Here is a 72,089-nt window from a genome sequence, read left to right as displayed (position 1 = left end):
GGTTTGCTTTTGTAGCCCTACACGGTGAATTAGTGTTCGTTATCCGGCCAGAGAGTAATTTAGAATAGCATAGTGAAGTGCTTATATTTATATTCCTTTATGATATCATTGTTGAGAGTAACCACTAGTGAAAGTATGATCCCTAGGCCTTGTTTCTAAGCATTGAAACGCCGTTTCCAACAAGTTCTGCTACATGTTTGCTTGCTGCCATTTTTATTTAAGATTGCAATTACTACTTACAATCATCCATATTACTTGTATTTCACTATCTCTTCGCCGAACTAGTGCACCTATACATCTGACAAGTGTATTGGGTGTGTTGGGGACACAAGAGACTTCTTGTATCTTAATTGCAGGGTTGCTTGAGAGGGATATCTTTGACCTCTACCTCCCTGAGTTCGATAAACCTTGGGTGATTCACTTAAGGGAAACTTGCTGCTGTTCTACAAATATCTGCTCTTGGAGGCCCAACACTGTCTACAGGAATAGAAGTGTGCGTAGACATCACCGGACTATGGGGAGGGCCCATGGCGGCCCTCCTCAGCCTCCCCTTTTGGCTGGCTCCGTCTTCTGGAAAAATAAGAGCTTCGGTATATTTTCCGTCAATTGTTGATCTTCAGAAATATTGTATCCAGACGGTGCTTTTTTCCAGCAGAATCCTGACTCCGGTGAGTAATTCTCCAATAATCATGAAACATGCAAAATAGGTGAAATAACATAAGTATCATCTCTAAATATGAAATATATCAATGAATAACAGTAAATTATGATATAAAATAGTGATGCAAAATGCACGTATCACTCCTCCCGCGATTACTTATGTGACGATGTATGGACCGACCCATGGTGACTCGAACTTTTCGTGGCTGTCCTGAGAGAGCCGAAGAACTAAATCTCCTACTTGAAAAGACCTTGGTCGCAAGCGTCGACTGTGGTAATTTTTCAAATCTTGCTGGTACTCGGTAACTCTTGACAGCACCTCGTCTCTAGCTTCATCAAGTGCATCGACATCATCTTCTAGCGCCTTTCTCGAGGTTTCTTCATCATAATCCGCCACTCTCAGGGAGTTATGATCTATTTCTATCGGGAGCACTGCCTCGGCTCTATGGACCAGGAAAACGGGGTTTCTTGTGTTGCTGTGTTGGATGTTGTTCGTATGCTCCATAAGACACTTGGCAACTCTTCTGGCCAAGTATGTCGAGCTTTCTCCAGAGGTGTGATCAATCGTTTCTTGATACCATTGCATATGATACCGTTTGCTTTCTCGACTTGACCATTGGTTTGCGGATGCGCTACAAACGCAAAGTGTAGTTTGATACCTACCTCAGCGCAATATGCTTTGAACTCCTTAGAAGTAAAGTTGCTGCCGTTGTCTGTGACAATGCTATTTGGAACGCCGAATCGAAAGACAATGCCTTTGACAAAACTGACCACTGATGCTGCATCTGGCGAATTTATTGGTTTTGCCTCAATCCACTTGGTAAACTTGTCGACAGCCACCAGCATATACTCGTAACCTCCTGGCCATGCCATATGTAGTCTTCCCACCATATTAAGGCCCCACTGAGCAAAAGGCCATGACAAGGGTATTGGCATCAGTTCTGCTTCCGGAGAATGAGGTTTTGCCGCAAATCTCTGACACGCGTCGCAAGTGCGTACTACATCCTTTGCATCTTCTATTGCTGTCAACCAGTAGAATCCTGCCCTGAAGACCTTTGTTGCTATAGCTCTACTACTTGCATGATGTCCACACACCCCTTCGTGTACATCCTTCAAAATAAGCCTTCTTTCTTCGGGTGTGACACATCTCTGTAGTAATCCCGAAATACTTCGTTTGTATAGCTCTCCTTTGATTACAGTAAATGCTTTAGAACGTCTGATAACTCGCCTTGCTTCAACTGGATCTTCGGGTAGTTCTTTTCTTAGGATATATGCTACGTAAGCCTGCATCCAAGGAATTTGTACCATCATTATCACGTGCGGTTCCTCCTCATCTTCCGATGTGTTTGCTTCTGTTGCTGATGGAGCCCCCGAGATTTTCTCAACCTTCTCCTTCTTCTTCTGCTGCTTCTTCGCCTTGGTTGATCTTTCAGTTATCTCTTCCCAGAATACCCCAGGTGGTATTGCTAGACACTGCGACCCGATGTTTGCAAGAACATCGGCTTCATCATTGCTGAGCCTACTGATATGATTTACTTCGCACCCGTCGAACAGCTTCTCGAGTTCATTATATACTTCCTTGTATGCTATCATACTGTCATTGATTGTGTCACATTGATTCATCACCTGTTGAGCCACCAGCTGTGAATCACCAATGATTTTTAATCGGGTTGCTCCGCAAGCTTTCGCCATCTTCATCCCGTGTATAAGTGCTTCGTATTCCGCCTCGTTATTAGATGCGTTTGGAAACGTCATCCGTAGCACGTATTTCAGCTTGTCGCCTTGAGGTGATACTAGTATTACGCCTGCTCCAGCTCCTTCTAGTCTCTTGGACCCGTCGAAGTTCATAGTCCAAGTTCTCAACAAATCTGGAGTTTCCGTATTTTGCAGCTCCATCCATTCTGCGACGAAGTCTGGTAAAATCTTCGACTTTATTGCTTTTCTCTTCTCATACGTGATGTCCCGAGGGGAAAGCTCTATTCCCCAAACGGAGACACAACCCGTAGCTTCTGGGTTGTTTAATATATTGGACAAAGGCGCCTCATTGACTACTATTATCGGATGCGCCGAAAAATAGTTTCGTAGTTTTCTTGCAGTTGTGAACACGCCATATGCTAACTTCTGTTACTGCGGGTACCGCTGTTTTGAAGGCGATAAAACTTCACTAATGAAGTATACCGGCCGCTGTACTCCATGGAGTTTTCCTTCTTCTTCTATTTCGACCACAAGTACTGTGCTAACCACTTGAGGCGTGGCTGCGATGTACAGTAGGAGAGGTTCCTTTTCCTTAGGCGCCACCAAGATTGGCGTTGTCGAGATTGTGCGCTTGAGGTTTTCAAAAGCTCTGTCTGCTTCTTCGTTCCACTCAAACTTTTCTCCTTCCTTGATCAAAGCATAGAACGGCAGCGCCTTTTCTCCCAACCTGGCGACGAATCTGCTTAATGCTGCGACTCGCCCAGTCAACTGTTGTATTTCCTTCAACTTTGTTGGCTTCCGCATCGTCACGATGGCTTGGATTTTCTCCGGATTGGCCTCGATTCCTCTTGCTGAAACCAGAAAGCCGAGAAGTTCCCCTGCAGGAACTCCAAAGGAGCACTTCGCCGCGTTCAGCTTGAGGCAGAACTTGTCGAGGTTGTCAAAAGTTTCCTTCAGATCCTCGATCAAAGTTGACCCCTTCTTTATTGTTATGACGACATCGTCGATATACACTTGGACGTTCTTGCCAATCTGTGTGGCAAGACACTTCTGCATCATCCGTTGATATGTTGCTCCCGCGTTTTTTAACCCGAAGGGCATTGTTCTATAACAGAACACGCCATAAGGTGTGATAAAAGCTGTTTTGACCTCATCCTCCTCTTTTAATCTGATCTGGTTATAACCAGAGTATGCGTCCAGGAAGGAAAGACATTCACAACCTGCCATGGCGTCGATAATTTGATCGATCCTTGGGAGGGGAAAGTGATCCTTTGGACAATGTATATTGAGACACGTGAAGTCGACGCACATGCGAAGGACCTCTGTGTTTTTCTTCGGGACCAGCACTGGGTTAGCTACCCACATGGCCTCTGTATGTAACTCCTTGATAAAACCAGCTTCTCTGAGTCGATTGATTTTTGACAGCATAGCTTTGCGGTTTGGTTCTGAAAAACGCCGCAAAGGTTGTTTGATCGGTTTCGCCATTGGATCTAAGTTAAGCGGGTTCTCGGCAAGTTCCCTGGGTACTCCTGGCATGTCAGCTGGACACCATGCGAAGATTTCCCAGCACTCACGGAGGAACTTGATGAGCGCGCTTTCCTATGCGAGGTCCATGTTTGTTGCAACAGATGTCGTTTTCTTGGGATCTGTCGGGTGAATCTGCACTTCCTTGGAATCTTTAGTAGTGTCAAAGGTAGGCTCCTTGAGCGGCCTCCCTATGTCTGGCAACACGTCGTAATCGGTTGTTAGCTTTGACGCCATGTACTCTGCTTGCATCCCGAAAGTTTCTGACAGTCGATGAAAATCCTTATCGCACTTATCAGCTAGCGCGAAACTGCCTTTCACTGTGATTGGGCCCTTGAGTCCAGGGAGTCGCCACAACAAGTATGTGTAGTGTAGTACCGCCATAAACCTAGCATAGGCGGGTCATCCCAATAAAGCATGATACTGTGACGGGAAATCCACAACCTCGAACTCCAACCTCTCTATTATATAATTCTCTCGGGTTCCAAACTGAACATCGAGATTGATATTTCTCAGCGGATAGCTCGGCTTCTCCGGTGTAATACCATGGAAACGTGTATCAGTCGGTAATAAGTTTGCCAAGGATATGTTCATTTTCCTCAATGTATCTGCGTAATGAGGTTTAGGCTGCTCCCACCATCAATGAATACTCGCGAAACGTCGAATCCCGCAATCACCGCTGGTAATATCAAAGCAGACTGTCCTGGCCGTGGAACTTGTTGCGGATGATCAACAATGGTGAAGCCGATGTCTTGCCCTGACCAGTTCAGGTACTCGATTGTTGGTGGGGGCATTTTCTCTGCCATAAAAACTTGCCGCGGAATATCTTTCTGAGCTCTATTAGATGGCCTGCCTTTCTGAATCATCGACACCGCACCGCTGGTGTCGATATAAGGACCCGGTTGTGGAGCTGCCGCCAATTGTAACTGGTGTCAATTTGCGTCCGTGATTGCAGGTGGAGGTGGGAGGTGGATCTCACTCCTTGGCCCCTAGGGGTTTCTGTTTACTGCCTGCGTGTTGGTATGCCCTGCGTATCTATGTAGTGCTAGAAAAGTTCGGCAGTCCTTCTGCAGATGGCCTGACTGCCTCTTTCCATTGTTGTCGAGGTAAAAGTGCATCTGGCATGGTCCGTTTAAGAGATCCTCGGGTGATACATACGGCCTCTGAAACCTTGGTCCATTATTTTGCCTATTGGGACGGGAACTGTCCTTAGAATCGCTTCGTTGCTCACCACTTTTTTGATAATCATCTCGATTGTTTCCCCCGTTGTTTCCTCGAAAGCCAGCCGTTATTTGGCCGGGTGCATCATAATCTGAGAACTGTCGAGAGAATCGTCACCTATTTTGAAAGTTTCGGTTGCACTCATCCTCAGGCGACCTGTGCCGTTTATTATGGACAACATCTTCTCCATCCGCCCAGCGATTCGCTATTTCCATGAGTGCTGCTATTGTTTTCGGGTTGGTTCTTCCCAAGTCCTCAACAAAGTCCATTCTTCGGATTCCAGCAACAAATGCATCTATTGCTCTCTCGTCAGATATGTTTTCTGCCGAGTTTTTGATGATGTTCCACCTCTGGATATACATCCTCATTGGTTCATCATATTTTTGTCTACACGCCCTCAGCTGCTCCAACGATGCTGGTTTCTTGCACGTGGATCAGAAGTTCTTCACGAATACATCCTCAAAACTTTCCCAGCTGTCGATAGAACCAGGAGGCAGCTTCTTTATCCACGATCGTGCGCCTCCACTCAAGTGTACTTGAATGCTTTGCATGGTTGTCGCTCTAGTTCCAGCCATTAATTTCACTGTCTCCAGGTAGTCGATTATCCAGTCCTCGGGATCTTGCAGGCCATCGAATTTTTTGTAATTATCGGGTAGCTTAAACCCTGATGGAACTCGAGTTTTACGGACTCGTCTCGTAAAGCACGGGAGCCCGCACATATCCTCTTCGTCAACCTCTCGAATGCCGCCGTTATCTTATTTCATGCCACGCTCTGTCAACCCTTGCTTGTGTCTCTGTATCTCTTGCCCCACTCGTTCTCGCAGGGTCTTGCACCACTATAGTAGGTCGTTGACTGTTTTGCCTTGCGGATCCTTCAGGAGTCGTACTCGCGAACGCTGTCCCCATGGCTCCAACTCCTGCCATGGCCATGTTATACAGTGCTTCTCTTGGATCTCCGGGAGGTGGCCTGGACGCCAGGATGAAAGCTTGTGTCGCCATATATCCAGCTTCTGGTGTCTTTGGAATAATATTCCCCCTCGTATCTATCGACATAAAGGACATGTCGAGGTTTTGAACTAGGTTCTCCCTCTCAGCCTCAGGTATATGTTGCAACCGAGACCTTGCCCTATTTCGAGCTGCTCTGTGACTGTCTCCTCCCGAAGTACCTGATTGTCGACTCAACTCCGCTCTTCGTCTGCTTGACACGGAAGCCGCGGCTTGCCTCCTATCCAGCTCAACTTTCTGTTTTTCAAGCTCTCGTCTGGCACAGGCGAGTCTATATTGATATGCTTGCAACTCTTCAGCGGTCGCAGTTACAGTCATTGGTTCTGTGCCATCAATAGCTCTTGCAACTCTATGCCAAACTGCCTACGGAAATTGCACCATCTGTCATGTTCCAGGTCCGACATATTTGGTTCCCAAGCCTCGCGTAAGATCAGCGGGACCGACGTACGGATTTCCCGCGTTATCGAAGTCCTTTGATGTCTCCTCCTGTGGTCGGCTTGTATCTCCAATTGCATAGATTTGATGATATTTTGAACTTTGACCTTTGTCGAGATTTGTGACGCCGTCGTATAGATCGGTGAAGACCTCTCCAACGGAAGTGTATTTGTCGATGAAGCTGAAGCTGTCGACGATGTCTGAGTCGCTGCTTATATTGGAGTCCGCAGACGACTCGAATGACATGTTGCCGAAGATCTTGGCGAGCTTTTCGCTTGTCGTAGTTTTGAAGAAGCGTGGCGGCGAAATCTCCTCATCGCCTGTCTCGAACGATGACGATGAGTCCGAAAAATCGGAACCGACCTCCGAAGATCCCGACGAAATCGGAACCTCGAGACGATGCGATCCTTCTTTTCCGACGCAGAAGTGGAACCTTCCGAACGTCATCTCCATAGGCTCCTCCAGATACGCATATGCATCCAAACAGGAGGGCTGGTGATTAACAAAATCGACTAGATCAGTTTCGATCCGTTTACCTCTGTCCATCGCGTTGCTTGCCACCGAAGAAGTCGACGATCTTGAACGGGCCATCGAGATCAGCTCCTTGTCGCCTCTAATCCCCACGGTCGGCGCCAATTGACAAGGTATTAACTTGTCAATGCCTATGGATTGTAGACTAGGGTTTAGTTGGAAGTAGAGGGCAAGTAGATCTCGAAGGTTCAGCCGGAAAAGTACTCGACTAAAAGAAAACTAGGGTTATGTTGACAATGAAATCGATCCTCTCTTTGTCCTTCGACTCCCCCTTATATAGGAGGCGGAGCCGAACGTTTCGTGATGTACAAGTTACAGAAACCGGGAGACTCTTTGAGTTCGTCCCATAATAGTTACAAGTCATTATTCCTAATACAACTCTATCTTTCCAAACTATCTCTTCAATTGGGCTTCCGGGCTTCATAAACTTTGGGTCGTGGGCCTTCAGTAAACCCTGGGTACCATCTTCGGCAGGCCCATTGGGGATGCCTATGTCATCAGGCCATGGCCAGCACCCGCCGGCTCCGCACCGCCCACACGACCATAGAGACCATCCCGCACACGCAAACACCGCTCGTCACCGAGCCGGAGTCGCACCACCACTAGATCAGGGCCACCGCCCTGAGATCCCGAGCCCCCACTGAGGAGGCCGCCGAGCGAGTCCTCCCGTACCCGGGCAGAGCCAGGGCTAGCTATCAGAGTCGGAGGAAGTACCGAGCGACCGCGACGAAACCGCCACGAGGCTCCTCCACCCATACGCCGCGCGGGGAGCCAAGGGCCCAAATCCCCGCCGCCCCATTCACCGGCGTCGCGAGCCAGGCCAGGCGGCGCCTCAGGGAGCGACGAGGAGGAAGGGAACGGAGGCGAGGGAGCGGTGGCGGCGGAGTTTAGGGTTTTGCCCCCTCGATCGCCTGGAGGGGGCGACACGAGGGGAGCGGTTTTACTGGAGTATTATACCGATAGCCTACTGTTGCTGGTCTCTGTATAACTTGGCAGACGAATAAATCAGCGCATCGTGATAATGTGTTCGGAAGATCCTCCACCATCGTGAAACAGCTTACGCATAGCAGTAGGCTAGCTACGTAGAACGAGTGAGAAATTCGAGGCCTATCTTTGTATTTTTTTTTTAGGGTAACGTGAATTTATCATGAAATAATGCCTAATTAAAGATCATATTCTCATGCGTATCAACTGCAAATCATCATCTTCTGAACTCTACAGAGACCCAGATTTTCAACCTGGTGGTATTTTGAAGATCATGATAAGTTACGATAGGACCCCAGGAAATCTTGAAAAGGAAGAAACTTGTGCTCCTTCTAGAAAGGGAGTGAGGGATCGACTATTTCACCGTTGTACTGTATTTTTCTTATGACTAAAATATATTTTTAACTGGATGACTAAAATACATGTATTTTATCAGAACAAGAGAGTGACTAAAAGCATCTGCGCATGTTTGACTCAAAGCTTACGGTGATGGGCTGCCTTGTGAAGCATGAGGGCCACGCCATGAAAGTGGAAGAAGGCAGGGCTGGAATGGATTGACAGGATTTGAAGTTGGGACCGGGCCTTGACGGAAGATAGCACAGCCTGACAAGAGTCGAAACTGAAGCTAATGTTTTTTCTCCTGTTCAAATAGGTGGGATACTCTCGTAAGGGCTACCATAATCTCGCGGCGACGGCTTCCGACCAAACGCTCCAAAGAAAATCAACAGGCAGCTATTGCTCATCCATTGATAGCTTCAGAATTTCTTCTAGCACCTCCAGACTTGAACGGCATGGTAGAAGTTTCAGGCCAACGTGCTCAAGCAACCGACTTCGCCGTCTTTGTTTCGCGAACTTGCAATTTAAAAATAGATGCCCACCATCTTCAAAATATTTGTGGCACACATCGCGTCAGGTGTCCAGCTCCACACCTCTTCGAGGAATGTTCATGTGCAAAGGATGGATATGATGGGCTAATCTCCAAAGGAAGTGATGCAATTTAGGTGGGCACTTGGACTTCCCACAGATTCTTGATAACTTGTAGTTTTAGAGGCCACATGACCCTTGTCTTTAACTCTATTTATTTTTCTCCATCTCTGTATGCACCTTATATTTATAAGGTGACCTGATTGAAAAATACCTTTTGAAGCAAAATGCCATGCCCACAAAATCATCGGTTTGTTCTCTAAGAGGGATACTCAGAATGGTCAGTACATCAACAGGCAGAAAATGTTGTACAATGCGTGCGTTGCTCCATGTACCCGTGGCTGTATCTATCAACTCAGAAACCATAATGAGCTGACAATTCCATTTATGTGTGGTAGGCTGCCTAGTGACCCCAGAAAGGGAACCAAGGGTCATCCCAATTAGCAACACTCGTGCCATCTTCCATTCTCCATAACATCCCCTCTTTGAACACATATATTCCTTTCAATATACTTCTCCATACATAACTCATGCCAGTGATTGGTTTGGCTGTCAATAGATCACCATTTGAGAAGTACTTCGCCCTCAGGACTTGAGCACACAACCACTCCAGGGCTTGTAGTAGTCGCCAACTTTGGCGAGCTAACATCGCCAGATTGAAAGGGTATAAATATTTGAAGCCCCAACCCCCTTCTATCTTTGACAACTTTATCTTCTCTCAGCCGACCCAATGCATCTTTTTAGTCTCCTCATTTTGTGACGAACCATAACGGCAAACCATCTGGCTAATATCATCACATAACGGCTTGGTGAGGTCAAAACATGCTATTGCATAGGCTGTTCTTTGCTTATAATTGTTGCAGGTTATGAACCCTCGGTTGGTCGTTTACTTCTCGGCCAAAACCGACAAGAGCAGCCTAATCTTATAATATTTGCGGTTTGACAACAATTTTTTATCAGGTCCTCCAACGGTGCACTCTCCGTCTGTTTGTGTGATTTTTTTCTTCTCTCCGGATTACTCTTCCGTGGAAATGGACGAATGAATAAGATGCTAGGAACGACGTGATGGATGGAGCGGCATAGATCCCAGACCATCGAATAACCCAACGCGCTGAAGCGGAGATGTGTCTCACGCGGCGTCTAGGGCGACGCTCGGGCGATTTGGGGGGCGACACGGGACCCCCCCCATCCCCGCGCCTCCGGCGGGCGGACGGCCGCCGCCGGGGTCGGCGCTCCGACGACCTGCACCTCTCCAAGCTCTCCGTGCTGTGCGGCAACAGGTACGCTGCCCTCCTCTCCGCCTCCGACGAGGACCTCTCTGAAGTCGAAGACGGTGCTTCCCCCCTCCCCCGTCCTTCCCAGATCTCGCTTGGCTGCTTCATGGGACCTGGGCTGAGGGAGCCCTCGTCGCCTATGAGCTGCTCCTCCGTGCTTCCTTGTTCGCTGGATCTGGTGGAAGCCCCGACGGGCGGGTGCCCACCGCCACCGTCCTCCGCTCCGGGCAACAAGGATTTTCCCCTCTTCCGTCTCATGGTGAGCGGAGGAGCCCCCCCTTCTGCCAGGTTCTTCCTCGGGAAATCCGCATCGGTGCACTGCCCGTGCCTCTGCCGGATTCCTGCGGCGGGCGGACGGCGGCGGCGCTGTCCGGCGACAGTGCTCTAGGGTTTCCGCTGTCCAGTGGTGCGGGTGGGCCCGTGCCGACGGCCCGGAGCCAGTTGGGCCTTTCCGTCCTATTGGGCCAGGAGGTTGTTGGGCCTCTGGCCCCTGAGCTCGGATCGCAACCCAACTCGACCGCTCCAAGCGTGGATGGTACCCACGTGTCCCTAGGGTTGGGATCGACGGGTGGGATCGCTCCTGAGGGCAAAGATTGCATGTGGGACGGTTTTACCCCTCCGCCGCCAACTTATAAGTGGATCTGGCTCGAAATCGGAACCCTAGATCCAGTTCTTGGTTTCCCTGCTCCCCACCGAGACGTACGCAGAAATCTCCGCCTCGCTAAATCCCTCCACTCCTCCACAGATCCCATCTCCGGCGCCCCCGTCTGGTCCTTGGTCCCCATGGATCGGGAGAGAAACTACCGGGGCAAGCGCTCTTTCGACGCCATGGACGACAACCGCGCGAGTTCCGTGGATCGCGAACTCCGCCGCGCGCCTTGAGCGTGAGGAGGAAGAACATCGACGCCAGCAGGCACACCGTGACCAAGCCAGAGACCGTGAGCGCTCAAGCTACAACCAGCACCGCCGCTCGGACCACCAGCAGTACCCCCCGCCACCACCTCCTCCTCCTCCCCCAGCTGGACCGCGAGGGCGCGACCATGCACGGGGAGGCCAGAAGCGACTCCCAAGGGCGCCAAGGATCCAGCAAGGGGCTGGTCCTGCCCTAGCTATACCTGGGCTGGCTGCTGGAGGGTCCAGTAGCACCCAAAGCCAGGATGCAACTCACATTACGTGCTACAATTGTGGGAATCAGGGACATGTCCAGGCGGACTGCACCGCGGAAGCCTTCTGCGTGAAGTGCAAGAAACACGGCCATCCAACGGCCATGTGTGCTTCCTTCTCCAAAGCCCTGGATCCCTATTGGGCGGGATTCGGTGGAAACCGGAAAGGCTTCGTCTGCTGCGAGGTGCCTGACGAGGAGATGTACCAGCCTGCTACCAACTCTGCGCTGATCATCCTTGAGAAAGAGGGCCTCAATGAAGAACAGCTCGAAGATGAGCTTAAGGACTTGGTGGATGACAACTGGGAATGGCAGGTGTGCAAACTGAGCGGCACTGACTACTCAGTCATTTTTCCTTCCAAAGAGAGCCTGCGCATGGCGATTAGGGGCGGCGGCATCACGTTACCGATGAGCAAGACCAAGGCCATCGTCACAATCCCAACGGATGACCCGCTGGTGGTGGAGAAGCTGGAAGAGGTGGGGGTTCACCTCATCGGTGTGCCGCCCCCGCTGCGACGCGCTGATCGCCTCCTCCTTAGCACCCGTGAAGTGGGAAGACCCATTGCGGTGGACGTGGACTCCCTCAATCACCCTAACGGCCCCATCAAGATGACGTTTGGCTGCCAAGTTCCTGTTCAGCTGCAAGAGCATATCACGCTATTTGTCAACATGCAAGGTTTCAGGATTCGCATTGTGCCAGTCTCCAAGGACCCTGCGGAGGAAACTAACAACGGCCCCCCTTCCCCGCCGGCCAAGAACGGAGAGGAGGACAAAGATGAAGATCAAGAAGAAACAGATGAAGATAGATGGGACCAAAGACGGAAGAAGCACTCCGACAAGGCCAAAAACACGCCGGCGTCTGCTCCTGCCGGGGGAAAAGATGGCTTTGCAAGGAAATCTGTCCCGCTTGCAACCACGGGTGGGTCCCCTCACTCGCCCTCCATTTGTCGCGAGTCCCAGCCACACATGACCTCCCTCCCTGCGTCTGCCTTTAGCCAATACGGCTCGAACCTAACGGAGCAAGGAGACATCTTCCCTACTGTGGCCAACATTATCAAACAAGTGATTGCCTCTCCTCCAGTGTCATCCCCGCGACACTCAGACTTGGAACAGCTGCAGCTATCTACCTCTTTGTCCTCGCTCAACGAAGAAACTGATGACGGCCAGTCATACCTGACGCCAGGGAAGGCGCTATCCTTGGACACTAAAGAAAAGGCCGAGATTGGTTGGTGCAGCCCGGCCTCAGGGGAATCCGCGGCTTCCGCACTCCGGGCCAGCGAGAGACGCAGCAAAAGCAACAATGACCGCCAATCCAGGAAACTCATGCTGGAAGCTGCCGGGTCGCAGCTCTTTGCTGATGATGCCGCCATCCCCGAAGAGGAATTGGCGAAGACCTCGCTCCACCTGGCCCCTGCCATCAAGGACTCCGCTGCAACACCGCATATCCTCCTGGAAGATTGCCCCGTCCCGGCGCTGGGAGCGACGGTGGCACGCGCACCACGCACTAAGGCAAGCATCACCGACGCTCTCAGGAAGAGCAAGCGCAGCGCGGGAGTGGCGGACGAACCTGTGATGGCCAGAGCCATCCGCCTCGCCAGCGACAAGAATGCCCCTGCCTCCTCCACTCCAGGTAATGTTGTTTCGCCCAAGTTTACTGCTTTTCAATCTGTTCCTATCGACAAGTTGCTTGCAGTGGCACACGACAGCTGCGTCATTTTCCCCTCCTCGTCCCTGGGCCCTCCCGAGAAAATCATCTCCTTGATCCAAGCTAGAGAACTTGCGCAAGCTGATCTGGCAGCGGCAAGACACAAAGCGGAGATGGAGGCAGCCAAGACCCTGCCCGCGACTACGGTCGAGAAGGACCCCCTGGTGCCACAAGAAGGGCTTGTGGTACAGACAGGGAAGGACACCGCTGACCTTGGTATCAAGGAGAAAACTATCAAAAAGAGGAAGGTATCTAAGAAGCAGTACCCCGTGGGACCAAGACCGCTAACCCGCCAAGCACGGGCTCAAGGTTGGGTTTCCAAATGAGATGCCTCTTTTGGAATATCCGAGGGTTCGGTCGTAGGGGGCGACGAACCCTTTTGAAGGACTACCTCCGGGATCATAAGATAGACATAGTGATTCTCCAGGAAACCATTAAACAGGACTTCACTGACTTGGAGTTGCGCAGCTTAGAGGTTGGCGACAAATTTTTCTGGTGCTGGCTCCCGGCTAACGGGCACTCCGGGGGCATGCTCATGGGAGTCAGGGACAGCTCCTTTGAGGTTGGTGTGGTTGATATGGGCCTTTTCTACCTCAGCACCTCCATCCTGCATCGGGCGACCAAGCGTATTTTGACGATCATTGGGATATACGGCCCCGCGGATCACGGGCGATCCAGGGCTTTCCTTGAGGAAATCTCAGCCAAGGTGGCTAGAACCAACTCCCCTCTCCTCATGGGTGGAGACTTTAACCTCATCAGGGCGGCCTGTGACAAGAACAATGATCATCTTAACTGGAGACTGATGGATCTTTTCAACGAGCATATCGCTACCTGGGCGCTTCGGGAAATCCCACGGTCAGGAGCTCGGTTTACTTGGACGAATCGCCAACTCAATCCTGTCCGCTCGGTCCTTGATCGGGTGTTCATCTCTCCGGCTTTGGAAGGCTTCTTCCCTCTTTGTTCTCTGACTGCGGAAACAAGCCTGGGCTCCGATCATACCCCGCTTATTTTTGACTCCGGAGAAGGGCTACCGGAGCGAACTAATCGCTTCTTCTTCGAATCGGGCTGGTTCGAACGCCAGGAATTCCTTCCCATGCTGCACACCACCTGGCTCAACCTTTCAGCTAAAGTGGGGGGCCGGGATATCATTGACTGGTGGCAGTTTATGTCTGGTGGCCTGCGCCAACACCTCCGGGGCTGGGCCCGCAACCTCGGCTTGGCCAGCAAGCGGGAGAAAGAAAACCTGATGTCCCAGATTTTGCGACTTGATGTTCAGGCAGACTCCAGTGGTTTGGACGAGGATGAATGGGCACAAAGATACTATCTCGAAGACCAGCTACTCCAAATCGTCAGTGCGGAGGAGGAGTACTGGCGCCAGAGAGGAAGGGTCAAATGGGCGCTCCAGGGGGACGCTAACACGGCATACTTCCATGCGGTGGCCAACGGGCGGAGACGAAAGTGCACGATCTCCACGCTTAATCTCGGCAACGAAATCACGAACGATACCAAGAAGATTCAGGCAGCTATCTATGACTTCTACCGGGACCTGCTCGGTTCGGCGGGTAGTCGTTCTTGTAGCCTGTCTCCTAGGACTTGGCCGTTGCACGCCCAGGTTTCGAGGGAGGACAACAATCACCTCATGGTTACTTTCTCCGAATCAGAGTTGGATTACATTGTCCGGGAGATGAAATCCGACACGGCCCCTGGCCCTGATGGCTTCCCGATCCTGTTCTTCAAGCGTTTTTGGCCCAATGTTAAGCTTGGGGTACTTCACATTCTCAACGACTTTATGCTGGGCCGCATAGACATCTCACGGCTAAACTTCGCCATCCTCACCCTTATCCCGAAAGTCCCTGGGGCGGACCTTGTTTCACAATTCCGCCCAATCGCCCTCATTAACGTGATCTTCAAGATTGTCTCCAAGGCGTTTGCTTATCGTCTAGACCCTATCGCCCATAAAACCATAAGTCTGAATCAGACGGCTTTCATTAAAGGGAGAAACCTCATCGGAAGGACCCCTTGCTCTCATCGAGATCGTGCATGAGCTGCGCTCTAAGAAACTGGGAGGTATCCTCCTTAAACTCGACTTCGAGAAGGCTTACGACCGGGTGAACTGGGAGTTCCTGGCGGAAGTGCTTCGGTGCAAAGGTTTTGAAGAAGCCTATATCCATAGAGTGCTTCAATTAGTTTCCGGCGGCCAGACTGCCATCTCCATCAACGGGGTGATCGGCCCGTATTTCAGAAACAAGAGAGGGGTGCGGCAAGGGGACCCGTTATCCCCTCTCCTGTTTAACTTCATTGGTGAGGCCCTGTCGGGTATCCTTTCCGCCGCAGGGGCAGCGGGCCACTTACAGGGTGTGGTTCCACACTTGATCCCTGGAGGAATCTCTCACCTCCAATACGCGGACGACACGCTCATCCTCATCCAGAACTCGGAAGAAAACATAGCCAACCTCAAATTTCTGCTGATGTGCTTTGAAGACATGTCCGGCTTGAAGATCAACTACCATAAGAGTGAAGTCATCGTGATGGGACAACCCCTGGAGGAGCAACAGAGAATTGCTAACAAACTCAACTGTAAACGTGGATCCTTTCCCTTCATGTATCTTGGGCTCCCCATCTCGGATAGGAAGCTCCGCCTCGAACAATGGTTGTTCTTGGTCCGCAAACTTGCCGGTAGAATTGAACCATGGCTGAGTAAGCTCCTCACCTCCGGGGGCAGATTGATCCTGTCCAATGCTTGCCTGGATAGTATTCCCATCTTTGCCATGGGCCTGTTCCTTTTACAGGATGGAATTCATGCGAAATTCGACTCACACCGCTCCAAGTTCTTCTGGGAAGGAGCGGGCAATAAGCGTAAGTATCACATGGTCAATTGGCCTTCGGTTTGCCGGCCGAAATCCGTGGGAGGGTTAGGACTACTCAACTCCAAAAAGATGAATATTGCTCTGCTGTCCAAGTGGGTTTGGAAGCTTTACCAAGACGAGCCATCTATCTGGGCGTCGATTATTAAAGCCAAGTACCGCGACGCCGATAACCTGTTCGAGGGATCCGGACACGGGGGCTCGCAATTTTGGAAATCTCTTCACAAGATTAAGCACTTCTTCAAGCTTGGAGCGAAACACCTTATCGGTGACGGCCGACGCACCTTCTTTTGGACTGACTGGTGGTGCGGTGATCAGCCCATCAAAGAGTTGTTCCCCGATCTTTTCAACATCTGTGACAATCCGAATCTCTTGGTTGCTGAGGCCCTTGAGTCTGGGGAACTCAATATCACTTTCCGACGCTCGCTCAACTCGGATGGGCGGCGCCGGTGGACCCAATTGGGGTCGCTCCTGGAGCCTTATACCCTCTCTAGTGATAAAGACAAAGTTTTGTGGCACCTGGAACCCTCGGGCAAGTTTTCGGTGCAATCGCTCTACGCCAAGCTCTCACACGGGGCCTCTGTGGCTTTTCACAAGGACGTTTGGTCCGCCAAAGTGCCACTGAAGATCAAGATTTTTGCCTGGCAGCTCATCCTCGACAGATTGCCTTCCAGCCAACAAATTGCGACGCGCCACGGTCCTGCCTCGGGTAACTGCGCGCTGTGCGGACAGACGGAAGATGCTGGGCATATCTTCTTTTCGTGCTCCATGGCAAAATTCGCTTGGTCCGCCACCCGTCAGATTCTTGACTGTAACTGGAACCCTGGGAACTTCCCACGTTCCATGCCATCCTCTCCGGCCTTACGGGAAGGGCCCGTAGACTAGTGTGGTTTCTCTTCCTCGCCCAATCTTGGGCCCTGTGGAACATTCGAAATAAACTCACTATGGAGAAAAAAATAATTAACCACCCTGCTAATGTGATTTTCAAAACTGCTCTTTTTATACAGCTCTGGATCGGCAAGACAAAGCCAAGCGACCGGGAGGGCCTCCGGTGGGTGGAAAACAAGCTGAGGGAGCTCTACGCCGCCGTGAGACCAGGACTACCAAGTCAGTGAAGACGCAGTGATTTTGCCTTTCGGCGGTGCTGCTTGTGATAGTGCCATACGCGTGGTGTTGTTGCTGTTCCTCCATGTGTTATCCTATCTTTGCTGTTATCTTTCGTTGGCTAAGCTGTATGCCGCAGCATTGTATAACTGCTTTGAACCTTGTGGGCTTTATTAATTTAAAGTCGGGCACGTTGTTGCCTAGTATCTAAAAAAAAAAATAAGATGCTAGGATGGATGGCGTAAGCGGTGACACCATCTGATGGAAAAGTTGTACCGATGGACACTTCTCTGGCAATAAACATATGCTACGCAGGGTCGCTCTCACAAGAGTCACAGCGAAGAAAGAAAAAACCAGCCTTACGAAAGAGAGACGAGGAAGGTAAATGAAGAATCCATGTGAATCTTCTCTCGTCTGGAATCTTTAAAGGAGATGTGAAGGTGTATCCAAATAGTAACGTTTGAAGACGTGATTGCCTGATTGGTACATGTATGGACATCGAGGTTCGAGGGGTCATATACAACTCATCCCGGTGCACCTCTGAGCCCGGTAAAACCGGATATGCATAATCTGCTGTAGATTCTGCCCAGTGCGCACTCATTGCCACGAGTTCTTAACGAGTTGCATCCAGCACACACACTGATTTGGCCGACCAATCAAACGATCAATATCAAGCATGTTAGAACATCTCCAGTCACGTCTCTTAAAGCGGCTCTCAAATGGTGTTGGATTAAATGTTTAGGGGACGCTTCCTCTTCATGCTGTGCTAGAAGCACATCTCTTTTGTTGCATTAAAATAACTTTTTTTTGTTGCATTTTCCTTTTAAATAGACAGGAGGAATATTACACAAACTAATACATAGTTTGGAATATGGTTTAAATATTGTAAAATTAGAAAACCTAACTAGTGTTGACCTCACAGATTTCATGTGTTCGCTGCCAAGAAAGAACACTCTCAGTCACCCAAACTGAAAAATCTAGCTGTCTCTGAGAGTGCCATGCTGTTGTTCTTCGATGCGCAGGAAGAACATATAGAAATCTACACTAGTGGTTTCAATTGGCCGGTGGCCATCTTCACTACAAAGAAAGAACAGTCGCGTCTTCTTCGTCGTCGCTGTGGTAGTGCCGGCGGCAGGACATGTCGACGAACACCTTCACGCTCATCTCCTCGTCATCTTGGTAGCAGAATGTGAGCACGCAGCTGGCTTGGAAGTCGTGGGAGCGCGCGAACTTCTCCCAGCCGGAGTGGAGGTACATCTTGCAACGCCCGTCGAAGAGCACGTCCACCGGCCACAGGCAAAAGCTGCAGTCAGCCTCCCACAGCTGCAGCGTGGCCGGCTCGTTGGCGGCGACGAACTCGGCGAACTTAACTGACAACCTCTGGATGACGAGTGGGTCGGTATTGAACACGACGATGAACTCAAACTCCCACTCACCCTCGGAAGATGACGACACAGGCGACGACGACCGTGCATGCATTGTTGCTCTAGCACGGCCGCGGCGGCGGCCACATCCGCGACCTCGACCCTCGACCTGACGACCTCTACCAGCCATGGAGCGGCCCACGACCTCGGCTCCCTGAGATGGTGGTGGCTAGGGTTGGGGATTCTGGCGCTAGGGTTTGTGTGAGGGGTGATGCATGAGCACCCCTTTTTACACACCGAAGGGTGGCGAGGGAGCGGTGGCGCGCATTAACACCGACACGGAGAGCTAGGCGCGATGAGACGTGTCGCTGTGCCTCTGTGGAAACTGCACTGTCTATGCGCGCCATTTTCCTTCGTCGAGAGGTAGGCGACGGTTGCGCTTCGTTTTGTGTGTCAATGACGCATCGGACCTGCCACTCCCCGCCTCGCTTTTCGCTCTGTCTGACACGCCCGCAGCGTCCTCTATGGAGCGGGGACGGCCTCGGGGCGCCGGACGCTGCATTGGGCCGCGCCGGGCGGAAAGTCTCTTTGGCGCCGCGACTGGGGCCGGTTATATGTCCGCCGCGTCCCAAAAAGCTTTGGGGTGCTTTTGGGGGACGCGATTGGAGATGCTCTTACGAAGATGTAAGGAGGGTTGAATAGTTAGGAAGACAATGGTACCTCTATCTCACCGGGATTAAACCTTAGATTTAACGCTTTGGTGTCTAATGGTGTCTGATAAAGGCGGGCAGTGATATCCAGCTTATCGGGGATCAAGCCCTAGATTTGACACTTGGTGTCTCGTGATGTCTTATAAAGGTGGATTTTTTCAGTTAGATGATTGACAACGAGACGTTTATGGTGACTTCATCAATCTCAAGAACCGCCAGCTCAATATCTTGAAAGTGCTCATAGGAGTATGATGTGCGTTCGCGTGTCATAGAAGTGTATGTCTTTATTTTAGGCGTATGTTCTGAAATGTGTTTATTAAAAAAACTAAGGACGAACTTTCAACCCAGCTAAATTATCTACTCCCTCCAATCCATAATATGTGTCTGTGGCTTAGTATCTCGATAAATATAGAACATGTGTATTGCATGGTTCTACCATATATGAGGAGTTCGAAGATATACGAACAGTTTGGAGAAAAGAGGATGGCCCGATTACGGATTATGTCTTTTTTGAAATTAAATCGGGGAGTTGGTCGCTAGTCTCTTCATGAGTTATAGATACATCGTCCGCCTATGGGACGTTCTAAAGAAGTGGTTAGAGCAGGTCTAACAGACCCCTTAAAAGGCCCAACCCCGTAAAATAACCGTCGAATACAGGGCCAAACCCTCACTCGGCCGTCTAGCAGACCCCGTAAAACAGGCCTCCGCATCGATTTTTTACAGTTTCGGCTACGGGGTGGCTTCTGGCCCCTTACTTGTACGGGGCGGGAGGCCGAATACAGGGCCAAACCCTCACTCTGGCGCGCTGAATTTTCAGGAAATAGTAACTGCAATTCATCTCGCTGCTGGCATGGTAGGCAACCGGCGCGGCGTGGTGGTCGGGTGGAGGAGCAAGGGCGGCGAGGGCGAGCACACGGCGCCAGCGCAGGTGTCCCGGGACGGCGCGGCCGCGTTCAACGAGACGGCGCGGCGCGGAGCTTCGCCGTGTGGGCGGCGCCCGTGGCGGACACGATGACCGGCGGGGCAGGGGGAGCGGCGGCCGGCGGGGCAGGGGGAGCGGTGGCCGGCGGGCAGGGACACGTCGCCGACCTCGCCGAGGCAACCGGCACGCGTGCACACGTCGCCGACGCTGGGGGCCGTCCGTGCCTTCACGGACGCGATGCAGGCGTGGCGGGCGGCGGCGGGCAGGGACGGGGCGGGCGGGGCGGCGGCCGGCGGGCAGGGGCGGCGGCGGGGGGCGGCGGCCGGGCGGGGCGGGGCAGGACCTGGGGCAGGGTAGTGGCTGGAGGTAGAAGAAGAGAAAAAAAGAAAAAAAATATTGATTTGGCATCTAGGAATATGCCCTTTTACAGTTTAGCGATACGGGGACTGCTAGCTCGGACGAGTTTTTGGCCGATCGAAATGGAATACAGGGCCATTTTTTCGTGTTATACGGAGCGAAAATTTAAGGGGTCTGTTAGACATGCTCTTAGGCCTTCACTTTTCCTTCACCCCGCCAATGAATGGGTCACTTAATCAAAATTTGGCGGAGCATCAAAAGTTGGTGGAGCATGGTGTCGGGTGCCTCAATCCCAAATCACGGGGCTTTGCCCTTTCTAACGTTGCTAACATATTCGGAGGTTTGGAACTAGCGTCGGTCTTTCATAACAAGCATGCACGATCTTTTGCCTTAGATAAGATCAAGAGTGAAACTAGTTCCCATTGTGGAATCTAACCAGTGAGGCTTGAGCTGGCGATTTATACTGAGAATCGACAAAGGGATCCTCCGCCTGCTCCTCCTCCCGTGTCACCCCTGTGTGGCGACCGGGGAGAAACCCTAGATCCCGCCCGCCGCCGCCGCCCCCCTCCCCTCCCCCTCCTCCCTCGCCGCTGCCAGAGGGCGCAGACGGGCAAAGCCCGGTCGGCGGCGGCGGCGGCGGCGAGGCCTTTTCGTCCTCTGCGTGGAAGGGTGGACGCGGGGGAGCCCTTCCCCGGCTAGAGCGTGGCGTGCCCGTCGGGCGCCATGGCGTGATGGCGCACGGGCCGGGCCCGGCCTGTTGTTGCGGCGCGACGGGCAGCAGGATGGTGGTGCGCGCCTGGACGGTCGACGACATCGGCGGCTTCGGGCGGCGTGGGCCGGGGGCGGTGCGGGCGGCGGTTGGCCGCCTCTGCAGTGGTGGGTGGAGGCGGTGCCGCGGTGGCTGGTGGCTCGACCTCTCTTCTGCGGAGGGAGGAGGGGAGGTCCTGGCGGTGGGTCGGGTGTCTTGGAGGTAGGCAGCGTGCTGCGCTGCTGCGGGGTGTTCTCTGCGGGCTGGATATGGGCCAGGCGGGCCCGGATCTGCCGGCAGCGACGCCACATGCCTCCCAGGCGGCCTTGGCCACGGATTGACGGCGATGTTGGCTCTGGGACCATGACGGCACATGCTGGTGGGTGGTGGGAATGGTGGTGGCGAGGCCCCTGCGTACGGGTGTGTCAGTGCGGGGGCTGCCGGCGAGACGGAGGCGGCGGATGTCGTGAGCGTATGGGCCGGATCTGGGCCAGGCAAGCCTCGATCTGGCGGTGCTTTATGGGCCTAAAAGTCCCGAGCTTTGCGCGTCAGTTTGCGTTTGTCTTGTCCATCGGCGTGTGGTTGTAGTGCCTACCACCTTTGCACTTGGACCTCCCTGGACGTCAATGCCATGGATCTTCAGGGGATTACGGATATGGGGTTCGGGAGAAATCTTTTCCTGGTTCGTCCGTCACCGACGCGGTGGCGCCTGTGGGTGTCGCCACTCCTTCTTGAAGGACATTGATGATACCCCATCTCCATTCCGCCCCAAGTACCGGGGGAAACCCTAGGTCCATTTTGCTCCGGGCAGCAGCGTCGTATCGACGTCGCATCCCTTCTTGAAGGTGCTGCCTTGGTACTTGGGTGATCCGGGGTGCTTGCTGCGTGGTGGGACAATTCTGGAGGGTGCTACGGTTGAGGGGTGCTATGGTTTTGTCGATGTGTCGTTGACTTCCTTTGTACATTTTCCTTCTGTTGGGCATGTTTGTGTTGTTGCCCCATCGTTTTTCTTTTGTTTGCTTGAACTGTTTTATGGTGTGGTTGCTTTATTTATAAAGCGGGATGAAAGCCTATTTCGAGAAAGAGTGACTAGTTCCAGGTTTAAAAAAAGAGTGAAACTAGTTTGTGGGTGGTTGTTGTGCAAAACATTTTGGTGAAATGCTGTGGAAGAGTAGGTTTTTGTAAACAAGTATTTTTATTTTGAGATATGTTAATTCTCAACTAGCTGAGAAGAACTAACTTCGTACTCAGTTAAATTCTACACCATGTGATTTTTATCGTGATTCATGCTAATTATGAGTTGCAATATGAGTTGCAACAGAGATTTGATGACATTATAGTTCCACCCTTTAATTTTCTTATAAAATTTCTGATTAATAGATTTGGATAAAAAAATATGGAAGGAGAAAGATGGATTAGTTCTCGGACCCGTCTTAATGGCGATATGGATGCACACAACCAATAACACAAAAAAGAATTACAAAAGAAGTCCCGCTACGGTGACCAACACAGACCAAACAACACCAAAAATCCATCAACTTCAAAAGCTACGCCATGAAGGGCACACTACACAAGTGCCATCATCGTCCTGATCAAAGACCATATTTTTTTAGATATGGGATCAAAGACCATATGTTTTCACCCTAGAAAAAGTTCGCACTTATAAAACAATGTATTTAACAAGATTATTTTTTTTACTCTGCAAGTTTGGACACTGAATTTCTCATGTGCTATCGCCTCACTTGCCAATTCCGCTGCTCCAAGTCACAAAACACTATGTTGGAATCTCTGAACCACAAATACTCAAACCTCCACTATCAATCCTCACTTACCGGTTTCCATGCCATTTTCCGCGTCTGATTTCACCTTGAAACAAATGCATATCCCCTCTAAAACCAAACAGTCAGAATAAAATATGATTGCGCGCAACCGAAACACCATCATTTGCAAACTCCAGACATGGCGTCCATTTGAAATATGCATGCGGAGTTTTTCGGAATTCGGTAGTCTGCCTAAGATCAATGATGATAGGCGACAGCCAACCGCAATGATCTCATTCAACCTCCACTCGTCAGTGCTTGGTGAACTTTGGTTCGGACTGCCAAGGATATACTCCAAAACTACTAAGCTAGACCGATCAACCATAAGAACCTGCTCAATTACATGCCACATACCTAGTGCCTTCCATACTTCTTTTGCTCGTTGGCATTTAAACAAAAGATGGAATATATCCTCCGCTCCAAGCTAGCAAACAAGACACTCAGCTAGAACCTTAATATGACGGGAGGCAAGGATTTCTCTACCCGATACATCTCCATGTAGCGCCTTCCATAAGAAGATCTTGATCTTGCTTGGCACTTGCAGGTCCTAGAAGATTTCCCATACAAGATTAACCTCAACTGAGCCTTGTCCATCTCTCTGACGAACTCACTCGTGGGCTGTGAAAAATAGTGCTAGAGGCCCAAGGTCTTGATCTAGTTATTTCAGTAGATTTATTTCATGCACTCCAAAAGAAAAAAACTCGTAGCTTCGGGAGCTTTAGTTTCCTCGCCAAAAAAAATATATCTAATTTTTTTACAAAAATGTCCACCGATCTATTCATAGTAGTACAGAGAATCAAAAAATAATAAAATTTACTAGTATGATTTTAGACCACCAAGTGACGACTATTGATGCTAACACGAGCCGAAGACACGCCACAATCCTCGCCCTCCATCACCGGAGCCGGACAAAGCTTGTCATAGAAGAGCTTCCTGCAGTAGACAAATCGACACTCGTCGTCCTAAGAGCATCCCCACTCGTTGACGCTCCCCACGCCCAAATCCGGCGAAATTTTCGTCCGGATTGGACGAAAATTTGGCCTGGGGGACAGTATATTTCCAATCGTGTGCTCCTCAAGCGGCGTTTCTCGGGGAAAAAGAGGATGGCCCGGGGAGTCCGGACGAAAGAGAAGACACGTGGGCGTGGGCGATTGGTTTTGCTCCATCCGGAGTCCCCAAGCGCTCCCCGGGGGCCGGGGATGGCGTGGGATCGCTGGATGAATTTAGGCCCAAGTCCGGATGTAAAAAACGGCTCGTGGGGGGCTTCTCGGGGAGACGAGTGGAGATGCTCTAAGCCCCGGAAGGATTAGTGCACCAGAGCAGTGACCAACACCAAGATAAGACCAATATATCGGAATAGCCAAACCTGAAACCACACCTACTAAACAAAAACCAACTAGAACCTAGAAGATCCGGGGATACACAACTTTACGCGCCCTCCACCGGGGCTAGACGCACCATTGATGGAATGGAACTGGCGAAAAATAAATTTGGATTATAAAAAATATATACTCCTCGTAAGCACCAAAAGAAACATGGAAGTGTGTGTTAAACCTAGTACCGGAGGGGCTGCGCGGTTGTGCTTTGGACCTTACTTCGATTAAAAAAACATGTTGCAACGCACATGCATATTTTCTACTCCGTTGATCCATAATTAGTGTTGTTGGTCTAGTATAACTTTATTCTCGGAAAAATAGTAGAATTTTAATTATGTCCACCCTCTGAAAAAACACGCCCAATACCGCCATACGGTTATCAGTTCCAACATGCTTTGTTGTGGACACGGATTAGGATGCTGGGCTCTTCTCTTTGGTAGTACTAGGCCTACTTTAGGATTAGATCTAGTCTTGTTGTTTTTATCCTTGTGGAGTCTGGCGGTATGCCATGGAGGAGATCATCCCCGGAGTTCGTGAACAGCTGGTGGTGGTGGGTGGTGATGTGGTGGTTGTAGGCGGTGCTCCAGAGGTTGGAGACGAAGGCGCCCTTCGACAACATCTCCCTCTCCTCGTCAAAAGATGTCCATCTTCATCGATGGGTGTGGTCTGAAGGGGTGGAGCTTCATGTTGATTTCTTTTCTGCTGTGGAGGCGAGGGGAGAGGAGGGAGTGGAGTTATGGCCTTAGGGGTGTAAACGGATCAGGTAAGTTCAGATTTTGCCCATACCATATACTTTACCATATATTTTTATCAGATACGGATCGGACCGAGTATTGACCGGTTTCATATTCGAATGCGGATATATCAGACTGTGGATTCAAATCAGAATCGGGGTGGAGTCGGACCGGAAACAAACATAGTCAGTTATTTGCTCTCATCGGTAGATATTTGTAGTTATTGTAAATCTAGAGAGGGATTTAAACTTTCAGTCTTGTGTAGTTAAGAAAACATAGACATAATTGACGCTAAAACTCAATAATTGATAGAATTTAGAGCTAAATATGTTTGCCAAATGAATTTGGTAACTTAATAACTACTAACCTTGTGAATTTTAGCCTTGATTTTTAACTCAAAAATCGGATTATTATCCTAATTAAATTTTAGATAATCAATATCCTAATGCTATTTGTTATACCATATCCTATACCGTATCCGGAGCACCACTTCAGAATCGGATATCCTTATCTGCCAGATTCTTTAAAATCAAATATGAACACCTTAAAATGGATTCAGGGCCGGTTTCGGCGCGGAAATTATCCTATATGTTTACACCCCTATATGGCCTTCTCCAAACGACACGGACCATTGTTGCGGTGGTGCTACGATGACGAGCCCAACCACACAAGATGCATCCTTGCCTCTGCGGTCTTCGGCCGGGAAGGTGCCTCTTCAACCTCTATTTCAGAGGCCCTTCTCCATATTTTCTACTGGAGCTCTACACTTCTTCGTCACTAAGTGGTGCGTCCCCGGTGGCTTGGAGGAGTCCAGTGGCTGCCGATCTTCGTCGGAAGGGGGCGCTCGAGCTTTCTACCCTTGATCCTCAGCGACGTCGACGAGCTGTGGCGGAGACACCTTGGGATTGGATTGCTTTTTCATTTTTCTTACCAGGATGTTTTTTGTAAGTATGGAAGTCTTATCATCAAACATTAAGTTTTTTAGGACGAGTTTGGTTAAGGGCCTCCTTGTATTTTGTACAAGCTACGTGTTATGTGAATGAACTCCCCCGAGATCTTCTAGACACCTCCTTTGATCAAAAAAAAAATCTAACATGCATGATTCATAGATTGCACTGATTATATTCCAACCATAATATTGATAGTGGGCCATCGAGCTCAAGGACGCCCGTCCTCACATTATGTGGTCGTTTTTCCAATTAAGAAGCAAGTGCGAGTGGGTTAGAGTCCGGCTATACATAACCGAACCGAAACTGAAAACCGAATCGAAAAAAAAAACTAACCGAAACCAAATTTCAGTTTTTATGGTTTTATGGTTAGGTTTCAGTTAGTGAAAGTCCTAACCATATACAATTCAGTTAATTCAGTTAAAAACCGGAAAACCGCATTAACCGAAAGAAAAACGAGTTGCTCAGACCAACAGATAGTTTCATTTGCAGGCCATCACACATGCACGTTAACCTTTTATATTTGTCTAGAAGTCAGTACTATAAAATGAAGGAACTCCAGCGTGTTTGGAAGGACTTGTTAGTATATTCATTTACCTGAGGATAGGTCGTGAGTTCAAGTTCTCTATATACATAAAAGCTTCATTTTTTTATTTTAGCCTATTTTCACTATTTATCATTTTTTTCTCCCATAACACAATTAGTTTGGTCTTAAAAATATATAGAGATGAAATATATGTCCATAAAACATAGGTTTATCATTTTTTTCTCCCATAACACAATTAGTTTGGTCTTAAAAAAATATAGAAATGAAATATATGTCCATAAAACATAGGTGTTATCCGAAAATTCGCGTCAGACAAAAATGCTTCATTTTTTATTTTAGCCGTATTTTCACTATTTATCATTTTTTATCCCATAACACAATTAGTTTGGTCTTAAAAATATATAGACATGAAATATATGTCCATAAAACATAGGTTTATCATTTTTTTCTCCCATAACACAATTAGTTTGGTCTTAAAAAAATATAGAAATGAAATATATGTCCATAAAACATAGGTGTTATCCAAAAATTCGCGTCAACTTTGGTTAATTTGGTTATTACCGAAACCGAACCGAATTTACTTGGTTATTATCGAAACTGAACCGTATTTTTATACGTAACCGTATTTACTGAGAAACCGTATTAACCAAACCAAACTAACCATATTAACCGAACGCGCAGCCGAAGGTTAGGGCGCTTCCTAGGCTATCCACGATAGCCAACTAGGCGCTCAAGGGTTGGGCGTTAGCGAGACCATTCCAAGCCGTTTGATCCGTGACTTTCCCCCGCGTCCATCTTGGCCACTACAGTGTGAAACAAAACCACTCGACGGAACCCTAGCCGCCGCACGCAGCGCGCTCGCTCGATTTGCGTCGCTCCGCATCCGAGCCCTTCCACCTCTTGCTTCGTTGCCCTCTAGCCGCCCACCGATCTTCCTCTCCTCTCCTCTAGCGGTCTAGCCGGTGGTCAATTTTTTTTCGATAAAGGATGCTTTATTACTTTTGTGTGAAAGCAATTACATCCAGCCTCTGCATAACCAGGATGCACACAGCCGTTTATGAGTGTCAAGTCCAAAAAGTATGCCAAACTAAAAAAAACTAGGCGAAATACATATCGGAACGATGAATCATATAACGCCTAAGCTGTGGTTGGGGCTTCAATCCGTAGACTATGTTGTCACCCATGTAGGGAAAAGTATCCCTCGCCGTAGCCTCCAACCGTGTACAGACCTCCGTAAATAGGTCTCGGTTCTCCATGCGCTGAAGAGGTAACCATGAACGAAGAATCCATGTACATCTGTAGATGACCTGCAACAAAGAGGAATTTTTGTCATTAAAAATCTTGTCATTTCTACTTAGCCAAAGCGCCCAGATAACTGCTAGCGCCCCCACCCTAAGAAGTAACTTAAACCTTGAATCTATACCATGAAGCCAATTACCAAAGACATTGGCCACACTAGCGAGAGGATACAAGGTCGACGCTACTTGGATGACAGACCAAATAGATCTCGCAAATTGGCACTGGAAGAAGAGGTATTTAATAGTTTTATCATGATGACAAAAAACACATCGGGAACTTCCTTGCCAATTCCGCTTAACAAGATTGTCTTTGGTGAGGATGACTCCTCGACGAAGATACCATCCAAATATTTTAATTTTTAATGGTATCTTCATCTTCCAAATTTTCTTATTATTATCAACGGGTAAATCAGAATGAAGTATGGCGCTGTATAAAGATTTTACCGAGAAAGAGCCATCTACATGTAAATTCCACCTAAATTCATCTGGTTCAGGCGATAGGTTAACATCCCCCAACCTATGAATTAGATCATTCCATGCCACTAGCCTTTGTTCTAGCAAAACTCGTCGGAACGTCACATTCGGCGGAGAGGTAGCCATTACAGTGGCAATAGTATCTCCTTTGCGACAAACGATACTATACAACGCAGGGTACTGTTCACTTAGAGGTGCATTGTCTAACCAAGCATCTTCCCAGAACCGTATCTGTGTTCCATTTTTAATTGAGAAAGTACCATGACGAAAAAAGACATTTTTTGTCGCCATTAGACCAGTCCAGAAGTGTCAATCTCCAGGTTTCCAAATCACCTGAGATAACGTCTTGGAGCCGATATACTTTCTCCGAAGAATAGTTTGCCAAATCCCATCCTCGGTAAGGAGCTTAAAAAGCCATTTACCCAGCAGAGCTGAATTCTTGACCTCCAGGTCATGAACTCCAAGCCCGCCTTGATCTTTGGGACTACAAACTACCCTCCATTTAACCAGTCGATATTTCTTTTTCTCACTATCACCTTGCCAAAAGAATCTGGATCGATAATAATCGAGTTTATGCAGAACTCCTTTTGGCAAAAGGAAGAATGATAACATATACAGTACCATATTTGTCAGTACCGAATTAATGAGTACCAATCTTCCTCCCAGGGATAGCAATTTGCCTTTCCAGCTACTAAGGCGCTTCTGTAATCTTTCTTCTACTATTTTCCATTCAGCAATCGTGAGTCTCCGGTAATGAATTGGAATACCCAAATAGCGAATAGGAAATTGGCCTTGCCCACAACCGAACAACTCTGTATAGAGAGTTGTATCTTCTTGGGCATCACCGAAACAGAACAATTCACTTTTATGGAAATTAATTTTCAATCCCGACAACTGCTCAAAAGCCACCAAAATTAATTTCAAGTTGCTAGCTTTTTCGAGATCATGATCCATAAACAGAATTGTATCATCGGCATATTGAAGGATAGATAAACCACCATCAACCAGATGAGGAATCACCCCTTCGATTTGGCCATCAGATTTGGCCCGCTCTATGAGTATAGCCAACATATCCCCCACAATGTTAAATAACATAGGTGATAACGGATCCCCTTGGCGTAACCCTTTTCGTGTTTGGAAATAATGGCCGGTGTCGTCATTAACCCGAATTGCCACACTACCTCCATACACAAAATCATTTATTAAAGCACGCCATTCAGGAGAAAAACCTTTCATCCTGAGTGTCTGTTGTAGGAAAGACCACTTGACCTTGTCGTAAGCCTTTTCAAAGTCTAATTTTAAAATAACCCCATTTAATTTCTTAGTATGCATCTCATGTACCGTCTCATGCAAAACCACCACTCCATCAAGGATATTTCTTCCTTGCATGAAAGCGGTTTGTGACGGCTGAACGACATGATCCGCAACCGTATTAAGTCTAATCGTGGCCACTTTCGTGAAAATCTTGAAACTTACGTTTAAAAGGCAAATAGGTCTATATTGTTGAATCCTTTCTGCCTCATTAACTTTCGGTAACAATATTACTTCACCAAAATTTAGACGAAATAATTCTAGTTGTCCAATATGAAAAGCACTGAACAAATCTAGAAGATCCGCTTTAATAGTATCCCAGAAGGTTTGGTAAAACTCCGCTGGAAAACCATCAGGACCCGGTGCTTTGTTGCATTCCATTTGGAAAATAGCCTTCTGCACCTCTTCCTCAGAATAAGGTGCAGTAAGTAAGGCATTTTCTTCAATAGAAACTTGGGGTATGTCGGCTGTTAAGTCCTCATCTAGAGAAAATAAACTTTCATCTGGAGGACCAAACAAGCCTTTATAATAATTAGTAATGTAAGATTTGAGTTGCTCATGGCCTTCAATCAACCCTTCATCTTGAATAAGAGAGTGAATACGTTTTTTCCGATGTCTCCCATTTGCTATACCATGGAAATATCGCGTATTTGAGTCTCCTTCCAAAATGAATTGGGCCTTGAAACGTTGGTACCATTTGAGTTCCTCCTCGCGAAGGAGACTCGCCATCTACGCATTGGACTGATTCTTAATTTCAATCTCGTGCGTAGACAACGGTCTTACCTCAGCAAAAGCCTCAAGCTCATCAATCAAAGTTGATAAGCGAGTCTTTTCTTTCTTAAAAATGCCCGTCATATGGGTAGCCCAACCAGAGAGATGTCTGCGCATTGCACGCATCTTATTATTCCATCTCAAGATTGGAGTACTACCACCAACTGGCCTTTCCCAAACCGTCTTAACCATCTCGTGGAACCCATCTCTCTGTAATCAGCCAAGTTCAAATTTGAAAGGCCGCTTACAAATAGGTCGGGGGTTCCCAGTAGTTAAGAGGATAGGAGCATGGTCAGACAATTTTTCAATACGTTCTAGTGCACGGACAGACACCATAGGGTATTTATCTTCCCATTCGGTATCCATCAACACGCGATCTAGTTTTTCGTATGTGGGTTCAGGCAAGCTGTTGGCCCAAGTAAACTGTCGACCGGACATAAACAACTCTCTTAAGTCAAGGCTATCAATGACAACGTTAAACAAGAAAGGCCAATGTCCATCAAAAAGACCTTTACTTTTTTCTTGAGGAAATCTTAGTAAATTAAAATCACCACCGGTCAAAATCGGGTATGGATTATCTTTAGTAAGATTTACCAACTCTCGTAAAAAGTCAGCCTTAAAAGCATCTTGGGCGGCACCATACACAGCAACCAGACTCCACATGAACCCGTCGCGACTCAGTGGTTGGGTGGCGCAACAGTTGCAGCATCGGCCTGCTTGGGGACAAGAACCAGTGGCGGCGTAGGTGCCATCGCTTTCGTGAGGGCGGGCCTCGTTGTTGCGGCGCCGGCGAGGGCTGTGACCGAGGAGGCTGTGTACAAGGTGGTGCTATGGCAGATCGAGGGGAGGCTCTCGCAAGGAGACGTCTGTGGCTGGATACTGCAGCGACGAGGTATGTGACAACGCCGGAAGCTGGATCTTCCAGCTAGGTGTGTGATGTCTGTGCCGCATTCATTTCCCGTATTTGATAGACCAATAGATCTCGTCGAACGGGTCGGCTCATTTGGATTGTGCCGCTACAGCATGGGCAACTGGTCCTCCAATCCATGCAAATTGTATCCGATAGCCCATAACTAATACTTCGTCCGGTCTCTTTTAATCGACTTGAATTTAGTTTAACTTTATACCAAATTTAAATCAATTAAAAGTACCGAAGAAAGTAGGCCATAAGCCCAAAAAAGAGACAGAACAAAAAAGCCATATATCTATCTGAATCTCTAAGCTTTGAGTTAACTATGAGACTTCCTAGAAGCCTTATGCAACCGAGGTTATGTTTTTGTTCTGTGTCCAAACTTTGACCAATAATTTACCAGTTAAACATTTATCACAAAAAATATCAGTTAAATCATTTAACTATTGCGGATATATTTATGTACTTACATGCATGTGAGTGTGGGCATTTTCGTCACTGTCTGTTTTGCTTTGAGATTTAAATAAAAGAAGGAGAGAGAACTACTTTTTCATCTACCACATCGAGCAGGAATCTCGAGGAACAAATCTACGGTGATGAAAACACCCACATCCATGCGTGCGTGTACATAATCCATGCTCGAATCGATTGCCATAGAAATTATACAAGCAATTTTCTATTTAAATACGAATTTAATGGTATAACATGCATAAAGTATAATTCATGTTTTCTTGATCAAATTAATGATAAACCTTAACTCTCGAAAAACGTGTGCACCACCTTCGTCAACCCAACAAATTATAATCCCTATGCGTACGCTCGTACGAACAAAGAAATAAACCATTAAGTCTTATCCTCTCGGACTGCTCTCGCGCGGGGCAGCTCGAGAGGGCACCCAAACTCTAAACAGAGCTCCCCAGATCCCGGCCACTCCTGGCCGCTGCTGCCGCCGGCGTCGGCGGCGGTGGCGGCGTCTGGCCGCAGAAGGCGGAGGGCATGGCGGGCGCCCCCAACACATCCCCTACGCGCGGAGTGGCGGCGGTTCTGGGGTCGCATGGTGCGGCGCGGCGGCCCGTCGGCGGGTGCTGTGGCGCAGGTCCGGCGAGTGGTGCGGTGGAGGTTCAGGAGGCGTCATGGGAAGCTCGGGAGACGCCGGCAACGGCTGCAAGCCCGACGACGCTGCTCGGGTGAGGGGGCCTGATGCGGGCGATCTGGGCCTACTCTGGGTTGCAAAGCGGCGGCGCTGCGCAGCGCTTGCGCAGGCAGGGTGGCAGCCATGGGAGCTGCGCACAGATGGTGCTGCTCCCGAGGGCTGCGGCGCAAGACGGCCCTGATGGGCTTGGTTCTTGCTGCGAGCGTCTTGGCGAGTTGGTGGTGGCTGGAGGGGAGAGGAATGGCGGTGTGGCGGGTGCTGCTTCCTTCTGTTGCGAGACGAATGGCGCTCCGCTGTTGTTACATCCTCTTGAAGGGAGAAGAATGGCGCAAGGCGTTGCATCCTCCTGTAGAGAGAAGAATGGCACCGTGGGTGTTTCATCCTTCCAATAGGAGTGGAATGGCAACGCTGCAGGTGTTGCATCCTGTTGACGTGGGAGTCGTAGCTTCCTTGTGACGGTAAAGCACTCGTCCGTTGGGAACCCCAAGAGTAAGGTATGATGTGTACAGCAGCAAGTTTTCCCTCAGTAAGAAACCAAGGTTTATCGAACCAGTAGGAGCCAAGAAGCACGTTGAAGGTTGTTGGTGACGGAGTGTAGTGCGGCGCAACACCGAGGATTCCGGCGCCAACGTGGAACCCGCACAACACAACCAAAGTACTTTGCCCCAACGAAACGAGTGAGGTTGTCAATCTCACCGGCTTGCTGTAACAAAGGATTAGATGTATAGTGTGGATGATGATTGTTTGCGAGAGAACGAGTAAAACAAGTATTGCAGATAGATTGTATTCGATGTAAAAGAATGGACCGGGGTCCACAGTTCACTAGAGGTGTCTCTCCCATAAGAAATAGCATATTGGGTAAACAAATTACGGTTGGGCAATTGACAAATAGAGAGGGCATGACAATGCACATACATGACATGATGAGTATTGTGAGATTTAATTGGGCATTACGACAAAGTACATAGACCGCTATCCAAGCATGCATCTATGCCTAAAAAGTCCACTTTCGAGGTTATCATCCGAACCCCTTCCGGTATTAAGTTGTAAACAACGAGACAATTGCATTAAGTATGGTGCGTAATGTAATCAATAACTATATCCTCGAACATAGCATCAATGTTTTATCCCTAGTGGCAACAGCACATCCATAATCTTAGAGGTTGTTGTCACTCCCCGCATTCACGGAGACATGAACCCACTATCGAGCATAAATACTCCCTCTTGGAGTTACAAGCAATGACTTGGCCAGAGCCTCTACTAGCAACGAAGAGCATGCAAGATCATAAACAACACATAGATAGATTGATAATCAACATAACATAGTATTCTCTATTCATCGGATCCCAACAAACACACATGTAGCATTACAGATAGATGATCTTGATCATGATAGGCAGCTCACAAGATCAGACAATGAAGCACAATGGGGAGAAGACAACCATCTAGCTACAACTATGGACCCATAGTCCAGGGGTGAACTACTCACTCATCAACTGCGAGGCGACCATGGCGGTGTAGAGTCCTCCGGGAGATGATTCCCCTCTCCGGCAGGGTGCCGGAGGTGTTCTCCAGAATCCCCCGAGATGGGATTGGCGGCGGCGGCGTCTCAGTATGTTTTCTCGTATCGTGGCTCTCGGTACTGGGGGTTTCGCGACGAAGGCTTTAAGTAGGCGGAGGAATTAGGTCAGGGGGGTCGCCCGAGGGGCCCACACCACAGGCCGGCGCGGCCCAGGCCCTGGCCGCGCCGCCTGGTGGTGTGGCCACCTCGTGGCCCCACTTCGTCTCTCCTTCGGACTTCTGGAAGCTTCGTGGAAAAATAGGACCCTGGGCGTTGATTTCGTCCAATTCCGAGAATATTTCCTTACTAGGATTTCTGAAACCAAAAACAGCAGTAAAACAAGCAATCGGCTCTTCGGCATCCGGTTAATAGGTTAGTGCCGAAAAATGCATAATAATGACATATAATGTGTATAAAACATGTGAGTATCATCATAAAAGTAGCATGGAACATAAGAAATTATAGATACGTTTGAGACGTATCAAGCATCCCCAACCTTAGTTCCTACTCGTCCCGAGTAGGTAAACGATAACAAAGATAATTTCTTAAGTGACAATGCTACCAACATGATCTTGATCATACTATTGTAAGCACATGTAATGAATGCAGCGATCAAAACAATGGTAAATGACATGAGTAAACGACTGAATCATAAAGCAAAGACTTTTCATGAATAGTACTTAAAGACAAGCATCAATAAGTCTTGCATAAGAGTTAACTCATAAAGCAATAATTCAAAGTAGAAAGTATTGAAACAACACAAAGGAAGATTAAGTTTCAGCGGTTGCTTTCAACTTGTAACATGTATATCTCATGGATATTGTCAACATAGAGTAATATAACAAGTGCAATATGCAAGTATGTAGGAATCAATGCACAGTTCACACAAGTGTTTGCTTCTTAAGATAGAGAGAAATAGGTGAACTGACTCAACATAAAAGTAAAAGAAAGGTCCTTCAAAGAGGAAAGCATCGATTGCTATATTTGTGCTAGAGCTTTTATTTTGAAAACAAGAAACAATTTTGTCAACGGTAGTAATAAAGCATATGAGTTATGTAAATTATATCCAACAAGTTGCAAGCCTCATGCATAGTATACTAATAGTGCCCGCACCTTGTCCTAATTAGCTTGGACTACCGGATCATTGAAATAAACATGTTTTAACCAAGTGTCACAATGGGGTACCTCTATGCCGCCTGTACAAAGGTCTAAGGAGAAAGTTCGCATTGGATTTCTCGATTTTGATTATTCTCAACTTAGACATCCATACCGGGACAACATAGACAACAGATAATGGACTCCTCTTTAATGCATAAGCATGTAGCAACAGTTAATGTTCTCATATGAGATTGAGGATATATGTCCAAAACTGAAACTTCCACCATGGATCATGGCTTTAGTTAGCGGCCCAATGTTCTTCTCTAACAATATGCATGCTTAACCATAAGGTGGTAGATCTCTCTTACTTCAGACAAGACGGACATGCATAGCAACTCACATGATATTCAACAAAGAAATAGTTGATGGCGTCCCCAGAAACATGGTTATCGCACAACAAGCAACTTAATAAGAGATAAAGTGCATAAGTACATATTTAATACCACAATAGTTTTTAAGCTATTTGTCCCATGAGCTATATATTATAAAGGTAAAGAATGAAAATTTTAAAGGTAGCACTCAAGCAATATACTTTGGAATGGCGGAGAAATACCATGTGGTAGGTAGGTATGGTGGACACAAATGGCATAGTGGTTGGCTCAAGGATTTTGGATGCATGAGAAGTATTCCCTCTCGATACAAGGTTTAGGCTAGCAAGGTTATTTGAAACAAACACAAGGATGAACCGGTACAGCAAAACTCACATAAAAGACATATTGTAAACATTATAAGACTCTATACCGTCTTCCTTGTTGTTCAAACTCAATACTAGAAATTATCTAGACCTTAGAGAAACCAAACATGCAAATCAGATTTTAGCATGCTCTATGTATTTCTTCATTAATAGGTACAAAGTATATGATGCAAGAGCTTAAACATGAGCACAACAATTGCCAAGTATCACATTATTCAAGATGTTATACCAATTACCACATATATCATTTTCCAATTCCAACCATATAACAATTTAACGAAGAAGAAACTTCGCCATGAATACTATGAGTAAAGCTAAGGACATACTTGTCCATATGCAACAGCGGAGCGTGTCTCTTTCCCATACAATGAATGCTAGGATCCATTTTATTCAAACAAAACAAAAACAAAAACAAGCAGACGCTCCAAGCAAAGTACATAAGATGTGACGGAATAAAAATATAGTTTCAGGGGAGGAACCTGATAATGTTGTCGATGAAGAAGGGGATGCCTTGGGCATCCCCAAGCTTAGACGCTTGAGTCTTCTTGATATATGCTGGGGTGAACCACCGGGGCATCCCCAAGCTTAGAGCTTTCACTCTCCTTGATCATGGTGTATATCATCCTCCTCTTTTAATCCTTGAAAACTTCCTCCACACCAAACTCAAAGCAGCTCATTAGAGGGTTAGTGCACAATTAAAATTCACATATTCAGAGGTGACACAATCATTCTTTATACTTCTGGACATTGCACAAATCTACTGAAAGTCAATGGAATAAAGAAATCCATCAAGCATGACAAAACAGGCAATGCAAAATAAAAGGCAGAATCTGTCAAAACAGAACAGTTCGTAAAGACGAATTTCTAACAGGCACCAGACTTGCTCAAATGAAAAAACTTAAAACTAATGAAAGTTGCGTACATATCTGAGGATCACTCACGTAAATTGGCATAATTTTCTGAATTTCCTACAGAGAATTAGACCCAGATTCGTGACATCAAAGAAAACTGTTTCTGCGCAGTAATCCAAATCTAGTATCATACTTTTATTAGAGACTTTACTTGGCACAACAATGCAATAAAACTAAGATAAGGAGAGGTTGCTACAGTAGTAAACAACTTCCAAGACTCAAATATAAAATAAAATACTGTAGTAAAAACATGGGTTGTCTCCCATAAGCGCTTTTATTTAACGCCTTTCAGCTAGGCGCAGAAAGTGTGTATCAAGTGGTATCGGGAGATGAAGCATTGATATCATTAGCTCCCCCATCTGTAGTGGTACTAAGGGCTTTGTCAATTTTAGGCCTATAATAATATTTTTTTGGTTTAGGCACCTTAGAGACATACATAAACTTTTGCTCCTTACCCACATAAGTTTTCTCCCTGTAATTAAGAGAAGAAAAAGTTGAACCCAAAATTCCCATAGCTTCTTCAAGTTTATTTATCCTATGGGTTTGATTATCATGAGTAGCACAAGTTTCTAAGATAGAAATTCTCTCATTAATTCCTCCTAGAGATTCATCAAGTTTATCAGTGCTACTGAATAGTATTCCCAATTTAGTTTCAATACTCGGAAGGTTTTGCTCTGTGATCTCTATCTTTTTCATAATATCTTCAAGAGAGATTTCAGTTTTCACTTCATTAACAGGTGGTTTTCCAAATAGACTCTCAATAATGCAACTAGCTTCTAAGGCAGGAGTACCTAGGAAATTACCTCCCGCGAGACAATCAAGAACATACATATTCCAACTAGAGATACCAACATAAAAATTCCTGAGTAGGATAATGGTGGAGTGTTTCTTAGTGCACCTATTATGAGCATCATTAATTCTATACCAAGCATCTTTTAAACATTCTCCCCCTTGTTGTTTAAACGAACGAACTTCAACTTTCGGATTACTCATTTTAGTAGTAGTAAATAAAGTAAACTAGATAAAGTAAATGCAAGTAACTAATTTTTTTGTGTTTTTGATATAGCAAACAAGATAGTAAATAAAGTAAAATTAGCAACTAATTTTTTTGTGTTTTGATATAATGCAGCAAACAAAGTAGTAAATAAAATAAAGCAAGACAAAAACAAAGTAAAGAGATTGCGATGTGAAGACTCCCCTTGCAGCGTGTCTTGATCTCCCCGGCAACGGCGCCAGAAAAAGAGTTGTTGACGTGGGAGTCGTAGCTTCCTTGTGACGGTAAAGCACTCGTCCGTTGGGAACCCCAAGAGGAAGGTATGATGTGTACAGCAGCAAGTTTTCCCTCAGTAAGAAACCAAGGTTTATCGAACCAGTAGGAGCCAAGAAGCACGTTGAAGGTTGTTGGTGACGGAGTGTAGTGCGGCGCAACACCGGGATTCCGGCGCCAACGTGGAACCTGCACAACACAACCAAAGTACTTTGCCCCAACGAAACAAGTGAGGTTGTCAATCTCACCGGCTTGCTGTAACAAAGGATTAGATGTATAGTGTGGATGATGATTGTTTGCGAGAGAACAAGTAAAACAAGTATTGCGAGAGATTGTATTCGATGTAAAAGAATGGACCGGGGTCCACAGTTCACTAGAGGTGTCTCTCCCATAAGAAATAGCATATTGGGTAAATAAATTACAGTTGGGCAATTGACAAATAGAGAGGGCATGACAATGCACATACATGACATGATGAGTATTGTGAGATTTAATTGGGCATTACGACAAAGTACATAGACCGCTATCCAGCATGCATCTATGCCTAAAAAGTCCACTTTCAGAGTTATCATCCGAACCCCTTCCGGTATTAAGTTGTAAACAACGAGACAATTGCATTAAGTATGGTGCGTAATGTAATCAATAACTATATCCTCGAACATAGCATCAATGTTTTATCCCTAGTGGCAACAACGACATCCATAATCTTAGAGGTTGCTCTGTCACTCCCCTGCATTCACGGAGACATGAACCCACTATCGAGCATAAATACTCCCTCTTGGAGTTACAAGCAATGACTTGGCCAGAGCCTCTACTAGCAACGGAGAGCATGCAAGATCATAAACAACACATAGATAGATTGATAATCAACATAACATAGTATTCTCTATTCATCGGATCCCAACAAACACACATGTAGCATTACGGATAGATGATCTTGATCATGATAGGCAGCTCACAAGATCGGACAATGAAGCACAATGGGGAGAAGACAACCATCTAGCTACTGCTATGGACCCATAGTCCAGGGGTGAACTACTCACACATCAATCCGGAGGCGACCATGGCGGTGTAGAGTCCTCCGGGAGATGATTCCCCTCTCCGGCAGGGTGCCGGAGGTGATCTCCAGAATCCCCCGAGATGGGATTGGCGGCGGCGGTGTCTCGGTATGTTTTCTCGTATCGTGGCTCTCGGTACTGGGGGTTTCGCGATGAAGGCTTTAAGTAGGCGGAGGAGATAGGTCAGGGGGGCGCCCGAGGGGCCCACACCACAGGCCGGCGCGGCCAGGGCCTGGGCCGCGCCGCCTGGTGGTGTGGCCACCTCGTGGCCCACTTCGTCTCTCCCTCGGACTTCTGGAAGCTTCGTGGAAAAATAGGACCCTGGGCGTTGATTTCGTCCAATTCCGAGAATATTTCCTTACTAGGATTTCGAAACCAAAAAAGCGAGAAAACAACGAATCGGCTCTTCGGCATCTCGTTAATAGGTTAGTGCCGGAAAATGCATAATAATGACATATAATGTGTATAAAACATGTGAGTATCATCATAAAAGTAGCATGGAACATAAGAAATTATAGATACGTTTGAGACGTATCACATCCTTCCATCAAGTGCGGGGCAGCGGAAGGATGGATGGCAGCATGTCGGACTTGCCGGGAGGTGCGGTCGGCCGTGGAGGCAAGCGCAGCGAGGTTGGTTTGTTGGCTGGCCGTTTCCTTGTCGGGCTTGTGCAAGTGAGGTTGCCGGTGAAAGCTGCTCTCCGACTGTGGTCGGAGTCGTCGACGACGGCGCCTACAGGCGTCGTTTCCTGTTGGAGGCGTCGATGTAGCAACCTTCACTTTGCCTTTCTCGACATGCTCCGGGGGAAACCCTAGATCTGTTTTACAGATCGAACGATGGCGGCGCTATTCAGTGTCGCTTTTCCTCGGGGGGGCATCGTTTTGGAGCTGGTTTCTGGTCAGGTGAGACCCGTGGTTCAGGAGGGTGTGTGTAGGTGTGGCTTGCCGTTGTTCAGGTTTTCACCCGGTTTTCCTCCAATAAACCGAGTAGTGTGGATCTTCTGACCAGTTTCTTTTTAATCAATGGATTTAGCAGCTCTCCTGCTAACATTCAAAAAAAAATTATAATCCCTATAGTGTATTGCATGATTTCCTTTTTGACAAAATGATGTTCCGGCATTCCGTATCTCTTTGAAACTTGGGGCCGCGTCAATAACTATCTCAATCCAGTCCAAGTCATATGCATGGCCCTTAAACCAGTTACCCGACAGCGGCATGATCATTAGCCAACTGATGGAGCCCGCATCCCGAACACGTTGGGTGCTTAGGCCGGTACACATATTCTAGGGGTGCTAGGGCGACAAATAGCACAACAAATTGTTTACAATGGCGGAGCTCGTTTAGGGAGGGGGCCATGGCCCCCCTACTATAAAAAATTCTTAAAGATATTTTATCTTAATTTCTATATATTATTCAAAGTTTAAGCATGATTGGTGTTGTTAGGCTTCTCTGCCATTTTATCCCACCCAAAAGACTTAAAAAATATTAGCTTCCGCCTCAGAAATATTTTTTAATGTTATAATAAATTAAATAATCCATACATTTGATAGGTCTATGATTTTTGGAATCTCGGTAAAGACATTTAAAACTACTTATTTATATTGATCGAGCGAACCATATACCATGTTACTTATTTCTACCAATAGCTCCTTATATACATGTGTATATACATATGTTTCTCTAGAACTAACCACATTAACTGACTTATGTCAGTGCAAAATATGAGTAGAATAGTATACGAGTTACTCACTCCGATTCATATTACTTGATGCTAATATAGATATATCTAAACACATTTTAGTTGTAGATACATCTATTTTAATATCAAGTAATATGGATCGAAGGGAGTAATAAAAAGATGGAATATACCATCTTTGGATATTTGAGGTTCATTATATCGCTCATCCTGGTGTACCTTTTATTATACATTCTCTGCTAGTCACTCTGTGTTAACAATATAAGATATTTTGGTAGCCTATTTTAGTCTACACGACGTCTTATATTTTTGTAGAGGTAGTAGCCGTAGATCTTGGCCACTCGCTATCATGAGCAGTTCCATGGTGCACACACACTGACTTTGCAGCCAGGCCGGCCAATGAAACCATCAATCTCAAACAGTTTCGAAGATGTACCGTGTACATAGAAGCAAAGACTAGGGAAGCTTCAGGCCAACAAATTATTGCATGATTTCTTCTTTGACAACAACAATGTACTGGCCTACTGTCACTCCCTGTAGCTGGGCCCCGCGTCAATAACGATCCGAAGCTAGGCCAGAGGCACGCCCCTTAAACCAATCACCACACGACGGCACGATCCACTGCCAACCAATGGAGCCCGCCTCCCGAACGCCAGGGGTGCTCGGGCTCCAGGTCCTTCTCTGCTCATCGTTGCTCCTCAACGCCCTCCTCGTCGCGCACCACTTCCTCTCAGCCTTGCCGGCGCCGTTGGAGCTGCTCGGCGCGGCTAGCAACGGCGGCGGCTCGCTCAGCTGGTCTCTTCAGGCGGCGAGGGACGCCGAGTCCGTGGCCGCGACGGGGTGCTCCGGCCACGGCCGCGTGTTCCTGGATGGCATCGTCGGCGAGGACGGGCGGCCAGGCTGCGAGTGCAACACCTGCTTCCAAGGGCCGGACTGCTCCGTCCGGACGGCCGACTGCACCGTCGACGCTGACAGGTGACCAACTTCTGCATATGCCTCGATCTCTCCCTCAGCTTGCCTTCTTGTCGTGAAATTATCGATGCCATGATTTGGAAGGAAGCTTCCATGGAGGGCAAAGTAATTGTCTCCGATTACTACTTAATTGTGATTCCCTTTGTTGCCCCGTCCCGTCAGCATCTTACATCTCCGGGTAATCTTGCGCGTTTAGTTGGTTCTGGTGAACCGATTAATTATGTACTCCCTCCGTCTATTAATAGATGTCCAAATGTTCATCAAATTCAAATATATTTAAATATATTTATGTACTAAAAAATGTCTCGATACATTCAAATTTAGATAATTTTTTAACATCAAAAAATGAACAAAGTTAGTATCAGTATTGGCGAAGTTGGGAAAACAGATCATCCGAAAAGAGTGCGTGCGTTAGCTAGCTACTTCTGTCAACGACTATGCCTAACAAATCATCGATCATTATTAACTTATACTATTAGTTCTACATGTGCATCATTTGATTTTATTAGATAAACTAATACCCCAATGGCACTAGCATCGTGCTAAGAGCATCATCAAACACCCCCACTTGTAGTACCTCTTATCGCGTGGTTGAGGAACATAGAGTCAACTTCTAGATGTTGCATGATACACAGTTTAGTTCCTGCAAAATCACGTGATTTTGCATATAAATAGTTCCAAAATGGAGAATTTCTTCTTACCGTCTTATAATCCACTTCGTACGCACACACGTGCTCTAATTGGGAAACTACAAAAAGAGCCAATGGAGCATTTCTTCTTACCGTCTTATGATCTATAGACAATGCAAAATTATGATGAGATAACATTTATATTTTAGCCTCTCACGCCTGTCGTGTTCTATTTTAGCGGAAGATGGATGATAACTGCTATTAAAAAACATGCCACGTGGCAATTTCAGTAGAAACATAATCATGTGTTTGTATAGAAAAGGTCAAAAGGCCTAGTTTGGTGACAAAGTTTTTCTAAAACTGAATTGCTCCATAGTATTTTCGTGCCAGGCAAAGAAATACTTCAGTTACAATTAAAAAAAATCAAGTTTTCTCCTTTCTTAACTTTAGAAAAAAGAGGATCAGACCTCTTTACTTAACACTTAAAAAACTACTCCCTCCGTTCCTTTTTATAGTGCCTATAGATTTTTGTCATTTGTTTCAGAATATAAGGTTTTAGCTTAGCTTTTTTTCAATTACCCCTCCCCGTTTAGCTCCCAAATCATTCAGGTCCTAAATTTTTTATGGTAAGTTAGGAAGATATGGATTTCCCAAATTTTACGTTGATCTCAAATCATTCAGCTAGAGGTCTGGTGTAAAAAATACTCTTGCACTAATTTCCGTGCCAAAAAACTATAGGCACTATAGAATGGAACAGAGGGAGTATTGTTTTAGAGAATACTTCTTTTTAAACCACAATATTTGTCAGATCCAAACACCTTCAAGTATTTTATACTTCGGTATTTTTAGAAACTGAAGTATTCCATGAATACTTCAAAAATAGTTTGATGAAAAATGGGGCTCAAACTTGCAACTTTAGAAATATATAAAACTTAGCACAAATCCAAGGGACCGTAAGGAAAGGCCCATGTGTTTCTCGAGTTGGGAAACCGGGCAGCAACAAACTATAGACAGCGTAGGGTCCCTCGCTGCCTCCCTCCCCTAGGTGCCGTTGTTGCAGGCTCCGTCCATGATGGCGATAGGCTCCGTTCCCAAAGGGGGCAAGGACCTCCGACCTTTCTTTAGTGGCCGAGACTAAATCTCGGGGCGGCGGCCTCGAATCATAAGTGATTTTGCGATGTCTCTAACGATGACGTGTGAAACGTAAGTAGGAGTGACTATAGGGAGGCTGAATAGGAGCTACTCACATTTTTGTTTCAACGCGCCATCGACCTCGGCCACATCGAAGGCACCTTCGTTATGTGGTGGCGGAGGCCTTGGCTACATTGGGCCCGTAGGATGTCGATGTTATCAGTCTTCGACTAATATGGACACGCCTGGATGACACATGTTCTTTATGGTGAGAACCTTTTTTCGTCTTTTTGTGAGTTGATGATGGCGACGCCTTTGGTCACCGTTTTTCGTCAGTGGAGGCATCATTCATGGGAGTTTCAATATGTTGTCCTGTTTTGTGAGCCTCCTGGGTAAACTCTAGATCTTGGGAGCATCAATAGGAGGTATCACTAGGAGGTCATATATTTGTTGTAGCTAATGAAGTTCTCATCTTGTCGCTTAGGATGATCCTAGGGGAAACCCTAGACTTGGTGACATAGGTATGCCTAAGGGGCATGTCGCATACATACCCCTGGTTTATTATTGGAGTGGAAGACCCATGGACTCGAAGATTTGGAAGCCCAGAAGGATGAAACCGTTCAGATTAGGAAAGTAAGGTTATTATAGGAAACTTGTAATCAATATTAAAGTAAGGTTATTATAGGAAACTTGTAATCAATATAGGAAAGGCCTCGGCTTCACCTCCTATACAAAGGGGAAAGAAAGGGGAAAGAAAGAGATCGAATCATTGTGTATCCTAGCCACCGTGTTTTGTTTAGTTGGACGCCTTTCTTCGTCTGACAACCTTCAAGATCTACTTGCCATCTACTCTTGACGAAAACTCAAGTCTACAACTTGTAGGCATTCACGAGTTGATCTCTCGTCAATTGAGTCTCTTAGATCAGATGATGGCGGCGTTCGACATCGTTCTCCCTCCTGGAGGATCATTCTAGGAGCATATGATGCCTACATGAATCAGGATGGGGTGCAACATGTCATCAACTGCATCGACGATGGTTGGTCTCGGCAGCAACGCCCACGGGTCTCAATGACGAACATGTGATGGTAGACGTGTGGAAGGTGGTGGTGTTGTCTAGAAACTTCAACAACATGCCTAACATGGGTTATCCTAAGAGCTCTTTCACGGTACCCCTAAAAGAATATGAGTCCTCCATTCACCCAAATCGGATGGATAAGATTACTTGGTACTCCACTTGTTATGTCCTGGAATACTATCATTAAAAGTCATGGAGCACCATGATATAAAGGGTAAATTGGTCATCTTATATTTTTATTTTATTTGCTTCAATTAACCCCCAGTCACGAACTGAAATGGTGAGGTATATTCAAGGGGATGCGACGGAGAGGCGGTGAATGTCGCACGACATCAGAGTTTTCATGGTGGGTAGGCGCATGAGATTGATGTATAACCTTAAAGTTCATGGAGTGGATCGTTTGATGCGGATGGCAAGGACGAGGGAGGCCACCTCCCATTTGTTTGCTTGCATTTGCTAACGAAGTTAAGAATGCACATACTAGCATGACCATGGATTTGGTCACCGGCAGCAAGAACACCAACTTTGCATGGATAGAGACTGTAGAGTTGATGGCAGTACAACACGTGTGATTTGGAGGCCATTCTCGTGTTTGCGAGTACGAGGGTAATGTAAAAATGATCTATGTGAATCTCCGAAGATAGTTTGACGTTACGATAGTGGTAGCGACGTCCAGAGCGTGTGCATATGGTGCATGTTGAGGGTCTATGTTGGACTGAATGTATGATCCCGGCTCACCATAGGGCGGCTCGTTGATGCATCCAAGTGTAACTGGTGGGTCATTGTTATGTGTATAGGGCGAAAAACAACTTGAACAAGTTAGCGGAGAAATAAGAAATTAGGATACAATCTAGATGTAGTGTATGCATGAATGAGGTCGGAGAGGAGAGAATTTCGGTGTCACCCATGAGAGTTACATCTCCCTACAGGGTTCTATACAAACAATACGAATATTTATGTTTTTTAGAAATGCTTGACTCTAAACTCAGAAGCATGCAACCGGAAAGTTCAACATATATATGTCTAAAATTACGAATACTCCTTTTTACAGAAGTGCCATCCACCATAGATTTTGCTTTGTGATTGGTGAGACTACTTGTCCCATTTTTGACAAAACTGAAGTATAATTGAAACAAAAATTGAACAGTATAAAATGTTTCACATGAGCAACATATGTGAAATTTTGTAAAACATACTTTGAACAGTAATGAATTTTTTACAAGTTTCACACATATTTCACAAACTTTTAGAAACTAGATCAACACATGGGTAATCGTAAGCGCGTCATCACTCCTTTACCTACCGGAACCGGTAAAATCGCTCTGTTCTCTAAAATTACACATAACCTTTGGAATAACATGAAACTGGATGGCATTGTCGGCGAGAACGGCGGCCCGGGTGCGAGTGCAACACCTGCTTCGAGGGGGTGGACTGCTCCGTCCGGACGCCCGATTGCACCGTTGACGCTGACAGGGGAGCAGCTTCTCATATGCTTCGATCTCTCCCTCAGCTTGCCTTCTTGTCGTGCGTGGTCTGGTGGGAGCGCCAATGGCTGCCAACTGTGAAGCTCTCGATGCCATGATTTGTAAGGATGTGTTAGGTACACTATAATCATCTCTTGTTGCATACAGTAGTTGTTATCCCCGTTGTTGCGTCGTCCCATCAGCATGTCGCGTCTTCGGGTAAGCTTGCACCGTTGCGCGCGGTATGTCGACAGACAGGGAGGTATTAACGCCTCTTTTAGGTTCACATTTTAACAATTAGACGTCCACACGGACACATCAAGGCACGTCGCTCGAGCAACGCCGCTTATTTGTTGTTCTACTAGTAACTGCATAACCCAAGCTTTTCTCGAAATGGGGTAAAACCCTGGCCTCTACATCCAAAAGATGTACGCAGCCTTTTATTGCATCATCATTTAATAAAACGAAAATAAACATCCAGATATCATTAGGGAAGTTGGGAAAACAGATCGTCCTGAAATAGTGCGTGCCTTAGCTAGGTACTTTATTTTTGAACAGGGAGAGGGGCCTCGAAGGACCCCGAGAGCTGCAATCATTGAAACGTCGGTGGGTACATTTTACAAGCAGGACCTTGAAAGAAAAGAGAAAATACATTACAGTCCTGGAAACTTTCACTAAGGACCCTGAAACATATGAAAGAAAAGCGATCAAGTCCTGGGTCATCTCCACCAGATGCAAGCCACCATCGCCGGCCATCTTGAAACCGCCGGGGACAAACCACTTGGCGGCGCGAAGCCGCTGAATTCCGGCATGGAGCTTCAGAAAAGGCCTCCGTAATGGAGGTTGAAGAAACGCCTAATCGGCGCTTGGAGAGGCCGCCTCTTCGGCCACAGATCACGATGGCAATCATGGCCACCGCGTGATTCTCTCCGAGCTGCAGCGTGGATCTTCCCTGCCACCTTCCAGATGCACAGACAGAGGCACCAAGTTGCTTCTTCCCCTCACCACCATGGCCGGCCAGAAGAAACTCCTCAGCACCTCGACTACACACTGAACGGTAGCCACGGACCAAAGCCTTATTGAGGGGAACGTTGTTCTTCTCCGCCACCTCCAGCTCCAACCAGAGAAGCAAGAAGGAGAGTAAGAAGAACCCTAAACTGCTTCAGATCTGGCCAAGATCCAAAGCTCCGTCCCAAACTACGGGCATAAAGCCCACAACTGGCAAGCAGCCAAGACATCTACTCCTACTCTGAACAAGCCAAGCATCCCATCCTTCTCTCCTCCGAGCGGCAGCGCCGCCGGATTTGAGTTGGAGGAGAGCTTGGGAGAGAGAAAAGACTCTCAACGAGACGGTACTGTAGAGAAGAGAGAGAAAGGAAGGGGAGGAATGACCGCACCGGCTCCTTTAGCTAGGTACTTCTGTCAACGACTATGAGCAAGAAATCATCCATCATTAACTATACTATGTACATACACATCATTTGATTTTATCAGATAAATTAATATCCGAATGGAACTAGCCTCGTGCTAAGCATCATCAACAACCCCAACTTGTATCTACATAAAATTATATACGGAGTAGTACCTCTTAGTATTTAGTTGAGGACTTGAGGGGGAGAACAGAGCGTCAACATCTAGATCTTGCAGGAGTTCGCGCAAAATCACGAGCTCGAGCAAGAAATCATCCATCATTAACTATACTATGTACATACACATCATTTGATTTTATCAGATAAACTAATATCCGAATGGAACTAGCCTCGTGCTAAGCATCATCAACAACCCCAACTTGTATCTACATATAATTATATACGGAGTAGTACCTCTTAGTATTTAGTTGAGGACTTGAGGGGGAGAACAGAGCGTCAACATCTAGATCTTGCAGGAGTTCGCGCAAAATCACGAGCTCTACTTTTTTTTAGGAGTCCTGATGTTTGACTCAAACTATTGCATATATTTGTTACTCCAACTACAATACTGCGCATAAAGTAGAGACACAACTTTACCCAAACACACCCTTAAGATCTACATAACCGTATAGTAGTATAAACATATTGTGTAGTACAGTAGTAGCTAGGTTGGATCTTCATTACTATACCTAAATAGACTGGGTCTGCTAGATCTTCATTATTATATCTAAATATACCATAACCAGTAAATTTTTGTAAGTGCGTCTCGGTAAATTACAACATATAGATCATCATAATTGCACGTAGAAAAATATCCCACGAGAAACTAATTTAAGTTTACATGTCAATTATTAATTGTTCTATAAATGTTATGCCTGATATGAATATGTCAGTATCCTCCCATCCCTTTCGTGACACACACACACACACATACTCCAATTAGGAAAAATATAAAAACTGCGAATGGAGAGGAGAATTGCATTGGAGCTCCACTATATTATGTAAATGTCCTTATATATAGACTATTTTTTACTTGTTGACAACCTAGTGGATACCTTAGGCTACCTTTTCAAAATCCAAGGTGCTATAACCGGGGCAATGAACAAAATAGCTCTACCTTATTTAAAAATGCTTAAATCTAAACTTAGAAACGTGCAACCCGGAAAGTTCCACATACGTAAGTCTAAAATTACATATGAGCTTTCGTGCAAGATGAAACTTGATGATACACAGCTTGGTCGACTGAACTTACTATTCAGACTTCACTGAATCTAAATCGTTACAAAAATAACTATTAATGTTTTGCACATCTGGCACAATGTCTTTAATATTGAAGTATAAATCTAGATCGTTGCGGCAGACATAAATTACTATTATTGTTTGGTTAGTCGTTAGTGACAATATGTACATTGAAGATCTGTGACCATGCTTGCCACGAGGTATTACATAATTCAGTCAGCACTCAACACTTGATCATTTAGATCTTAATCCAACCTACTGCATTTCAAAGTAATCAGGATATATATTAAGGCGTACGTCCGTCACATCACTTTAACGTGTTCCTTAGAAAAGTCCAGCAATTATTGGATTACGATTATTGGACGGGGCCAAGCTGCTTCACAAACCTTTTGTTAGGGCTTGCCCCTTTTCAGTACTTACGTAACTAAAATTGTAAGTCTTTTACAAACACGGTCAGACAGAAAGAAAGGAATAGGAGAAGTAAGTTGGACAGAGGTACTCACAAAAAAACAAAGTTTAAAATAGCAGGCTATGCTTTTTAGCGACCTCATTCTGTTGATGCTACGAAAGCTATAGCGAGGATAAGCGAAATTAAGTGATTTAGCATTTTTTAATAAACAATGGAACTTTCACAAAATTTAGGCATCATGTATCCATATCAATGAAAGAATATGGCCAGAAATTCAATGATTAAATTATGGCTTGACAACCACGATTTTTTTAAACAAGGATAAAGACTTGCCATTTTGATTGATAAAGAAGTAGATATAGATCATTTCCAAACTTGGCCAAAAGGCCGAGCCAAAAGCAAACACCTACTCCCGCGGTATTATATTACTCAAATCTTTCGCTCTCGCCATACTCCACGTATGAACCTCCTCTTTGATCTTTGCTATTACCATAGCCTCGGGGAAGCGTTGTTTCGGAAAACACGCGCATTTCGTTCCTTCCATATTTCCCATGATATGAACATAGCAAGAGAAGCCATGACCTTTCTACCTTGTCTATGCTTATGGATCTTCTCCATCCACCAATCTTTGACATTTCTTCTAGAGTGCCAAGCACTTGGGTCAACATCATGAAGCCCGAGCCAACTCTTCACACTTGACCAAACTCGAATGGTGAACCAACACTTGAAGAGCAAGTGGGAGGCGGATTCTTGAACTTGGTTGCAAAGTTTGCACCTATCACAATTAGGACATCCTCTCTTTTGAATCACATCCACCGTCCAAACTCTATTTGGATAATCAAGGACGCGAAAGTTTTACATTTAGGTGGAGCTCAAGGTTTCCAAACAAGGGAAGGAAATGGCCATTTATTGTGACTCAGGAATTCCATATTGTACGCCGATTTGGGGGAATAGCACCTGCTATTATTGAGCTTCCAAGACATGGAATACAGGGTGTTGGGGTCCAATTGCACCGGTTGAAGCATCTCCCAAAGGGTTGCAAATTGGGTGATGTGCTCGAACACGTGAGGCCCTCATCGGTTTTAATCTTGGAGATCCAAAAGTTGTCATCCAAAGTCTTGCTAACCGAGCACCTTTTCCGTTTAGAGATCTTGAAGATGAGAGGTGCGATGTCTTAAACAAGCATGATGCAGAGGCGACAATGCATCTTACATAGCTAGGTTAACTTTTTTATTTCACATCTTGAAATTTTTGAGCTTGTCGGGCAAAATAACAATATTTTCTTGTCCAGTTTAACGTTTTAGCGCGATCTAGCGAGCTATTAGCGGAAGTTTTTATTTAGCATTAAACTGCATCAAGTTAGCCTGGGTGCTCTGGTATAGAGATGTTATAGTGCCGAGATAGCGCACTATTTAAAACATGGCAAACAAACCCGTTATAAATGCTCGCCCTGGGGCAAAAATAATCCATGAATCAAGTTTCTTAAGCACCTTACCATGAACAAAATTTGAGTTCACAATCTTCGGAGTTGGAAAAGTCATAGGCATGCCTAAATGCCTAAGATGTAAAGTGCCAACATAGTAGTTTTGAATATTTCAGCACAAAAGCTAGTGACATAATTATCAGCCACCATAGTTAACAGCTCATTCAGCCCTCACATAAGCACAAAAAAACAAAGTAACAACTTAAGGTTGAAACGTTTTCAGGATCATGAGTAATGCAGAAATTGCTACACCATCAAGAATCAAGTCAGATACAAAGCCAGCAAATATACCATTCCTTTGTGCCTACAGTACCACCTTACTCAACACTTTGCCTACCATATTAAAAAGGAAAGGAGACAAAGGATCTCGTCTAACTCCTTTGGCACATTCAAAATAGGGACCTACCATATCACTTATATTAATCAAAATAGTGCTATTATGCAAGATTGTATGTACCTAATTTCACCATTGGTCCGGAAATCCTCTTAATTTGTAGCACTCTGAAAGGAAGTTCCAATTGACCTTGCTATAGGACTTTTCAAAATTCAACTTCAAAATGATCCCCACTTCACCCGAGTGTGATGGATAAATCTCATGCACAGACAAAGCAAGAAATAGTTGGCAATGGGTTCATGCTGATAGATCTACAAGATCAAGCCAAATAACAGTGGTGATAAGTATTCATTTTGCACTAGATTAGTGAAAATTCAATGGGTTCAGATGAACCCAATGCTTGTAGGCCACATTCGCCCCAGATCTCATAGAAAGACATAATGCATCCATGATTTTTTTGTAAAGCATTCTCTTGGACACTAAGAAGTTCATAAGCATGGGGATCGTGCCTAATACATACTCCCTCCGATCTCATTTAATTAACTCGGATTTAATACAAATTTATAGTAAATTTGAGTCAATTAAAAGGGATCGGATGAAGTACTACATTCGTTTCGATGAATAAGGCGCATACATATTCCAAAACAAACTTTGGCAGAAAATATTAAGCAATAAATCTTGATAATTTTTTATTTAATTAATATAATTGGGTTCGAATAGATTTTCCTAACGATGTCAATTTTATACCAACAACCTTTATATATTTGGAGTAATTTTTGGTCGAAGAAAAACCACGGAAAGTGCCGCCGCCTTATTCATTTGAATGGAGGGAGTAGTGTTTTAGTGATCCATTTGTATAAGCATCTTAACAAACGGGTGGGATGAAATTGTTGCATTTATTTGCTGAACTCAATTTAGGTAAAAAAAAATTATAATGTCATAGTTCAAATGTTGAACAACTAATCGACCCAGATAAAATTTATCAAACTTGTGCATGATATGAGGCATGATAATACCCCAATATTTTAGAAAAACAAATTCATGGGCAAATATGACCAGAAGCTTTGTTAGGTTTCGTAGAACTCAAGGCATTTTCAACATCCTACACAGTAAAGGACCTAGTCAGGTCAATATTACCAAAATCATTTAAAAGTTCATGAGCATTCCACAAATCGGCAGAAATAGGGAAAAGATTCCCACGTCCAGGATCAACTAATTCTTTGTAGAAGTCAGTTGCATGTTCAATGAGAATATGAGATTAGATGTACCCTCAATAACTAGCCCATTATGTTGTAAATGGTGCATGCATAGTGTGTTACCTCCTTTTCCCATTTGCTTTTTTTTCTTTTTATTTTGTCCAAAAAGATTGGAACCACATCCTTTGAATAATTTCTTAAATATTTTAAACTTGATATTACAAAATATCAACTGGATCCTGGCTGCAAACATTTTTATCCCAGATTTTCTGAACATTAGGCAGTCAGGATCTTGTTGACATTTTTTTTTAGAAGGAATAGCTGCGATTTTATTACGACAGGTCTGAATCCAGTACAAGCTGATTCCTAATACACATCGAAACATCATCATTCCACACATTACAAAGTTTATTAACGCAGCTTCCTTAGCCAATAGATGCGCCGCCTTGTTCGCTGTACGCCGCACCGCTCTAACAGACGAATCGCCAAAACCCCGCAAAAGGGACTTGATCTCTTCGACCAATGGACCGTGAACTGATCGATCCTTCTCGTCCCGCGAAATCTTAGCCGCCACCCCTATACTATCCAGAATCACCCTTGATACCGGCATATTCAGAGCAAGTTGAAGACCCAACCGACATGCTTGTAGCTCAGCTCCTTCAGCGTCCAAAAGATGAGGGAAAAAATGGCTTGCTCCACCCACGAAGCTTCCATGGTGGTCTCCGATAACCACGCCGCCACCTCCATATGCTTCTGAAGCTCGATAAGCACCATCAGTATTGATCTTCACCCAATCCCATTCCGGTTTGAGCCAGTGCTCATTCAGATTAACCGAGACGGAGGGCGCCAAAATCTGGGCACTCTTCCACTCCTCAATGCCTGCAACAGTGCGTGTCGCCCCTGATTTCGGGTCCGCCAACTTCTGACTCTCTCTTGCATCATTCCGAGCCTGCCAGAGATTATACAACATGGTGATCATCAGAGCTACATCGTCACTCGAGGCCTTACCGATCCAGTCCAGTAGCCAGCCCTTAAGATCCGAATGATGTTGCAGCAATTTTGGTGGAGTAGCTAACTGACGTTGTGAAAGTCCAGAAACGGTGTACTGAGTTTTCAATTCTGCCGCACGCAAGACAGACAACGCCGTCCTTTATCTTCCGATGACTAAGCTCAGAACCCACCGCCAAACCGTTCTCCACCAGACCGGCCCAGAGTCATGCAGATGTTTGGCGCAAAGTCTGTCACAGCGTTGCAGAAAATCCCAAGTTCATTCATAGTCACAAGTAAACGAAGGAAAAAAATAGCGCGCTATAACAAAATAGTGTGGGTCTAAAAATACGCTATCAACATGTTATAGCATGCTATTAACGCGAATAGCGCACTATAGCGCCGAAATAGCGTAGCGTCGACTCTCCAGATATGATATAGCGTGCTATTAGCGTTGGAATAGGGCTATATTTTTTTCCATGGTCACAACACACGAGCTAATATCACGGTGATCTTTGCCCCTATGATTTGTGCAGCGGGGACCCGATGTTCCTGGAGCCCTACTGGATGCGTCATGCGGAAGCCAGCGCGGTGGTTTTCTCCGGGTGGCACCGCATGAGCTACAGAGCCACCGACGGCGCTTTTCAGTCGGTCGAGCTCGAGCGGAGCATCAAGCAGCTGCACAGAGCCGTCGGCAACGCCGTTGCCGACAACAAGCACATTGTCTTCGGCACCGGCTCCGTCCAGCTGCTCAGCGCGTTGGTGTACGCCCTGTCCCCGGACAGTAACTCCGGCTCGTCGGCCGGCGTGGTCGCCACCGCGCCGTACTACGCGGTACTGCTTCCGTTCATTATGAAAGCTGCCGTGAAATTATCCCGAATCTAACCGATGATCGTTCAGGCTTACAAATCAAGTACCGTGATGTTCGATAGCCGAGAGAACCACTGGGAAGGGAACACTGCCGCGTGGGCAAACGCGTCAGCTGGGAACGCCACCAGGAACGAGGACATCATCGAGTTCGTGACGTCTCCCAACAACCCCGACGCCCAGCTCCGCAAGCCTGTCGTCGGCGGCGCGTCGGCGATCGTCGACCACGCCTACTACTGGCCGCACTTCACGCACATCCCGGAGGCCGCCGACGAGGACGTCATGATCTTCACCGTCTCCAAGCTCTCCGGCCATGCCAGTAGCAGATTCGGGTACTTTCAAACGTAGACCAAACTTCATTGACATACTCGGACAAGCATCGATCTTCACCCAAAATCTATCGTACATTCATGCGCAGATGGGCCCTGATAAGGGACGAGAAGGTGGCCCAGAGGGTTAACAACTACATCCAGCAGAACACCATGGGCGCGTCCCGCGACACCCAGCTCCGGATGCTCGGCATCATCAAGGCCATAGTGGCCAACCTGCACGGCGAGGACGACATCTTCGCCTTCGGCCAGGACGTGATGACGGCAAAATGGCGCAAGCTCAACGCCGTCGTGTCGCGCTCCAGCCGGATCTCGCTGCAGAAGATCCCTCCACAGTACTGCACCTACCTCGGCAAGATCAGAGAGGCATCCCCAGGTGAACACATCGGTCTGCTCAAAGTAGCATTCACCAGATTTTGGAATCACTCCAGTAGCATTCACCAGATTTTGGAATCACTCCAGCTACTCCACCAATTAATGTGATGTTTAATTTGGTGGGCATGCATGCAGCTTACGCGTGGGTGAAATGCGAGAGGGAGGAAGACGACGACTGCTACGATATGCTGCTCAAGGCAAAGATAATCACACGGCCAGGCGTGTGGAGCGAGGCCAGCAGCCGGTACACGAGGGTAAGCCTCCTCAAGTCGCAGGACGACTTCGACTTACTCCTGGAAAGGATCACGGAGCTTGTCGATGCCGAGGACACCACTGCTGGCTCCGACTCCATCTGATGACTCATGTCAAGAGATGCAGAAAATGGATCGAAAAAGTGTCAGGTGTACACAAGCTATGTATAATTCGGATGGGACGGGTGCCAAAAGTACTAGAGATCAAGCCGTCCGCTACGAGTGTACACTGCTCCCATGCAAATGTAGATACACAACATTAGTGGAATGATCAGCTATGCGTTGATTGTTCTTCCTGTATGTAAGTAGACAAAAACATTTCATGCTGCATTGTGTGGAGGATTAACGATCAGCTATGCATTGATGTTCTCGGTGTTTGTATGTACACAAGAAAAACATTTCCTTGCTACGTTGTGTGGAAGATTAATGAGCACATACACGGTCAGAAACTGGTACGTTAATGTTAGTTTTTGATCATTTGACAACAGCATTCAGGGAATCACCTGCAAAAAAAAAAAAAAAAGCAAAGCATTCAGGGAATCAGGGTTGACATGGAAGGCACGCGCAGAGGAAAATAAAAAATAAAAATGCATGCATGCAGGGAATCGAACCCTGGTCAGTACCGTGGGAGGGTACTATGATACCACTACACCAGATGCGCTTCATGTTGTTGTAGAAAACATTTAATTTAATAAAATGCTATGCTTTCACCAGAGGAACCGGATGAACCCTTCGGAACTACAGGAAATATATTGGTCTCACTAAACATCGTCTTCTGGAAGGAGTAGAGGCATACAACGTGCTGCGAACACATCAAGTAGTAAACTAGTAATATAAACCAGAACAGGGGAGATGAACACACATATTCTAGCGACGAAAACCATACAGGATGGAATATCAAAAAAAAAAAACCATACAGGATGACATAATCATCCATTTGTATTCTGCATCACTCGTACAGATGATCGACCCGAGTCCATCGATCACAATTCTAAAGCACCCATACGAGATCGATCCTAAATTGGAGGAAGCCCAAATCAAGTTACTAGCTAAGAGCGCGCGTGGTAGTTCAGAACTTGTCGACCTTGTCGTTCCTGACGACGGGGTTGGCCTGGGAGATGGCGGCGCGGCCGGCGGCCCTGTAGTCGAAGCCGCAGTCGTGCCTGTCCGAGTAGCGGTGCTCGCCGCAGAACACGCCGCCGCACCGGCACTCGAACCCCATCAGCCCCACCTTCCTCCAGCACGCCGCGCACCTGCTCCTGCTCTTGGTCTCTGCCCCTCGCTCATCTCGCTCCTTGGACGCCGCTGCCGGCGCTTCGGCCTCCGCAGACGCCTGCAGCTGGGCCTCGGCCCGGCGGAGACTGTCGCGGAAGCACTTGGAGCAGATGCCGCTGGTATCCGGGGAGCCGAAGAAGCCGCAACCGTTGGCGCATGGGAGCGGCGCCGCTGGCTCCTGCGGCCGGTGATGATCGGGGCTGTCCTGGTTCTTGCTCCTTTGCTCCATCGTTAATCCGACATATCAACGCAGAGTGTCGACGCTCGATGTGGTAGTTGAGAATTCGAGGGCGGCGAGATGTGGGGGAGGAGGGATGGCACCGACGCAACTTGGTGCGGGAGGCTTCCGGAAGGTCGATCAGACCAGTAATATCAGTGTGTGACGGACGTCGTCGTACTGTCGTTTTCTTTCAGTAGCGGTGGTGATGGAGCTACGTGATTTACGCGGGAATTCAACTGCGGCCGGGAGGATTCTGTTGTTGAACGGTTATGCGCAGTGCAGGACTGCAGGTAATGGGGTAAATTTCTCTGTAATAGCACCGCGGTTCAGCCTCGGACATACTGACCATCTGGGGTTTAAACGGACGGATTGAATCGGATTTTGCACATACGTATTTTTCACCACATATTTTTTCTCGAATTTAGATTGAAGCGAATATTGATCGGTTTTGAATTCGAATGTGGATATATCGAACTGCGAATTTGAATCGGAAATGGGGCGGATACGGACCGGAAAAAAATACAGGTATTTGTTCACATCGGTACATAATTATAGTTTTTGCAAATCTTGAAAGAGATTTAAACTTTCAATGTTGTGTAGTTGAGAAAAAAGAGACAATGCACTAAAACTCAAGCATTGATAGAAATTTAGAGTTAAAAATACTCGCCAAATGAATTTGGTAACTCAATAACTACTAACCTTGCAAGAGTGATCTTGGATTTTGACTCATAAATCAGATTATCCGGTTAAAAGCCTTCAAATTATGCTAATTAAATTTTCCATAATCTATTTCCGCATGCTATTTGCTACATCATATCCTATATTGTATCTGGAGCACCACTTTAGAATCGGATATCTTTATCCACCGGATTCTTTAGAATTGGATATGGTTATCTTAAATGGATTCGGTGCCGATTACGGTGCAGAAATTATACTATTCGTTTACACCCCTACTGATTTTCCCTAGGACTCATCCAGGGTCGGGCAAAACTGGAGTCGCTGTTTAGCTACTTTTATTTTTGTTTAAATTGCTAGTTAAATACCCATGCATTGCCTCGGTTCTTTTTTTGTTAGCACATGTAAACGTAAAATGCCCATAAATATTTAGGTAATAAAAATATATCTAGGTAGATTCATACTAAAACCTTTATCAAATATTGATGTTTAAAATTTACATACATAAATTTTGTGAAATCCCCAAGAGAAACTCTTCGAATTTGCTACAAATCGGCTCGGGTAAGTAGTAATATGTGTAAACACAATTCTTAGCAATCGATATCCATCGTTCTCATTGGCTCTTGGCTCGGGCATCCACTATGTTATCCGCAAGGCTATTCACAAGTAAAAAATAGTCTATAAGGATGGCAACATACATAGTGGAGGCTATCAACAAATAATCCACAAGTTTAAAAGGTTGTGGGCAACCCACAATCTTGTAGGTTACCCACAACTAATAAAATAATACTAATTTTCACACGCGGGATCTACCTTAAGGTTTGCTTTTGCAACATCATACATAGTGGTGAACTCTATTTGCCTCAAACCTGCTTAGTGGGTCCCAACATATAGCAATTATGACCACATACATAGGTGATGCCCGTATGTGTCTCCATTGTTGTTTCTCTTTCATACATTCCCACTCCACTTTGTGTCGATACTAGGTAGATTTACTATGGACTATTTTACACATATTCATTAATTATGGTAATCTATTATGGTATTCCTTATCGTGTACGTCACTGGTCCGACCAACCTTCATATTGGCCGGATCAACTTGTCTCCGAACCGGATCCCTCCTTTCCTGATTTCCGGTAACTGGGCCGCTCGGACGGGCCATAGGCCTCCCACCATCTTTGGGGCACCCGGCCTTACCAAAATTAAGGGCCTATCGCGGTATACCTAATTAGCATATCCACTATAGTAGTCGTCGGTGCTACGATCTCCGCCGGCATCACGCGTTTCTCCACATGGAAACATCAACCCTAATCCTAGAACTACTACTACATACATGAAGGTGCCGACCTCCTCTCCACCAACATCTCCGGCCGGCGAGGCCACCAGAGAGGAGATGGAGAGGAGCCGGGATCTGGAAGGAGATTGTGGACATGTCTGAAGAGAGGGAGAGAGCAAAGGGGAAAAAATATTCGTAAAAAAAGGGGGAAAATAGCCCCCGACCAAGACAAATCATCATAGTAGCAGAGAGCAAATAAAAAATGTTAGTACTGTATGTATATTATAGCTAGAATGGGGGACAAGGATTTTGTGCACATGGGAGTCAGTGCTCCCTTCACTTTTGAATTTTTGAAAATTTCAGATTCTTATATTTCTCTGCTTTCAAGAATTATGGCATTAAATATGTAGATAGATGTGTATACGTGGATTGGAATAAAAAAAGTCTCGTCAAAAAATACGTTATATTTTGGGAGATGCAAAAAAGACAAATTTCTGACAGTTGTCAGAAATTTGTCTTTTTTGTATTTTCCAAAATACAAAGTATTTTTTAATGGGACTTTTTTACTACACTCCTCGTGTCTAAATCTATCTACATATTTAATACCATAATTTTTGAAAATATAAAAGAGCAAGGTTTTGAAAAATTTCAAAAATCCAAAAGTCCAAGCAGCACATGTGCTCATGTGCACATGGTACTTTCCGTAGAATGGGGGGTTAATGGAGTCCTGAGAAGACTAAAATAATGTCCCTTCACTTTTGGAAATGGTCATGCTCATGCATGCTTGACGGAGACCCAAAAGGCCAAAACCCACATATTGAGGTTAGGAAGAACAGTAGCTAAACTTTCTCTCTTAGGGATTTCAACATGCATATACGAAATAAACATATCACCTGATTTGATCTCACATCATCCTAGCATGCAGTATGTTAGGTGCCTGCCAAGGAGCCATTCAATCACCCAGTCCATCGATCTATCCATCCCTGATCTGAAAGGAGCACCAGGTGGTATCCACTATCCATCACTCAGCAATCAGCACACAAATCAAGCTTGTGTCCTGGAGCAGCGCGCTCTGTACATCAATTAAGTTGGCAATAAAGACAAAGCCAGACCATCACGCACCTGAGACCTGACCGTGCGCTGTTTTGCCTTGTTTCTTCCTCGCCGCGATCGAGGGCGACGAGCACGGCGTCATACCATTAGAGCAAGTAGAATAGAGTCCAGTCAGCTGACTATAAAACATTAAATAATATATTTTAGATGAGTTGGAGGAGAGAGAAGAAGAGAGAGAAGGGAGGTGAGCTACTTATCAATAGCCAGCTCTTACACGTGCTCCTAGGCACTTTGTGAGAGTGAAAGATGGGCCATATATTAGTAAAGTACTACATTCTTATAGCCAACTATTATACATGTTAGCTATATGATGACTACAAATGATATGACATCTTGTTATAGTCAGCAGTTGGCTATACTATTGGAATTGCTCTTACCATTCATTCCGAACGACGCCAACGCTAATTAAATCGATATAATCATGATGATGATTTGGTCCTGGACGGCGGTCACACCTTCGCCCTGTCCGCGCACGCACACGGCCGGACAGGTCGCTCGCCGTGCAGTGTGTTTGTCTTGCGCATCTCCTCTCCGAGGCTCGTTGCCAGAAGTGGAGCTGCCGGTCTCTCTTCGAAGAGTCATCTGTTTGGCATAGACCGGCTTGAGCTTCTTAGCTTTTGTGGGTAGCCAGGGTGGCTGGGTGTGCCCTTGTGGCGGGGTGTGTGGTCTTGGGTGTGCTCTGGCACTGTTGTTGTTGGTTTTTGGCCGATTTTCTCCTAAAAATCGGGCACCTTCTCCTTAATGAATGAATGAGGCAAAGCTTTTGCCTCCGTTTCAAAAAAAAATATATATATATATATATATGGCTGCTCTGATGGCGCCGGCTGTCTGCACATGCACGGACGCGCGCCACGGAGACCGCTGCGCGCGGAAACGGCGGCAGCGGCGCTTTCCGCCGGGCCGCGTGCTCCCTCCCTAGCCCGGCCGCGACGGCGACGTCGTCGATGGCTCCGTCCCAGCTATATATATGGACGTGGTCGCGATGTGAAGCACCACCAAGGCACCAACACATCGTTCGTGAATTCTTCATCGTCTTCGCGGTTTGTTTTGCTCGATGTGGGCTTCACCGCATGATCCATCCGGGCCTCGACGCCTCGTAATGTCGTACACCAGACAGACTAATAGCGCGTATTAGGCCATAAAACAGGGTGGTTCTGGCCTGTGAGTTTGGTCCCTCTCGTTGGACCACAATCTAGTTTAGCAGCATGATGATCTTACGGGAATTTTGAGCTTTCAGTTTGTTCTTCAAGAATTAATCAGACAATTCTGGAGTTGTAATTCCAAATTCCCAATATGCAGGGACCACGTGCGAGGGAAAAAGGCACTTGGAGTACTACATTGGTTTCTACTTTCTGTTAACACCCAATCATATATTCATATTCCAAAGCAAACTTTGACCCGAAATTAAGCAACAAATCTTGATTATATTTTATGTTATTAGTATTGTTTGATTCGTATTGAAAAACACTTTCTAATGATATTAATTTTATACCAACAGCTAAATAAAAAATACGAAAAACGAGGAAGCCTTATCACTTGAAATGGAGTGTGTAGTTGTTTAGTTGAATCTACATGGTATGTAGGTTAATTTGTCTTGTTGGTGCATCTTCAACGGGCGACTCATTTTTATGTCCGTTTGCGTCGGACACACACAAAAAAAATGTCCGCATGTGTCTGTCCATTCTCCAGCGGCAAGGACGCATTTTTTAACCGCATGGGCATGCCATGCATGACTAGAGAGGAGAGAGAGAGAAAGATTCCATTTGTGCGGCTATGAATGGCCAGCACATGGATCTTTCCTGCATTTAAGGAAGAAAAAGAAGAGGTCATGCAGCCCAAACGGACGCGCGAACGGGTTTGCACAGACGCATTCCTGGTGCATATTTGGTCCACATTTGCGTCGACGCTGCGAACGTTTTGCGTCTAGCCGCTGGAGCGCGTTTTTTATCCGCGCAGATGCAAACGGACGAAAAATGTTCGTTTGCGTCACCCCGTTGGAGATGCCCTAAAGGCGGAAGGAAAGGAAACATATTTGTGCTTAAATATTGGTTATTGTCTTGTTGTGTATGTAGTAATATATTGCCCCCATTCTTAGCCCATACATGTTTGTCTCTTGTGACTGAATTTCATAAGCACGATATATCCCCTTGCAAATGAAGTTAGGGTCCCCTCTGAAAATTCAATTCGACTCCCGGGTGTATATGCTCTCTCTACCATAAAATCATATTTCAAAGTATCGAAAATATTTGACAAAATTTTTACATGTACATCTCCATAATATACGTGCGTTCGTCAAGTTTTGCAAATAACCGATATTGTTTGTTGTCTATGTAAAAAAAAAAGAAAATTTGTCTTGTCAAAAGATTTATTTTTAGCACCAAATTTTGTCTTTTTTCCACACGTCACACACGACAAGTCGAGTTTTCGTGAAATGACTATGTCGGTCACAAGGTATCGACTCGTCAATGCCTACAGATTGCAGATTTATGGTTTCGTCGAAAATAGAGGGCAAATAGAACTCGAAGGTTGCCAGACGAACAAAGGCGTCCAACTATAAAAAAAAACACGGTGGCTAGGGTTTCAAGGATTCGATCTTTATTTCGACCTTAGCTTCACCTTTATATAGGAGGTGAAGTCGAGGCTTTTCTCTGTCGCACAAGTACAAGTTGTCGGGCCGCACTAGGCCTTTCTTTATATTGTTACAAATTTCCTATAATAACTCTACTTTCCTAATCCGAACATCTTCATCCTTCTAGGCTTCCAAAGCTTTGAGTCCATGAGCTTTCTGCTCCAATCATGGACCAGGGGTATATATGCGATATGCCCCTTAGACCTATGTCAGTCAGCACGTAGCACGTGAAGATGTACGTGCGTTTTTTTAATTTTAGCTTTTCTAGCATTTCAAAATATGTCTAAGATGCATTTCAAAATAAGTGGCGCGTATGCTCCCATCAGCCAAAACACCACTTGCGTGTCCCCTCCAAGAAAACTAGGGCAAGTACAATTCAAAATCTGGTTCCAAAAAATGTTCTAGTAGTTAAGAAAGAATCAACATTACTTAATAATTTATCAGAGCCACCCATTAATCATGCACATCCTTTTCGAAAAAATTAATCATGCACATCAATCATAACCAGACTAGTTTTTACAGCTGCATGCACGCGTACTCCACTGATTAGAACATCTCCAATAGACCACGTTAAAGTGGTCAAAATATACCGCCGATTCATATTAATTGACACTACTATAGATATATCTAGGTATATTTTTATTGTAGATACATTTATTTTAGCGGCAAATGATATGGAGAAGAGGGAGTAACAGATTTTTGTGTTTTTGGTCGATAAAATTGTTCATTCTAGATTCTGTAATACTCGGCGCGCTGATACCTAAATGTTTTAGGAGGAAGGAAGAGGTTGGACTAGCGCTGAGTTTTCCGGTGTAGATGAACTTTGTAGTGCCTTAAAGGGTGTTTTGGGCTTAGGTTGGGGAGGGAAAAAAGGCAACTGCATCTTCATGTTGCGTTATGCATGTAACTTAAAGTAGTTTTCTTTAAAAGGGGGTGAGGGGCTTGGATGAGGTGTGGTTACTATTGAAAGAACATGGAGCTCCCATGTGTGGTTTTGGTAATTGATGACAATCCCTATAGACTAACGGTTGCATTGAGAATCAATCTTAGGACATGTCCATAGCCATATGATGGTCTCAAGATTGCGAGATGGAGAAGATCGAGTACAATGAAGTTATGAAGAAGACGGACGAAGACGGTGTCGAAGAGAGATGAAGACGGTGTTAAAGAAGAAGAGAGACGAAGACTGTGTAGAAGAGATAAAGACGGTGTCGTGAGTACAAGATGGATGAATACGGTGGCGTGTATGTTGGAGGAAGACTGTGGCATATACAATGATTAAGAGGGTGAAGACGGAGCTTGCCGATTCAAGAGGAACGCGCAAGGATAAGGTTTGTCCTCGATAGGATAGTGGGTCGCATCATCGGAGAGAGCTCAAACCTTGCATGCATTGCATCGTGTTTCTTGATTGTTCTTGGTTCTTATCCATGAGATGTTCTAGAGCTTGTGTTCATTCTCATGACAAGCTCTAGCTCATCGGAAACAGATTTCGGATGCATCGCATGTTGCATGTGTGAGGGTGATGATTTTCCCTATATACCATATTGAGAGGTTACACCTTGAAAATCAGCATCCACTCTTTTCTATGTTTTCACCATGTGAGAAGGTAGCTTTTGTCGTCCTCTTTCCGGCAAAATTGATTTCACGTCATTCAGAATTTTCTAGCTGAAGATATTGCATTTTCCGTGTTGCAGAGAAAAAGAAAACGAAAATAAATATTTTTGGACCGAGCGGTACTACCGTTGGTGGTACCGGTCAAAGTACCGCACGCGCAGTTTTATATACTGGATCGCAAGCACTACCAGACCGGTACCGGCCCGTTAGTACCGTAGCCCATTTACGGTACCGGCCCGGTACCAGGCCGGTACTACCGGCCAGCCCGTTTTTTCTTTTTCTCTTTCTTTTTATCCAGCCTCCATCTCCCTCGTGTGGGCCGCAGCAAACCTTCCGGCCCACCCCGTGCCGCGCCTCCAGCTCCCGCCACGGGCCATCACTGCCTCGCCCACGCCAGCCACCGCGCCGCTCGCTAGCTGGCGCTCGATGAGGCCGCATTGACCCGCGGGAGAGCCTCCCGCTCTTTTCCTCGATCACGCGAGATTCCCGCCCGCGCCTTGCTCGCTGTGCGCTGCTGCCGCCTGCTCCCTCCGCATACACTACGGGTGTGTTTGGTAGGTCGGTTCACCACAGATTATCTTTCTCAGGTGAGACATGCTCACCCCATACAAGTTGGACTCAGATATTATCATGTGTTTGTTGGGTCGGGTGCCTTCAGCCAAGCTGGGCCAGGAAGCTGTTTGGTGCCCAGCTCTGTGTTTAACCAGGCTGAGGTCCTATTTCTACACAAAGGCCCCTGGAAAGAAAACGAAAAAAGCAATCGAGTCCCTATACATAAAAAATCAAAAGCAATCGAGTCCCTGGCCGGCCGTGGCGGCGCTGGCCCGTGGCCGTGGTGGCGCTAGCCATTGGCCGTGGCCGGAGCTCGTCCGTATGGTGGCGGGGCTCATCGGTAGAGTGGCGGCGCAGGCCGGCGTCCGGGAGGCGGCGAGGCGTCGCGCAGGGGAGGCAGTGCAGGCCGGCGTCGGGAGTCGTCGCGCGGGCGCTCAGGCGTCGCGCAGGGGAGGAGATGTAGGCCGGCGTCGGGAGGCGGCGCGCCGGCGCCTAGGTCGGCGTCGGGAGGCGGCGCGCCGGCGCCTAGGTCGGCGTCGGGAGGAGGCGCGCAGGCGTCGCGCAGGGAAGGCAGTGCAGGCCGGCGTCGGGAGTCGTCGCGCGGGCGCTCAGGCATCGCGCAGGGGAGGAGATGTAGGCCGGCGTCGGGAGGCGGCGCGCCGGCGCCTAGGTCGGCGTCGGGAGGCGGCGCGCCGGCGCCTAGGTCGGCGTCGGGAGGAGGCGCGCAGGGGAGGATTCGGGGGAGGCGCGCAGGGGAGGATTCGGGGGAGAGCGTTCAGGGGGGAAATGAAGGGGAGAGCGCACGACCCCTGTTGGATTCGGCCCGGTGCGGGGCGTGCGGGGATTTTTCCGGGCGAGGTCAGCCCTGCCCACCTGCGAAGCTCGATCTGAGCTTCTCTACCGGGCAGGGCTGAGAGCTCATTTTCGTGCGAGGTGGGCACTGCCCAGTTCGACCGACCCGACCTAACAAACACTGGATAGCCCAAAATTCTCGGTTGGGAGGAGATTTTCTGGGTAGAACCGACCTACCAAACACACCCTACATGCTTGCCCCACCACCGCGCTGCCCCACGCATGCATGCTGCGCTGCTCTGATTTGCTGCTGTTCTCTCTCTCCCGATTTCAGTTTTGCTTTAATTTGTGGCACATATCGGTACTACCGGTTTGGGCCGATTTTTATATCTAGCTTTTTGGGAAAAGCGGTAGTACCGCTCTGCATAGCTGTAGTACCGCTTTGGGCTATTTTTTGGTGAATGCCCCACGCATTCATGCTGATTTTCTCTTTTTTATTTCTCAGTGTCCATATCGATTTTGGATATGAAATTTTGAGATGTTATAGAGACATGCTTCATGAGCACTCACATTTTTTCATATAATTTTTTTGACACGTATAAAATACGTTTTTTTACGGTAGCACGGTAGCATGCAAAGGGTGGTAGCACTAGATATGTTCTCGCTGTTACTCCTCCTATTTTGTTCTTCCTCCCTTATTTTCCCAATAGATTTTGTAGCTTTGTTGGAATTTGGGAGAGAAGAACTTGGGCATTTTAGTGGTGTTCTTAGCCATTGCATTAGGTGCATCGGTTTGCGTTCTCTCCGGGGTTTTGGTCTCGTAGAGGGCTTGTTTACCTTAGTGGTGTTGTTGCCTTCGTGGCCTTGTTACCTTTGTGGTGTTGTAGCCTTTGTGGCTTTGTAGCCTTTGTGGCCTTGTCGTCTTTGTGACATGGTAGCCTTTGTGGCGCTGTTGCCTTTGTGGAGTGTGGTAGCCTTTGTGGTTTTGGATCCGGTTGTGGCGCGTTGGAGTCTTTGTGGCTTTGTTGCCGGTGTGGCGTGTTGTAGCCTCTTGTGGTCTTGTACTTGAGAGCTTCCGTGTTTTGGAGTTGCCTCAAAATTGATACTTGGGAGTTTTCCCAAGCTTGTACGGATTCGGTGACCACCCTCAAGGGTCCCTTAGTGGATCGAGGCTTTCTCCTTGGTGGAAAGGCTCGAGGAGAATACAGTGGCCCTAGTGGCTCATTGGACTGCCTCGTCCCTCCACACCGCTCCAACAAAGACGTAGCACCCTTGGGTGTGAACTTCGGGATACACCGTCGTCTCCTCGTGCACCGGTTACTTCTCAACCCGAGCTTCTTTACCTATGCGCTTTACATTGTGATATCTATCATGCTTGATGTTCTATACATAGCTTGTTATCACCTTATTGCTCATCATGCTAGCATAGGTTGTTGGTGCACTTAGGCAAACCCCTAGTTGATAGGCTTTGAGCTAAACTAGTAAATACTTAGTAGTTTTATTCTACCTAGTTTAGCTCTCAAGTAGAAGTTTTTATAACCCGCATATTCACCCCCCCCCCCCCTCTAGGCGACGTCCAAGTACATTCAATTGGTATCAGAGCTAGGGCTCTCTTATCTTCTTGGGTTTCACCGCCTAGAGAGTAATAACGTCGGCTAGAGGATTAGTGCACAATTCCACTTTTACTTTTGATGGCACTAATTATGATGCTTGGAAATTCTACATGCCTAATTATTTTAGGGGCATGCACCCACATGTGGAGCAAATTCTTGATATGGGGTTTTCTCCTTCTAAGGATCCACAAAATACAACTTTTGAGGAGAAGAAAAACTCTTATCTAGATGCTCAAGCTACTAAAGTGCTTTGCTATGTTGTGAGTCATGTAATAATTTCCTCCATTGCGCCTTTTCGGAGTGCTGATGAGTTTCGGACAAACCTTCGAGATACATATGGTGGGTCCAAGACCATTAAGGATGATCACACTTCTTCCACTTCACCAATGTATGGTAAGACACAAGGTAATGGTATGGTGAGTGGTGATGAACATTGTATTGTTGATGGTGAGCCTTCTCTTGATGATTCTGCATCCCTATCCTATTGCAATGTTTCATCTTTGGACTTTAACACTTATAGCACTATAAATGCTTTACATGCTAGTGTTGGTAGTCCTTACATATCTTCATTCCATGATGAATGCTTATCTTGTCTTGTTGCCATATGATACTCGAGCGATAATAAACAAAGGTGCAGGTCTCGGAAGGCCAGGCCGAAGTGCAAGCGGATCGAGGCCGGCGGTGCACGCGCATGTGACGGTGCGTACTCTGAGGCGGCCAGTCCGGCTCCGTGCACTCTCTGGGCTGGGCTTCATCTGCTTGTGCGTGCTGATCAGATCAGGGAATACTGTACGTTCCCGCACGTAGAATCGTCTTCGTTCCTGGGAATCAGATGAGTAGGATACGGATACCCGCCTGTAGTACGGTAGTACTAGGATCGAGTAGGCGTAGCGTGCGTGCAGGCATCTGTATCCGTGATGCAAGCTACTGGTACGCCGGAACGTGTGTGTGGCCAAAAATGGCCTAGGTCAGAAAGTTGGTATTTCTGGCCTCTCTGTGATGCAGTTACTTTTGTAATTCCCCTAATGCTGTGAAAATTGAATTCCATGCCAGTGTGGAATCGTGTGGAAAAAAAATCCCCCGAGTTTGGGATGGCCAAGATCACATCATATTCGAGTTCTCATATTAGCAGAAACCAAACTAAAAATGTCTAGTAGGAGTACTAATGTACTATAGTATAGTTTTTTTTAGGGAAGTGATATGGTATAGTTAGGAACTTAGGATGGGACATGACTAAAATAAGAGCATCGTCATGGGCGCTCACTAACTCAAATGGCATGCCTAAATGCAAAATAATTTTTCATAAATTTCTTATATAGCACAATTCATATTTGCATACAACAATTCTACCAAATAAAATTATTCAACCAAATAAACTACATCATTCAACCGAATTCAAACCTAGCAATAAATAGAACACTGCATATAATATTTAAATTAAATAAGTTAAGATCCCAGAGGTTCAAAGAGATTAAAATTCACGAGGCGTGTCCTCTCTTCGCCCACAGGTGCTCCACTAGATCATCCTATTTTCGCATGTCTCAATCAGCTTCCGAACACTACGGCCTATTGCAAGCGTTGTAAGTTAGGAAACTGAGGCAAGCAAGCTTAACTACAATTCAGATATCATCTTACGTAAGTTAACAAAGCGAAAGCAACTCTACTTATCTATCTACTTCACACATGATGTTAGGAATCGAATATCTTGGCTTGCAATAGATCAGTTCTAGGCATTATACATTAGTTGCATCATTAAGCAAAAAAGGGGCATCAGAGGTTTCGAGTTGCGTGCGGATTTCGTGATGCATGGAAATAAAAGCTTTAAAGTTGGGTGGCACCTGGCAATCAACTTCGGATCAACGCGCACCGGATCAACGCGCTCACTCTCAATGATCATGTTTTGCATCATGACACAAACATTCATGACCTCTGAGCCGTCGACCGTTGGAGAGTAGCTGATGATGGCAAAATGTTGCTATATGCCGGCTTGTCGGTGGGCCGCATTGCTTAGGTCCAGAAGGCCGGTCGAGGTGCAAGGGGTGGTCGCGGGCTGCAAACTTGCAGTGGCTAGAGCAGATGACTCGCCGGAGATGTAGCGGCTTGGTAAATTGTGTCGGGATGGGTAAGGAAAAGTGGTGGTGTGTGAGAATATATATATGTGGTCTTTCTGGACAGCGATCGGGTTGCCGGACTAGATAGAGTCGACGTGAGTGTGGAGGGGAAAGGTTGGGAAAATGGACGGATCATTGCCGAGTGGAGCCCATCCGTCTCTTTTCAACGTGGCACGCGAGCCGCCACCCGCGATACATCCCCGACAGGTTGAGGCCGGTGCGGGGTTGCCGGGCAGAGTTTTGGAAAACGCCGGCATCGAGTTGGAGCGGCAGGCAGGAGCCTATTTTTCAGTGGGCGCCTCAAAACACCATTAGGGGGGGGGGGGGAGGAAATTGCACGTAACACCATATGTTGGGGCATGTTTTGCACAGAACCACAACCATATCTTGTTTTTGCACAGAACACCATATTTTGTTGTAAGTGTTGCACAAAACACTAAATAGGGACATTAGCTCGTTTGAAACACAATTAGGCCCATGAGTTGGTTATGTGCTGCCCGTGGATGGCAATGTGTATGAGCGCGTCCTCTTGGAAATCCTCGAGCCCGCCCATTAGTGGCCGAGGGAGGCGAGGAGACACGGGCCCACGCGCACGTACAAAAGCCGACTGGTCGTAATAAATGAAGATCGCGGTCGGGCTCCAATCACTTGTCATCCCCACGCACACGCGCTAGCTGATCTTAATAACTAGGCGCGGGTGCCGGTGTCGGCCATCCTGTTGCGCGGCTCTGGGTGCCGCCCAGAGATCCTCCGTAGCCAAGCCCACCTCCTGCTGGATCTGCAGCAGGATCCGGTGTACACGTTCGACTCCCTGATGTGGCGCCGGTGGTTTTAGGCCGAGCACGACCCTCGGCGGTAAATGACCGAGGCGCACGTCGAGGGCCTCTACGACGATGATGTCGACAACGAGGCCTATGAGGCGTACCAACCGCTACCACCGCCGCCCGTGAAGGAGGAGTATGTGCCAACGAAAGACGATTGTTCAGGGTACACCTTCCCTACGCCGCCTGACGGACGCCACGAGGAGTGCGCCCGATGGATTGGCCTCGAGGCGGCCATCCAGGCGTCGCAGCAGGCGTTGCCACCACCGTCGTTGCCTGCGCCGGAGAACCTACCTCTGACTCGACCATTTTGCCCTTGGACCAGGGCGGGCCCTAGTATTGAGAATGAAAAAGTGGATTCATTCCAGAGGAGGGAGGCGACGGCGTGGTAGAGACCGAGATGGTGGCGGCAGGGTTGAATAGTAGGAAGAGTTATGCGGCAGGTCCTAATCTGGGTCCACGCCGGAGTCCACGTAGTATGTACTGTTAGTGGGCTTATGGAACTAATTATGTATCAAACGAGCTAACGACCCTACTTAGTGTTTTGTGCAACAATTACAACAAAATATGGTGTTCTGTGCAAAAACAAGTTATGGTTGTGGTTCCTTGCAAAACATGCCCCAACATATGGTGTTATGTACAATTTCCTCATTAGGGGGGAATTCAGCGGGCGGTGACGATGCTCTAATCGCTTCTTCACTTTTGAAAATGGTCATGGATGCTTGATGGAGACCCAGAAGGCCTCAATCCGGCCATTGCACAACTGTTGAGGTTGGGAAGAACAGTAGCTAAAGTGCTAAACGTTCTTTGTAGTGTTTCAGCATGCAGAGACGAAATAAACATATCGTGTGATTTGACCTCACAACGTTAACCACTCCTAGCATATGGATGCAGTAGGTCAGATGCCTGTGAAAGGAGCCATTCCGTCATCCTGTCATCGGTCGTCCATCGATCTATCAATCCCAAATCGGGTACAAGGGGGTGGTGGCCGTAGTGGTATCCATCGGACACTCAGCGCGCATAGCTCGTCGTGTCCTATCCATCAATTAAGTTGGCGATCAAGACAAATCCAGCCGCAATCACGCTCCTGACCCTGCGCTCTGCGTTGCCTTTGTTTCTTCCTCGCCGCGCGCGATCGACAGGGACTACTAAACCACGCACGCACAGGCATAAGCTCGTGCGCGCGAGCACGCACGGCATTTCATTCATTCCGATCGAACGACGCCAACGCTAATTAAACCGGTAGCCATGATTTGTTGCTGGCCGCCACACCTTCGCCCCGCCCACGCACGCGCGCACACGGCCGCCGGACACAGGTCACTCGCCGTCCGGCGCAGCGGGTCTCCGTAAGCAGTGATACGTCTCTGCTCTCATGGTGCCGGCCGGCAACGCCGCTGTCTGCACATGCACGTACGCGCGCGACGGAGACCGCTGCGCGGGGGAACGGCGGCAGCGGCGCTTTCCGGCTGGGCCGCTGCTCCCTCCCTAGCCCGGCCTCGACGGCGACGTCGTCGACGGCTCCGTCCCAGCTACATGTGCATGATGGCGATGTGAAGCGGCACCAACGGAAGGAAGGGGCCGGCGTCAGATCAAGTTTGCACTGCAATGCATGATTCTTATGTGGGGTTTTTTTCTTCTCTTGTCAAGACTGCGTGCGTGCGTGCGTGCTTCAGCAGCTGTAAGGTTTCTGATGTGTATATATCGGTCTCGTGAATTCGCGATCGCCTTCCTGGTCATGTTTCATGAAGGCTCCATGGTCCATCAGGGCCTCGACGATCTCATAATGTCGTACACCACACATCGGTAATAGCGCATTATTAGACCACGGAACTGTGTGGATATACACTACAAAGGATGTGTCCACTTCCATGTGAGTATGGTCTCTCTTGTTGGACCACCATCTAGTGTAGCAGCACGGTGATCGATCCTACCGGAATTTCCAGCATTCAGTTTGTGGTAGGAAAATTAATCAGACAAAGCGCCGATGACCAATCGTGAGATGGCAAAACCGCAAAAGGCAAGCCAATTTTGTCTTGCTACACCATCACTAAAAAAAAACCTCCTTCTACTGATTTTTTGATAAAAGAGACCAATGAATTATCAAAAAAGACCACCTCCAAAAATTATTGTTAAAAAGAACCCCATGCGCCATGGCGGCACGCGTGCCAGGCGACACGTATCGCCTGCCGCCACAGCCGGAGGAGCCGCAGGCCTGTCGCCACGGCAAATGGCAGCATGTCCACATTGTCCTGATCGATGAACAGTCGGCCATTTTGAAAAAAAATTAAACATCTCAAAAAAATTCCTGCATGTAGCTAACTCTATGCACTACAATCGTGCAAAAAATTACTGTGAAATACGATTGTATTTTGGG

The 72,089-nt window shown here is 46.8% G+C and overlaps 2 protein-coding genes across 2 annotated transcripts; one reads left to right on the top strand and one right to left on the bottom strand.

Moving 5' to 3' along the window:
* Nucleotides 1–41,481: 41,481 nt before the first annotated feature.
* LOC124661592 (tryptophan aminotransferase-related protein 3-like) lies at nt 41,482–55,155 on the top strand. Its single transcript, XM_047199472.1, has 5 exons — nt 41,482–41,849; nt 53,739–54,036; nt 54,103–54,401; nt 54,488–54,774; nt 54,909–55,155. The coding sequence occupies exons 1-5, from the start codon at nt 41,506–41,508 to the stop codon at nt 55,127–55,129; spliced, it is 1,449 nt and encodes a 482-aa protein (XP_047055428.1). The 5' UTR covers nt 41,482–41,505; the 3' UTR covers nt 55,130–55,155.
* A 790-nt stretch (nt 55,156–55,945) lies between these two features.
* Nucleotides 55,946–56,643, bottom strand: LOC124659073 (zinc finger A20 and AN1 domain-containing stress-associated protein 2-like). The gene has a single exon (XM_047197025.1). The coding sequence runs from the start codon at nt 56,526–56,528 to the stop codon at nt 56,094–56,096; it is 435 nt and encodes a 144-aa protein (XP_047052981.1). The 5' UTR covers nt 56,529–56,643; the 3' UTR covers nt 55,946–56,093.
* Nucleotides 56,644–72,089: the final 15,446 nt, after the last annotated feature.

This window comes from Lolium rigidum, chromosome 6 (assembly GCF_022539505.1).
Source record: "Lolium rigidum isolate FL_2022 chromosome 6, APGP_CSIRO_Lrig_0.1, whole genome shotgun sequence".
NCBI classification, from domain to species: Eukaryota; Viridiplantae; Streptophyta; class Magnoliopsida; order Poales; family Poaceae; genus Lolium; species Lolium rigidum.
The sequence above is the reverse complement of the archived record's forward strand: the minus strand, read 5'-3'. Positions and strand labels throughout refer to the sequence as shown.

Bases quoted from the DNA above. Each gene is read 5' to 3' on its own strand.
- LOC124661592 (XM_047199472.1), top strand. From the start codon at position 41,506: ATGGAGCCCGCCTCCCGAACGCCAGGGGTGCTCGGGCTCCAGGTCCTT. The intron at 41,850-53,738 runs GTGACCAACTTC...TGATTTGTGCAG, and splicing joins TGCACCGTCGACGCTGACAG to CGGGGACCCGATGTTCCTGG. The intron at 54,402-54,487 runs GTACTTTCAAAC...ATTCATGCGCAG, and splicing joins CATGCCAGTAGCAGATTCGG to ATGGGCCCTGATAAGGGACG.
- LOC124659073 (XM_047197025.1), bottom strand. From the start codon at position 56,528: ATGGAGCAAAGGAGCAAGAACCAGGACAGCCCCGATCATCACCGGCCG.